The sequence below is a fragment of the Triturus cristatus genome, chromosome 9, assembly GCF_964204655.1.
Source record: "Triturus cristatus chromosome 9, aTriCri1.1, whole genome shotgun sequence".
NCBI classification, from domain to species: Eukaryota; Metazoa; Chordata; class Amphibia; order Caudata; family Salamandridae; genus Triturus; species Triturus cristatus.
This window is the reverse complement of record NC_140592.1, coordinates 535121399-535193487: the sequence shown is the minus strand read 5'-3', so window position 1 is coordinate 535193487 and position 72089 is coordinate 535121399.

Here is a 72089-nt window from a genome sequence, read left to right as displayed (position 1 = left end):
CCCAGCCCTTAGTGTTTACCCTCTGTCACCCGTTTGGCTAGGACTCTGGGGTCTGCGAGAAACAGTGTGGTTCAGCAAGTCCTTAAAATTAAATACATGAGGCCAGAGATATGGGCCACATTATGAAGGAAGGGCGATAACATTATCGCTGCTTTAGCATCAGGAAACTGCCGCTAAAGCGGTGATAAGGGGTTGATAATATGCCCTTGTGAATTCCCTTAGAAGCCCAGGTTCTGTTGTGAACCTGGGCTTCTATGGGAATTTACAAGGGCATATTATCAATCCCTTATCGTCGCTTTAGCGGCAGGATACTGCAGCTAAAGTGGTGATAATGTTATCGCTGTTGTTTGATAATATAGTCCTACATTATTAGCTACGGGAAAATCGCTTGCATGCACCTGTGCACCCAGGGTGCTGCACCCCAACCCCTTCCCCCGTACTGTGCTCAATAGTAGGTCTTTCACACCGAGGCTTCACTGCTTACCTGCCACCACTGGTGTGTCTCACGACGTGTTGGTGCAAGCTCTTAGTCCGGGGTATGTTTGTTCGATAGACCAGGTCTCCTGTCGGGGACGGTGTCTTGATACCACGATGGAAGGTGTCAGAATGCCAGGGCATCATTGCAGGGTCAGATCCCGCTCTGCCCTTGTGGCAAACAATGGAATGTCTGAAAAGGGAGAAATAATTTAATGGTGGAAACGTCTGGAGGTAAATGAAGGTGTATTTCAAGCTTGTTAGAAAATAGGAGTTGAGTGCATACTTCATTTTTGAAGTACGATCTACCAACTGTTAGTGGTAATCGTGGTTCAAAGAGGAGTTGGAGTGCACAAGGATACACAAGGTTAAATAATAATATGTTATGCCAACATTCACATACTAAGGAACAGAGCGCATGCTAGAAGCATCATGTGCGCGTGTAATGCAGTGGCGGGAGCCTGTGTGCATGTACACTTAGTAAGGAGCTCACTACAGTGTCCTAAAAGACAACGCCACGTGTCTGTAGGGCAGCGCTGCCCGCTAGCTCAGGCCTACAGTGCGGTCCAGCAGGTCCTTAAAATTAGACCGATGTGACTGAATGAGGTCAGAGATTACATCATTACGCACGGCAGCATCGCTTTTTTGCACGTGTGCACTCAGGGTGATGCACCCCACCCCTCCCGCAGAACCGCCCTCAACAGGTGTCTGTAGGGCAGCGCTGCCCGTAGGTTCAGGCCTACCTTATGGTATAGCAGGCCTTTAAAATGAGATAGAGATGTGACTGAATGAGTTCAAAGCTCACATCATAACACATGGCAATATCGCTTATTCCCACATGCGCAGGCTGGCTGATGCATCCCATCCCTCCCACAGCACACGTTCTTTTAAATGAGGCCCCTGGTGGGTGGGTAATGTTCTGTGGTCAATCCAAATATTATATTGCGGGATCTCTATAGGACTGGGGATCTTAATGTCACATGTAAATTAGGCGCGGAAGGGCACAGAGACGTTTTGCAGCCTAGGGGAGTGTCACCTTCCCGGGTATTGTTTACTAATTGTTTGGGGGGTTCGAGGCCAACTGAAGTCTGGGGATCGCCACACTCCGGGTCTTTATTTAAATATGCAGGGTGGGCCTCAGCAGTCCCTGAAGCCTCGGTGTTCCTTGGCAGTGCCTTATTAGTTCTGTAATCACACGGGCAGTACTTATGGTGTTATAAAGTGATACACACATAGAACTCTTGCAGTTGTACAATTACCTAGGCTTCATTTGTCTAATAGTCAGTTAGATTATGTTTAGTAGGTGCACTCTAATATTAAATAATGTTGTCCTTAAAATATCCTATAAAAAGATGATTTTCACAATAAACAATAGACAAGTGTCGTCAGAAAAAGAAGACCTATACACTTATTTATTTGAAAAAAGAAGTAACCTTTATTAAAACAGAAATAAATAGAAATGTAACTTTAATAGAACAGTATAATAAAAAAAACGTGGGTTGGACTCCAGTGGAAGCAGCGTAGGAAACCTGCAAGACAAAAATGAAACATAAGTATGTGTGCTATGTGGAAGAGGTAAAGAAAGTTAGTCCGAATGAAAGGACCATAGTGAGAATGGAAGGGAGGGGGAGTGGGTGGAAGGGAGCAGGGGTGGGAGAGTCAAAAGAAGAGAGGGAGGAGGAGACAGAGTATTGGCCTATTGAACCCAGCCCTTAGTGTTTACCCTCCGTCACCCGTTTGTCTAGGACGCTGGGGTCTGCGAGAAAGTGGTTCAGCAAGTCCTTAAAATTAAATACATGAGGCCAGAGATATGGGGCATATTATGAAGGAAGGGCGATAACATTATCGCCGCTTTAGCAGCAGGAAACTGCTGCTAAAGCGGTGATAAGGGGTTGATAATATGCCCTTGTGAATTCCCTTAGAAGCCCAGGTTCTGTTGTGAACCTGGGCTTCTATGGGAATTTACAAGGGCATATTATCAATCCCTTATCGTCGCTTTAGCAGCAGGATACTGCCGCTAAAGTGGTGATAATGTTATCGCCGTTGTTTGATAATATTGTCCTCCATTATTAGCTAAGGGAAAATCGCTTGCATGCACCTGTGCACCCAGGGTGCTGCACCCCAACCCCTTCCCCTGTACTGTGCTCAATAGTAGGTCTTGCACACCGGGGCTTCACTGCTTACCTGCCACCACTGGTGTGTCTCACGACGTGTTGGTGCAAGCTCTTAGTCTGGTGTATGTTTGTTCGATAGACCAGGTCTCCTGTCGGGGACGGTGTCTTGATACCACGATGGAAGGTGTCAGAATGCCAGGGCATCATTGCAGGGTCAGCTCCCGCTCTGCCCTTCTTGTGGCAATCAATGTAATGTCTGAAAAGCGAGAAATAATTTAATGGTGGAAACCTCTGGAGGTAAATGAAGGTGTATTTCAAGCTTGACAGAAAATAGGAGTTGAGTGCATACTTCATTTTTGAAGTACGATCTACCAACTGTTAGTGGTAATCGTGGTTCAAAGAGGAGTTGGAGTGCACAAGGATACACAAGGTTAAATAATAATATGTTATGACAACGTTCACATACAAAGGAACAGAGCGCATGCTAGAAGCATCATGTGCGCGTGTAATGCAGTGGCGGGAGCCGGTATGCATGTACACTTAGTAAGGAGCGCACTACAGTGTCCTAAAAGACAACGCCACGTGTCTGTAGGGCAGCGCTGCCCGCTGGCTCAGGCCTACAGTATGGTCCAGCAGGTCCTTAAAATTAGACCGATGTGACTGAATGAGGTCAGAGATCACATCATTACGCACGGCAGCATCGCTTTTTTGCACGTGTGCACTCAGGGTGATGCACCCCACCCCTCCCGCAGAACCGCCCTCAACAGGTGTCTGTAGGGCAGCGCTGCCCGTAGGTTCAGGCCTACCTTATGGTATAGCAGGCCTTTAAAATGAGATAGAGATGTGACTGAATGAGATCAAAGATCACATCATAACACATGGCAATATCGCTTATTCCCACATGCGCAGGCTGGCTGATGCATCCCATCCCTCCCACAGCACCGCGCTGAAGAGGTGTCTGTAGGGCAGCACTGCCGGCTGGGTCAGGCCTACAGTACAGTCCAGCAGGTCTTTAAAATGAGACAGAGATGTGACTGAATGAGGTCAAAGATCATCATAACAAATGGCAATATCGTTTGTTCGGACCTGCGCAGGTAGGCTGAAGCACCCCACCCCTCTCGCCGCAGCACACTCAATTGGAGGCCCTGTGCACCCAGGCCGCTCTGCTTACCTGCTGTCATTGTTGTGTAAGCAAACACTACGGGCAGCAGTGCTCACAATTCAGATAGAGTGTAGATTGCAGGAGAGAGTACACCTCATGGATCCCTTTCGTAGACGACGGGCAGTAGGGCTTACAATTTAGAGTCCGTGTTGATTGCCAGGATGGAGTACACCTCATGGATCCATTTCTTTATTTTATTGCGCATTGTGATATGCGAGGTAGATGCGGCAAATCATTTGAGGTAGTGTGGAAGAAGAGAGACGTGTGGCGTCGTGGTTATCCTATTTATACGTACGCAAGTGGGCTGGGCTTGCGTACGCCAGGCCAGAATAGGAGTGTGAATAATTATTCTGGGGACTTGGGCGTTGTTCAGTTCCTGCCTGGCCAGGAAGTGTACTTATGTGTGTTTCTTTTGTAGTTTTGACCTCGCAGAGTGTTCAATTTAGATTATTGTAGCATGTGTCGGGAGGGCGGAAACTATCGTTAATGAGATGGCATGTGATCTATGATGTGCAGTCTGCCCGTGGCTGATGATGCTCGTTAAAAACATCAATACCCAGGTAGAAAGGCAGCACAATAATGTGGAGACACACACACCAGGGGCATCGTGTATTACATATTTGTTTTTTGATGGAACATTTGAGATGCATGGCAATCACACGTGGAAGGCTAATGTACAGAGCATGAATATTGATCAAGATGATCGGTGCATGTTGTGTGTAGTATAAAATATGTGTATACAGGAAAACACTTTTCAAAAAAGCTTTCTAAGCAGAAGAGGTGTCTCATCAAACGCTGTAGAGAGAATGAGTAAAATGGTTGGGGTTGTACAACTGTTACAATGGGAAATGTTATGAACCAATCAAATGCTTTTTTTTAAGGTCACATGGCAATCGCACACCGAGCGCGTAAGGAGGCCGCACCCGACGTGATTTTATTACAGTTAGAAATATATAAATGTTTAAAATAATTTAGATTTTCGTGTGCTCTCATATACTGTTTAAAGTTATTTAGAAATACATTTGAGACAAAAAAAAAGGGAATGGCGTACCCGGCGCGATACTGTACGTCTGTGACGTAACAAAGGGCCTGGCAGCGTGTACTCGTCGAATACGCAACATGCAGCAGGCGCGACCCCATACGTACATGACGTAACGCGTGGCTTGGTACTGCGTACCCGTCGGATACCAAAGTAGTACCTGGGGTGACTTCATGCGTATATGATGTTACACGGGACGCGGTGCCACTAACTCGTCGGATACGAAATGCGCATCATTTAAGAGTTTAGCAATATGGTGGATAGGATTCGTGTAGTGATGGAGCTTGGTACACCACCGGTATGGGAGTGCAGTTTTCTCCCCCCCCAAAAAATATATACATATTTTTTGGGTAAGATATAAAACATTACATGATTTTTAAAGTTAAAAACAAGAAGTATAATAAGGTTCCAAAATATTTAAAGATATAAGAGGAAAAATATAGGTTTTCTAAACATTAAAATATGAAATTAACATTTCAAAAACCTTTGAAATTCACTGAAAAAAACATAAGTTTTACAGACGTTGTAGTTAGGAATTAGCATTTAAAAAACCTTAGAAATTCACTAAAAAAACCATAGGTTTCAGGGACGTTATAGTTAGTTGGACATTTGACTCATATAAAACCAGAGAAATTCACCTGTTATAGTTAGTTGAGCTAACTATCTCGCGCACCCGCAATGCACTGCTGATGATGTCACATATTACATCACTCATGGCATGGTCAATGACATCACTGATGACATCACTGATGACATCTCAAATGACATCACTGATAACATCACTCATGACATCATCTACGTGACAATCTAATGCACATACTGATGCACTAATATAAACTTTGATACACCCATTCTAAAATGCTGACTACTATTTTTGAAACCATACATAGAAGAATGCCATATACTACATAGCACTCAGTATTTCCTAGGTCTACACACACATCCAGTCACTTATACATGTAGTTACTCATCAATAAAGGACTATAATATGCACTCATACATCTATACATGCAGTCACATGCTGCCACTCATCCAAAGAGTTACTCACACGCCTTGTCAGTAATGCAAAGAATGAATCACATACCCATTTATTCATGTATACAGTTATACACACCAACTTCGTTATTTTTAGATATACCACATCACTTATTTATACAGATATTAACACATATTTACTGTCTTATACAATCACTGATAGAAGCAGACACTTATTTATACACCCACCCTTGAAATAACTTAGTCTCACATATACTCATTTATATACTCCAACACTCACATATAGTGGCTTAAAACATATGTAGTTAGTCACAGATATACCACTGAGACATTTAGGGCCATATGTAGGTAGCCTAATACCGGTCGGTAACGGCCGATTTTCGGTAAATATACCGTTACCGACCGGTATTTAGGCTTTTGCTATGTAGGGGGAACATTTCAGGATTCGGTAATTTACCGAATCGGTAAAATTACCGAATCGTTAATTTTACCGATTCGGTAAATACCGAATCCTGAAATGAGATGTAGGTGACACTCAAATGAGTGATGTGTATGGAAAATAATTCGGTATTTAGCACCAAATATATGTTGGTGCTAAATACCGAATTCATTGCAAAAAGCAATATTTTGCTGGACTAACAGTGCCATGTGGCAGACATACATGCCCTTAGGGCATGTATGTGCGCCACATGTGCACACATGCAGGAATCAGGGGTGCAACAGGGTGTCAATGTGACACCCTGCCACCCTTGAATGTGCTCCCCCCATTACCGAATCGGTATTTACCGATTCGGTAATGAGGCATACCTTCCCATTGATTCAATCAATGGGAAGGTATGCCTCATTACCGAATCGGTAAATACCGATTCGGTAATTACCGAATTTCTCCGATCCGGTAATATTTACCGAATGATTACCTACATACGAGTTACCACTTCTTAAATACCGAATCGGTAAAGTTCGGTATTTAAGAAGTGGTAACTTGTATGCTACCTACATATGGCCCTTATTCACTCACCAACACACCCATAGACACACTAACTCACCCATACAGCCCTTTCCAGGTGCAAGTTTTAATCCATACAACCACTGAATCACTCACTCAGACATCTATGCACAGACTCCTACACCCACCCACACAGACACTCAGGGACCCATACAGAAGCTCAGACAACAAATCAATAACCTATATAGACACTCATGTAGGTATTCAGCAACCCATGCAGTTGCTTACACACCAATGGAGAGACTAATACAGACTTTTACACAGTTTAGTCACTAACCCATGCATTCAGTAAGACACGTTCAATCACTCACTTATACAGTCAGTCACACACATATACAAACTAATTCCTTTAGGCACTTGTAAATGCATTCATTCTTCAATACACCTTGGCATATATATATAAAACATATTTACATTTTATAGAAACACACATTCACTGGATGATGTCATGAATGATGTCATTTGAGATGTCATCAGTGATGTCATCAGTGATGTCACTGAGCATGTCATGAGTGATGTAATATGTGACAACATCAGCAGTGCATTGCGGGTGCGCGAGTTATAGTTAGTTCAACTAACTATAACAGGCGAATTTCTCTGGTTTTATATGAGTCAAATGTTCAACTAACTATAATGTCCCTGAAACCTATGTTTTTTTTAGTATATATATATATATATATATATATATATATATATATTATCTTCTGGCGGTCGCCAGTAGATAGTTATAGTTAGGACCGAGTTTCCATAGGAAATCTGAAAATTCTATTTTGAATAACTTTGGCGCTGGTTGACGATTCCTCACGAAATTTTCAAAACGAATGGGGCGCTCCGTTCAGCTCCTACCCTGAAAGTCTCGGGGTGATTCGTCAAGCGGGGGCCGAGAAAAAAGGGGGGTCCCAAAACACGTTTTCCCCATGCATTTTTCCATAGGACCTTTAGTCGAAGGTACAGCCCGAACGGCTGAACAGAATTACTTGAAATTTGGCAGAGAGGTAGTCCTCAGGTCAGGGAAGTGCCTTTTGCAGGTCTGGTGTCAATCTGTTCAGTAGTTCCTGAGAAAATAGCATTTAAAAGCATATAAATATCTATAAGCGCGCACCGTGCGAGCACCCTAACGTGCGCGAGCGTAATTCTGATTGGTGGTTACATGTTAGTCAACGTTCGAATTGGTCGAAATCAGGAAGTGTCGGCCGCCATTTTGTTTGTTTTCAGTGCGAGAGTGAAAAAGGAAGGTGGCGAACGTGAAAAGGGGGCAGGGTAGAGAGTTCCTGACCCCCTAGCCTTTGTCAGGGGGTCCCTGAAGGACCCCGAAGGCAGAAAAAAAAAAAAAAAAATTATTTTAAAAAAATCGCGGGGGTGCGTGCACCGTGCGCGCACGGTGAAAAACCAATTAAAAAAAAAAAATTAATACGTAGTTTATTGTAAAATAAATATATAAAAAAAATAATAATACATAAATAAATTAGCATTTAAAAAACCGTACAAATTCACTGAAAAAACCATAGGTTTCACACACGTTATAGTTAGGAATTAGCATTTAAAAAACCTTGCAAATTCACTTAAAAAACCATAGGTTTCACACATGTTATAGTTAGGTGGATATTTCACTCGTAAAAAAACAATGAAATTCCCTCGTTATAGTTAGTTCAGATAACTATAACTCGCGCGACCGCCACTCTATCACAAGGATGCTGTCATCAGTGATGTCATGAGTGCTGCCACTGACCATGTCATGAGTGATGTAATATGTGACGTCATGAGCAGTGGATTGCGGGCGCGCAAGTTATAGTTACCTGAACTAACTATAACGGGGGAATTTCATTGGTTTTGTACGAGTGAAATATCCACCTAACTATAACATGGGTGAAACCTATGGTTTTTTAATGAATTTGCAAGGTTTTTTAAATGCTACTTCCTAACTATAACGTGTGTGAAACCTATGTTTTTTTCAGTGAATATATATATATATATATATTACCTACTGGCGATTGCCAGTAGGTAGTAATAGTTAGGACCTATTATCCATAGGAAATCCGCAACATTCTATTTACAATAACTTTGGCGCCGGTTGATGAATCTTCGCGAAATTTTCAAAACTCATGGCCCGCTCCGGTCCGCTCCTATCCTGAAAGTCTCGGGGTGATTCGTTAAGCGGGCGCCGAGAAAAAAGGGGGTCCCAAAACATGTTTTTCCCATGCAATTTTCCATAGGGACCTTTAGTCGCAGCTACAACCCGAACTGCTGAACGGAATTACACCAAATTTGGCAGAAAGGTAGACCTTGGTTCAGAGTCGTGCCTTTTGCTTAAATGGTGTAAATCCGTTCAGTAGTTCCTGAGAAAATCAAAAGTAAAATCACATATATATCTGGGCGGAGCCTAACCACACATCTCATCGTGAGATCTGATTGGCTGTCAGCACTTCATCCAAGAAGTGTTGGCAGCCATCTTGGGACCAATATACATGATAGCACCTCATTAAAAAGCATTGCAGTTAATAGAAGGTTTTAAGACTTTAGTTACATTATAAATAATGTGTTGATGGTACCATACTCATTTTAGGAATTGTGGTATGTTCTAAGGTGATTTTACCATGTGAAAAAGCCTTCTGCTGGGATATCATGAATCATGTTTGAGAGAAAACTATTTTCTCATGCTTTTCCCACAGAGGTTTGGAAGGTAATCTATAAGCTAAACTGAGAGCATATTTTCTGTAAATTTACATTATCTTTCTCAGTCATGTGAGAATGAAGTCTGACAAACTCAGTAAAACATGTACATCAAACAAGGGCAGAGACTGTCAGTTGATTCCTTTGTTTTCTACTGCAGCTTCCCAGAGTTTTCTAAAGGACAAGTAGAGCGCTAACAGTCCTACTTATGACAAACGTATGGCACACCTGAAGCCATCTTGATTGGAATGAAGTGGTAACTCTTAAAACATTTAATTTAAAAAGGAACAAAATGTGGGGATTCATTTTGCCATAGACAGTATGATTAGTGCTGCAGAAAGAAAAATGAGTGCAAAAACAACAGTTGATGGGCAGAATGCAGAACAATGTCATACATTCACCCCAGTACAGAGATCTGGGCCTAAATCCATTGTTTTTGGCTCACCATGCCGTTCCAGTTTCAACCCAGACATATGCAAATCAGCCTTGACCCTGTGCCTCACTCGAACAGTCCAGCCCGAACTGCCAAGCCAGGTTCTCCCATGACTGGAAACAAGCATCCTAGGACCGGTTTCGGGGTTTCACCCCTCTTCAGCCAGGATAGCTTGATTCCAGTGGCATGGATAGCATGGGACCCACATCTGGGCATGCTCTTCCCACTTGGGGTGACAAATGCAAAAACAACAGTTGATGGACAGAATGCAGAACAATGTCATACATTCACCCCAGTTCAGAGATCTGGGCCTAAATCCAACATTTTTTTGCTCACCATGCCGTTCCAGTTTGAACCCAGACATATACAAATCAGCCTTGACCCTGTGCGTCATGGGAACAGTCCAGCCCGAACTGCCAAGCCAGGTTCTCCCTAGACTGGAAACAAGCATCCTAGGACCGGTTTCAGGGTTTCACCCCTCTTCAGCCAGGATAGCTTGATTCCAGTGGCATGGATAGGTTCCCACGTCTGGGCATACCCTTCCCACTTGGGGTGACAAATGCAAAAACAACAGTTGATGGACAGAATGCAGAACAATGTCATACATTCACCCCAGTTCAAGGATCTGGGCCTAAATCCATCATTTTTTTTGCTCACCATGCCGTTCCAGTTTGAACCCAGACATATACAAATCAGCCTTGACCCTGTGCCTCATGGGAACAGTCCAGCCTGAACTGCCAAGCCAGGTTCTCCCTGGACTGGAAACAAGCATCCTAGGACCGGTTTCGGGGTTTCACCCCTCTTCAGCCAGGATAGCTTGATTCCAGTGGCATGGATAGCACGGGACCCACTTCTGGGCATACCCTTCCCACTTGGGGTGACAAATGCAAAAACAACAGTTGATGGACAGACTGCAGAACAATGTCATACATTCACCCCAGTACAGAGATCTGGGCCTAAATCCATAGTTTTTTTGCTCACCATGCCATTCCAGTTTGAACCCAGACATATGCAAATCAGCCTTGACCCTGTGCCTCATGGGAACAGTCCAGCCCGAACTGCCAAGCCAGGTTCTCCCTAGAATGTAAACAAGCATCCTAGGACCAATTTCGGGGTTTCACCCCTCTTCTGACAGGATAGCTTGATTCCAGTGGCATGCATAGCACGGGACCAACATCTGGGCATACCCTTCCCACTTGGGGTGACAAATGCAAAAACAACAGTTGATGGACAGAATGCAGAACAATGTCATACTTTCACCCCAGTACAGAGATCTGGGCCTAAATCCATCGTTTTTTGGCTCACCATGCCGTTCCAGTTTGAACCCAGACATATGCAAATCAGCCTTGACCCTGTGCCTCATGGGAACAGTCTAGCCTGAACTGCCAAGCCAGGTTCTCCCTGGACTGGAAACAAACATCCTAGGACCGGTTTCGGGGTTTCACCACTTTTCAGCCAGGATAGCTTGATTCCAATGGCATGGATGGCACGGGACCCACGTCTGGGCATACCCTTCCCACTTGGGGTGACAAATGCAAAAACAACAGTTGATGGACAGAATGCAGAACAATGTCATACATTCACCCCAGTACAGAGATCTGGGCCTAAATCCATAGTTTTTTTGCTCACCATGCCGTTCCAGTTTGAACCCAGACATATGCAAATCAGCCTTTCCCCTGTCCATCATGGGAACAGTCCAGCCCGAACTGCCAAGCCAGGTTCTCCCTAGACTGGAAACGAGCATCCTAGGACCGGTTTCAGGGTTTCACCCCTCTTCAGCCAGGATAGCTTGATTCCAGTGGCATGGATAGGTTCCCACGTCTGGGCATACCCTTCCCACTTGGGGTGACAAATGCAAAAACAACAGTTGATGGACAGAATGCAGAACAATGTCATACATTCACCCCAGTTCAAGGATCTGGGCCTAAATCCATCATTTTTTTTGCTCACCATGCCGTTCCAGTTTGAACCCAGACATATACAAATCAGCCTTGACCCTGTGCCTCATGGGAACAGTCCAGACCGAACTGCCAAGCCAGGTTCTCCCTGGACTGGAAACAAGCATCCTAGGACCGGTTTCGGGGTTTCACCCCTCTTCAGCCAGGATAGCTTGATTCCAGTGGCATGGATAGCACGGGACCCACTTCTGGGCATACCCTTCCCACTTGGGGTGACAAATGCAAAAACAACAGTTGATGGACAGACTGCAGAACAATGTCATACATTCACCCCAGTACAGAGATCTGGGCCTAAATCCATAGTTTTTTTGCTCACCATGCCATTCCAGTTTGAACCCAGACATATGCAAATCAGCCTTGACCCTGTGCCTCATGGGAACAGTCCAGCCCGAACTGCCAAGCCAGGTTCTCCCTAGAATGTAAACAAGCATCCTAGGACCAATTTCGGGGTTTCACCCCTCTTCTGACAGGATAGCTTGATTCCAGTGGCATGGATGGCACGGAACCCATGTCTGGGCATACCCTTCCCACTTGGGGTGACAAATGCAAAAACAACAGTTGATGGACAGAATGCAGAACAATATCATACATTCACCCCAGTACAGAGATCTGGGCCTAAATCCATCGTTTTTTTGCTCACCATGCCGTTCCAGTTTGAACCCAGACATATGCAAATCAGCCTTGACCCTGTGCCTCATGGGAACAGTCCAGCCCGAACTGCCAAGCCAGGTTCTCCCTGGACTGGAAACAAGCATCCTGGGACCGGTTTTGGGGTTTCACCCCTCTTCAGCCAGGATAGCTTGATTCCAGTGGCATGGATAGCACGGGACCCACGTCTTGGCATACCCTTCCCACTTGGGGTGACAAATGCAAAAACAACAGTTGATGGACAGAATGCAGAGCAATGTCATACATTCACCCCAGTACAGAGATCTGGGCCTAAATCCATAGTTTTTTTGCTCACCATGCCGTTCCAGTTTGAACCCAGACATATACAAATCAGCCTTGACCCTGTGCTTCATGGGAACAGTCCAGCCCGAACTGCCAAGCCAGGTTCTCCCTAGACTGGAAACAAGCATCCTAGGACCGGTTTCAGGGTTTCACCCCTCTTCAGCCAGGATAGCTTGATTCCAGTGGCATGGATAGGTTCCCACGTCTGGGCATACCCTTCCCACTTGGGGTGACAAATGCAAAAACAACAGTTGATGGACAGAATGCAGAACAATGTCATACATTCACCCCAGTTCAAGGATCTGGGCCTAAATCCATCATTTTTTTTGCTCACCATGCCGTTCCAGTTTGAACCCAGACATATACAAATCAGCCTTGACCCTGTGCCTCATGGGAACAGTCCAGCCCGAACTACCAAGCCAGGTTCTCCCTGGACTGGAAACAAGCATCCTAGGACCGGTTTCGGGGTTTCACCCCTCTTCAGCCAGGATAGCTTGATTCCAGTGGCATGGATAGCACGGGACCCACTTCTGGGCATACCCTTCCCACTTGGGTGACAAATGCAAAAACAACAGTTGATGGACAGACTGCAGAACAATGTCATACATTCACCCCAGTACAGAGATCTGGGCCTAAATCCATAGTTTTTTTGCTCACCATGCCGTTCCAGTTTGAACCCAGACATATACAAATCAGCCTTGACCCTGTGCTTCATGGGAACAGTCCAGCCCGAACTGCCAAGCCAGGTTCTCCCTAGACTGGAAACAAGCATCCTAGGACCGGTTTCAGGGTTTCACCCCTCTTCAGCCAGGATAGCTTGATTCCAGTGGCATGGATAGGTTCCCACGTCTGGGCATACCCTTCCCACTTGGGGTGACAAATGCAAAAACAACAGTTGATGGACAGAATGCAGAACAATGTCATACATTCACCCCAGTTCAAGGATCTGGGCCTAAATCCATCATTTTTTTTGCTCACCATGCCGTTCCAGTTTGAACCCAGACATATACAAATCAGCCTTGACCCTGTGCCTCATGGGAACAGTCCAGCCCGAACTGCCAAGCCAGGTTCTCCCTGGACTGGAAACAAGCATCCTAGGACCGGTTTCGGGGTTTCACCCCTCTTCAGCCAGGATAGCTTGATTCCAGTGGCATGGATAGCACGGGACCCACTTCTGGGCATACCCTTCCCACTTGGGGTGACAAATGCAAAAACAACAGTTGATGGACAGACTGCAGAACAATGTCATACATTCACCCCAGTACAGAGATCTGGGCCTAAATCCATAGTTTTTTTGCTCACCATGCCATTCCAGTTTGAACCCAGACATATGCAAATCAGCCTTGACCCTGTGCCTCATGGGAACAGTCCAGCCCGAACTGCCAAGCCAGGTTCTCCCTAGAATGTAAACAAGCATCCTAGGACCAATTTCGGGGTTTCACCCCTCTTCTGACAGGATAGCTTGATTCCAGTGGCATGGATGGCACGGAACCCATGTCTGGGCATACCCTTCCCACTTGGGGTGACAAATGCAAAAACAACAGTTGATGGACAGAATGCAGAACAATATCATACATTCACCCCAGTACAGAGATCTGGGCCTAAATCCATCGTTTTTTTGCTCACCATGCCGTTCCAGTTTGAACCCAGACATATGCAAATCAGCCTTGACCCTGTGCCTCATGGGAACAGTTCAGCCCGAACTGCCAAGCCAGGTTCTCCCTGGACTGGAAACAAGCATCCTGGGACCGGTTTTGGGGTTTCACCCCTCTTCAGCCAGGATAGCTTGATTCCAGTGGCATGGATAGCACGGGACCCACGTCTGGGCATACCCTTCCCACTTGGGGTGACAAATGCAAAAACAACAGTTGATAGAGAGAATGCAGAACAATGTCATACATTCACCCCAGTACAGAGATCTGGGCCTAAATCCATAGTTTTTTTGCTCACCATGCCGTTCCAGTTTGAACCCAGACATATGCAAATCAGCCTTGACCCTGTGTCTCATGGGAACAGTCCAGCCCGAATTGCCATGCCAGGTTCTCCCTGGACTGGAAACAAGCATCCCAGGACCGGTTTCGGGGTTTCACCCCTCTTCAGCCAGGATAGCTTGATTCCAGTGGCATAGATAGCACGGGACCCATGTCTGGGCATACCCTTCCCACTTGGGGTGACAAATGCAAAAACAACAGGTGATGGACAGAATGCAGAGCAGTGTCATACATTCACCCCAGTACAGAGATCTGGGCCTAAATCCATCGTTTTCGTCCATCAATTGTGTGTTCTTTGCTTTCTCGCCTTATGTGCGCCAGGTATGCTCAGACGTGAGTCCTGTGCTCACTGTGCCACTGGAATTAAGCTATCCTGGCTGAAGATGGGTAAAACCCCGAAACCGGTCCTAGGATGCTTGTTTCCGGTCCAGGGAGGACCTGGCTTGGCAGTTTGTGCTGGACTGTTCCCATGAGGCACAGGGTCAAGACTGATTTGCATTTAGCCAGGTCTAAACTGGGGTGGCATGGTGAGCAAAAGAATGATGGATTGAACCCAGATCTCTTGACTGGGGGTGAATGTTTTGATTTGTTCTGCATTTCGTCCATCAATTGTGTGTTCTTTGCTTTCTCGCCGAAAGAAAAATTAGGGCACATTTTGAGTGACTTCTCAAATCGACTTCTATTTCATTAACAAATTCTGACATGCAGACTGAAACATGCACTTTCAATACCAGCAGCAGACTTCCCTGGGGAGCAGTAGCTTTACTACAGTGATCTAATGAGAAACTAGAGTGCTACCATTCAGAATTTATGGCAAATGTGTGACACATCTGAATGCCTTCTTGATGGAACCAAAGTAAACAAGCATTGAAAATGCAATAGGTCTCGCCCTCGTTTAAGTTAAAGCAATTCTGTTTGTAATTAGGTGGCTTTTTAGCTTTGCTTTTATTAGTGTTTTTCAAACTTTCATGTACATAACATGTATATGCATGCATATATGTATATGTATATGTATGCATGCATTTATATTTGTATTTATATAGATATGAAGATTTTATATATGTTTATATATGTATGTATATATATATTCACTGAAAAAACCATAGGTTTCACACACGTTATAGTTAGGAATTAGCATTTAAAATACCTTGCAAATTCATTGAAAAAACCATAGGTTTCACACATGTTATAGTTAGCTGTACATTTCACTCGTAAAAAACCAATGAAATTCCCCCGTTATAGTTAGTGCAGGCAACTATAACTCACGCGACCGCAATCCTCTGCTGATGCTAATACTGTATTTAGACACTTATTTGCCCATGTCTTCTTCCATTAAATTTTAGCTATACATATATTACAAATATTTTTTTTTCATAAAGACACATATGTCATCAGCAGAAGATTGCGGTCGCGTGAGTTATAGTTGCCTGCACTAACTATAACGGGGGAATTTCATTGGTTTTTTACGAGTGAAATGTACAGCTAACTATAACATGTGTGAAACCTATGGTTTTTCAGTGAATTTGCAAGGTATTTTAAATGCTAATTCCTAACTATAACGTGTGTGAAACCTATGGTTTTTTCAGTGAATTTGTACGGTTTTTTAAATGCTAAGTTACTTTAAGCCATTCGTGGCGTGCGCGCCCAGTTAACGCAGTTCGTTCCGGAAATGCATGGGAAAAACGCGTTTTGGGACCCCCCTTTTATCTCAGCCCCCGCTTGACGAATCCCCCCGAGACTTTCAGGGTAGGAGCGGAGCGTAGCGCCCCACCTATTTTGAAAAATTCGCGAGGATTCGTCGACCGGCGCCAAAGTTATTCAAAATAGAATGTTGCGGATTTCCTATGGAAACGTGGTCCTAACTATAACTACCTACTGGCAACCGCCAGTAGGTAATATATATACTTACATATAAATAAATGCATATACATATATATATGTGCATATGTGTGCGTGTAGGGAGAGGTAGAGAGGTAGATGTGTAGAGGTAGAGAGGTAGAGGTAGAGAGGTAGTGAGTAGTAGAGAGAGAGGTAGAGAGTAGAGGATGAGTAATAGAGAGTAGAGAGTGAGTAATAGAGAGTAGTAGAGTAGTAGAGTGAGTAGTAGAGAGTAGTATAGTGAGTAGTAGAGAGTGAGTAGTAGAGAGTAGTAGAGAGCAGTAGAGAGTGAGTAGTAGAGAGTGAGTAGCAGAGAGTGAGTAGCAGAGAGAGAGTAGTAGAGAGTGAGTAGCAGAGTGAGTATTAGAGAGTAGTAGAGAGTGAGTAGTAGAGTAAGTAGTAGAGAATAGTAGAGAGTAGTAGTGAGTGAGTAGTAGAGAGTGAGTAGTAGAGAGTGAGTAGTAAAGAGAGAGTAGTAGAGAGTGAGTAGTAGAGAGTAGTAGAGAGTGAGTAGTAGAGAGTGAGTAGTAGAGAGTAGTGGAGTAGTAGAGTGAGTAGTAGATAGTAGTAGAGAGTGAGTAGTAGAGTGAGTAGAAGGGAGTAGTAGAGAGTGAGTAGTAGAGTGAATAGTAGAGAGTAGTAGAGAGCAAGTAGTAGAGAGTGTGTAGTAGAGAGTGAGTAGTAGAGAGAGTAGTAGAGAGAGTAGTAGAGAATAGTAGAGTAGTAGAGAGTGAGTAGTAGAGTGAGTAGTAGAGAGTAGTAGAGTAGAGAGTAGTAGAGAGCGAGTAGTAGAGAGAGAGAAGTAGAGAGTAGTGGAGAGTGAATAGTAGAGTATTAGAGAGTGAGTGGTAGAGAGTAGTAGAGAGTAGTAGAGTGAGTAGTAGAGAGTAGTAGAAAGTGAGTAGTAGAGAGTAGTAGAGAGTGAGTAGTAGAGAGCGAGTAGTAGAGAGTGAGTAGTGGAGAGTGAGTAGTAGAGAGTAGTAGAGAGTGAGTAGTAGAGATTAGTAGAGAGCGAGTAGTAGAGAGTGTGTAGTAGAGAGTGAGTAGTAGAAAGTAGTAGAGTGAGTTGTAGAGAGGGAGTAGTAGAGTAGTAGAGAGTGAGTGGTAGAGAGTAGTAGATAGTAGAGAGTGAGTAGTAGTAGAGAGTAGTAGATAGTAGCAGAGAGTGAGTAGTAGTAGAGGGTAGTAGAGAGTAGTAGAGAGGGAGTAGTTTAATTTAAAAGGAACACAATGAGGGGGTTCATTTTGCCATAGAAATTATGATTAGTGCTGAAAAAAGAAGAATTAGTGCACATTTTGAGTGACTTCTCAAATCCTCTTCTATTTCATTAAAACATTCTGACATGCAGACTGAAACATGCACTTTCAATACCAGCAGCAGACTTCCCTGGTGAGCAGTAGCTTTACTACAGTGATTTAAGCAACTAGAGTGCTAACATTCCGAATTTATGGCAAATGTGTGACTCATCTGAATGCCTTCTTTTTTTTTTTTTTTTTTGTTTTTTTTGTAAAAACCTTTATTGACATTTCAACAAAAGACAAGTATGGGCCTACAACCCCCGGGGCCGGCCGCTAAGCAATCAGAGTAACAGAAGCAAATTTTAATCACAGGCAGCACCTCGGGGAGCAGATTCTCCATGCTAGCATACTCTTGGCCCCTGAACAGCCCAAATAGGGACCAGGATACAAAAGGTTTTCATTTTATAATAAGGGATAGAAGGATCAGGTGCCAAACAATTTCCCAGCAGCAAAAAATGGCAGGCAGAATAGTAAACGCCAACAATAAACAGCAATCTATCCAGGCAATGGCGCTAAAACAGGAGGTTCAGGATGTGGAAGAATATCACGGCCATTTGCGCCTGCAGTCCCCTGCCCTAAGACCCAGAAATCACCACGGAAATTGAGGCACACATAAAAAGCAGCGATTGGCAGCAAAGGAGACCTACCGTGCTGACCCCAGAAAAGAAGACAAAGAAGAATAAGAGAAGAAAAAGGAGGCCATAGAAACAAAGTAAAAAACTAAAGAATCCCCTCCCCCAACCCCCCACCCTGCACCTCTGCAGATGAGTATGGCCCCCCCCCACCCAGCAGTGTGCCTGTCGCCCCGGAACCAGACCCGAAATATAGAAGAAACAGAGAAAATGGAGTAAGAAAGGAAACCCCACCAGACGGGGGAGTAAAGAGAGTATTAATAAACTGGAGGAGGGCCTTCAAAACATGCCCCCGGCTTCTCCCTCCCGCACAATATGTTCCTCCCCAAAGCAAACAGTAAACAAACACAAAATCGACCATGTCAAAGAAAAAATGGGGAGCATTATGTACCTATTACACTATTAGTTATGTCGTGAGAGCACGCAACCCCTGTGCCCGCCCGCCTGTTAGATGACAACCTCTGAAGGATCAGCCTTATCCTTGGCCACTCTTTGCGAATCCACCCATGCATACCCATCGACCCAGTGCCATGTCCACTGTTACAAGGAAGAGGAGCGTCCAAAAAAGACCAGGAAGCGACACACACATGTAGAGTGGACGTCTCTGAACACCAACACAGTCAACATTATGGAGGACCATCTTTCCCAGTACTGCCCAAGGATCTGTACTGCACACAAGGTCCAGGAAGGCGGAATCAGCCAGAGCCGGTGACTGTTGCTGGAATATTGCCTGGGTCGCCGGAGGCTGCGCGTGGGACAAAGCCACCACCCCCCGCTCAAATCCAAAACCTCCGGAACAGACCGGACCCACAGCCAGCCGATCACACGTTGGCACATTCTCCGAAGTTTCCAGCTTTCCCCTATTCACAGGGGCGGCCACGACACTGTCCTCCTGTGTGAAGTGTGACAAGTCCCTGTGTGCCTGGGGACAGGCAGATCGCAACTGTTCCGACGCTGAAGCAACACTATCAAGCTTCCTCCCCAATACCGAGGCGCCGTGAACCAGGGTGGAATGAAGGGCACCGAGAGCTTCGAGAAGGTCACCGTACCCCAGCCCAGCTCCCGGCGCCCGCTCCGCTACGCTCCTCTTAGGCACACACTCCCAATCTTGCTGAGACCCAGTGTAGAGGATGATAGACTCCATCCTAGCAAGATGGCCGCCGGGTAGGTTCATCCCAGATTGGGACCGGGACTTAGGCACAGGCGCATCAAGTTCCATGTCACTGGAAACAGGGTTCCGGGGGCAGACAAAAATATATATCCAGTGTGTGGCCACAGGTAACAGTCATCCCCACCACGGACCAGCGCCCGCGAAAATCCGGGAGCAGCCCGCGGTAATCGGGACGCGTTACGGGCAGCGTCTGGGCAGCTCACCGGCGAAGGCTCAGGCAATTACCGGAGAATCCTGGAATTGCCTCCCCGGGCATGCACTCGTTCCGCTACGCTCAGTGGTAGGAAGGACCACAGCGAAATTCAGGCCAATATTCGCACCGCTCCGGTACTCCGACTCCACCCAGTCACCAATGGCCGCTGTTGTTGAACTGCCGCCCGGCCATGTTGTCCACCTGAGGTCCCGGTTCCAGGGTTGCACAGGCCGCAAACTTCAAATGGACATTTCTCCGGCGGTACCGCCACCAGAAACTTCAGAATCACACGATCGGTTGCCGCTCTCAGCCACAAACACGGGCATATAGCGCAGGCTAAGGATCTCATGCAGGATATCTATGCGGGATGTGGAGGTTCACGGAGCCGGGAGCCTACGCTGCCGTCCCGATCGCCATCTTGGCTCCTCCCCTGAATGCCTTCTTGATGGAATCAAAGTAAAAAACCTGAAAGTATTTCCTACTGAGGAGACTGTAGTAAACGAGGAGATTAGGAAACTTCATAACAAATAAGTCTCCCAAGATGGCCATCAGAGACAAAAGAGCCCAAATGTAGCACAAATATCACGCAGATGTAGCCCAAGTATAGACCAATGACAGAATGTCCCAGAGTGTTCTAAAGAACAACTAGAGCGCTAACAGTCTTACTTATGACAAAAGTATGGCACACCTGAAGCCATCTTGATTGGAATAAAGTGGTAACACTTAAAACATTTCATTTGCAGAGGAACAAAATGAGGGGGTTCTTTTTGCCATAGAAATTATGATTAGTGCTGCAGAAAGAAAAATTACGGCACATTTTGACTTCTCAAATCCTCTTCTATTTCATTAAAATATTCTGACATGCAGACTGAAACATGCACTTTGAATACGAGCAGCAGACTTCCCTGGTGAGCAGTAGCTTCACTACAGTGATCTAATGAGCAACTAGAGTACTAACATTCAGAATTTATGGCAAATGTGTGACACATCTGAATGCCTTCTCGATGGAACCAAAGTAAACAAGCATTGAAAATGCAATAGTTAAAGCAATTCTGTTTGTAATTAGGTGGCTTTTTAGCTTTGCTTGTATTTGTGTTTTTCAAACTTTCATGTACATAACATGCATATGTATGCATATATGTATATGTACGCATGGTTTTATATTTGTATTTATATAGCTATGCAAATTATATATATGTTTATATATGTATGTATATATATCACCTACTGGCAGTCCCCAGTAGGTAGTTATAGTTAGGACCTATTTTCCATAGGAAATCCGCAACATTCTATTTGGAATAACGTTGGCACTGATTGACGAATCTTCGCAAAATTTTCCAAACTTTTGGCCAGCTCCGGTCCGCTCCTATCCTGAAAATTTCACGGTGATTCGTCAAGCGGGGGCCCGAGACCTGTTGAAGCAGCTACAGCCCGAACGGCTGAACTGAATTACACCAAATTTGGCAAAGAGGTAGTCCTCAGTTCAAACTCGTGACTTTTGCTTAAATGGTGTAAATCCGTTCAGCAGTTCTTGAGAAAATTAGAGTTTAAAAGATAGATCTATCTGGGCGTAGCTTAACCACACATCTCATCGTGAGATCTGATTGGCTGTCAGCACTTCATCCAAGAAGTGTTGGCAGCCATCTTGGGACCAATATACATGCTAGCACCTCATTAAAAAGCATTGCAGCTAATAGAAGGTTTTAAGACTTTAGTTACATTATAAATCATTTGTTGATGGTACCATACTCATTTTAGGAATTGTGGTGTGTTCTAAGGTGATTTTACCATGTGAAAAAGCCTTCTGCTGTGATATCATGAATCATGTTTGAGAGAAAACTATTTTCTCATGCTTTTCCTACAGAGGTTTGGAAGGTGATCTATAAGTTAAACTGAGAGTATATTTTCTGTAAATTCACATTATCTTTCTCAGTCATGTGAGAATGAAGTCTGATATTCTCAGTAAAACATGTACATCCAACAAGGGCAGAGACTGTCAGTTGATTCCATTGTGTTCTACTGCAGCTTCCCAGAGTGTTCTAAAGAACAACTAGAGCGCTAACAGTCCTACTTATGACAAATGTATTGCACACCTGAAGCCATCTTGTTTGGAATAAAGTGGCAACTCTTAAAACGTTTAATTTAAAAAGGAACAAAATGAGGGGGTTCATTTTGCCATAGAAAGTATGATTAGTGCTGCAGAAAGAAAAATTAGGGCACATTTTGAGTGACTTCTCAAATCCTCTTCTATTTGATTAAAAATTCTGACATGCAGACTGAAACATGCACTTTCAATACCAGCAGCAGACTTCCCTGCTGAGCAGTAGCTTTACTACAGTGATCTAATAAGCAACTAGAGTGCTAACATTCAGAATGTATGGCAAATGTGTGGCACATCTGAATGCCTTCTTTTTTTTTTTTTTTTTTTAAAACCTTTATTACAATTTCGAAAAGATACAAGTTTGGGCCTACAACCAACAGGCCGGCCGCTAAACGCAGTGTAAACCTAGGCACGACTTAACATGCACATCAATGAAGCAGCAAAAGAGTTACTAAAGTGCTAATTATCGCAGTCAGCCACAGCCGCAGTCCCTAAACAAACAGGAAAGGTTTCATATTTTTGAAAAACAGAAAACATCAAACTCACAAGGCAGAGGAGGTTAATGTCAGAAACATGTGCTCCTCGTATCGAGGGAGTATACCAACCCGGGTAGACAGAGGGGGGGGGAGGGGGGCAAGGCAGAAGCGACAAAGTCGCATGTCGCAGGAGCATACAGGAATGCGGGGGCTAGGGAGACAGAGCGGCATCCATCTCACGCGTCTGGGGCGGGGCGCAAATACCTCCACGATAGGAGTTCCAGGGACCCCACACCTTAATCCACTTCCCAGGCTTGCCTCTCGCCACATACACCGTTTTCTCTCTAAACATACACCAGTCCATGTGTTCCTTCCACTCGGAGACCGTTGGCGGCCTCTGGGAGCCCCACAATTGTGCGATGTCACGCTTCGCTATCATATAGCCTAGAGTCACCCATTGCGTCTGCGTCACATTGTAATCAGTCGGCTCCCAGACATTCAGCAAGCATCTACGTGCCTCCGGCAACAAGGCAACATGCGTGACTTCTTCTAACACCCCATGCACTCTGCACCAAAACCGAGTCACATCCGGACACTCCCACAAGATATGGAGAAAAGTCCCCAGTAGCCCACAGCCTCGCTTACACAAACCATCCACCGAAAACCCCATACGCATCAGGCCAGGCCCCGTGACGTACACTCTATGCAGTATCTTAAGCTGGACGAACCGCAATCGGGCCGGGATAGCCACCTCTTTCGGGGAGGCCACCACTGACACCCAATCCTCGTCGTCCAGTTCTATACCGTCTGCAATCCATGTCTCCCGCAATGAGGCCAGCAAACCCATTCGATCATTGATAAGCTTTTTATAAATCAACGAAATGGTGCTATCCGGCACGTAGCCGTCCAATACTCTGTCTTCCAACGGGGAATGCTCCGGAATAGCCGCCACGTCTGAAAACACGGAACACAAGGCATGATGAACTTGAACATACCGATAGTATTCCCTATCATTCAACTGGTATTCCGTTTTCAGCATGTCGAACGTCTTAAATTTCCCTTTCGTCCTGAGATCCCCTACCGTGCTGATACCAATCGTATCCCACTTCTCGAAGCCTTTCGTAGTATACAGACAACCCAAACGCTGGGACGCGTACAATGGCGTAGCCCGAGTCAAGCGATCCCTCCACCCCATCGCCGCATGCCACACCTGCATGCCACACCTGCACCGCGACCCGCGTCGGGCCCATCAACCGCGCATCAAGGGACCCCGAGTATAGTGCTCGATTATAGTCTCCGCCTGGCAGTAGCAATTTGTCCATCTCAAAAGCCGGGTTCAAAGCAGGGCCATACATCCCGTGATTGACGGCAGCCAACTGGGAGGCCCAGTAATATCGCTTAATGTCAGGGAGGGCGACCCCCCCGTCATACCACGGTAGGGTCAATTTAGCAAGAGCAATCCGCGGCCGCCCATCCCAAAACAATCGACGCTGGAGACACTCCACCTCCCGAAAATAACGGGCCGGCACTACGTCCATAGTGTTCTGCAGGGCGTACAAAAAGCGTGGTAGCGACATCATTTTGAACAATGCTGCCCGGCCGAGCGGCGAGAGCGGCAGCCGCCGCCAACCCGCCACATCCGCCCTTAGGCGCTGAAGGGGGGGGGGGAGAAGATTCCGTTCATACCGGGCCACCGGATCCAGGGTTATAAAGATACCCAAATACGTGAACCCCGACTCCGCAATCTGGATAGGGCACCCCCACGGAAGGGGGGGGCCTCCCCGGAGAGAACGTATACACAAGACTTAGCCCAGTTAATTACCAATCCGGAGTTGCGACCAAAGGAGCTCAACACATCCACCAATACAATGAGCGATTTACGCGGAGATGCAAGATACAAGAGGATATCGTCCGCATATAGGGAGACACGATCCTCGTATTCCGGCGTCCATCTAAGGCCACGTATCGAGGGGTGCCACCGCAACCATTCCGCAAGGGGCTCCAAGCAAAGCGCAAAGAGAAGAGGCGACAGTGGACATCCCTGTCGGGTGCCCCTACCCAAAACAAAGGGAGCCGACACCCGTCCGTTGACCACTACCTGTGCCAGTGGGTTGTCATAAAGCAATTTCACCCAACCGATAAACCCCGGGCCAAACCCAAACTTCGCCAACGCCGCCCAGATGTATGGCCATTCCAAGGTGTCGAACGCCATGGTAGCGTCCAAGGACGCCAAGATGGCCGGCTCACGAATGAATGGGGCGTGAGCAAGGACGCCATGCAGTCGCCGCAGGTTCAAAGCAGTATTGCGATGGGGTATAAAACCGGATTGATCCTGATGAATCAGGTCTCCCACAACCCGGATCAGACGATTGGCCAGTACCTTGGCGAGGATTTTGGGCTCCGCGTTTAACAAAGAGATAGGCCTGTAAGAAGTACACCGATCCCGCGGCTTCCCTTCCTTATGGATAACAACAATAGTAGCAAGACGTTGGTCAGAAGGGAGGGAGCCCGCCGCCTGAGCCTCAAGGAACATGTCCCGGAGATACGGGGCAATCGCATCTGGGCGCAGCTTATACAATTCGATGGGAAGTCCATTAGGACCCATGGCCTTACCCGAGGCAATGGAGCGAATGGCCAAAGCAATCTCATCTGGCGATAGGGCCGCATCCATCAATACTTTATCCTCATCAGATAGGGAAGGCAGAGTAATATCTCGAAGCAACAGTCGAGAGTCTTCCTCCGATCGCTCTGAGACCGGAGAGTAGACCCCGTGAAAATACTCCGCAAAGCAATCAACAATGTCACCGGGGTCCGTCACACGCACACCATCCACCCTCTCAATCTCCGGCACCACTCGACTCGCTCTCTCCTTCTTATCCAACCAGGCAATCAACTTCCCTGCCTTATCACCCATATCGTACAATCGCCCCTGTTGCTCCCTGCTCATACTCCTAGCAGATTCAGTAACCAGCGCCTTATAATCGGCCTGCTTAAGCTCCAGCACATGCAATCTGTCATCCGTAACACCTTGCTCCAAATCACTCTCCAACTCGGTGATCTCATTTTCTAGCCGAACAACCTCCTGCGCCTCGCATTTTTTGGTGTGGGAAATGAGAGATAGGGCCTGGCCCCGGAGCACCGTCTTAAAGGCCTCCCAAAGGGAGACGGCGGAAGACACCGACCCCACGTTATCATTAAAATAGTGTTCCAAAGACTTAACCAGGTCTGCACGAATCGTGGGGTTCCGGAGGTACCAGGGGTTGATCGGAGCCACCCTCCCCTCCGCCCCCAGGGCGATATCTAGGTGCAGCAAAAGGGGGGAGTGATCAGATATACCGCGCGCCAAGTGTCGCACCTCTCCGATCATCCCCGCCTGGGCACTAGCATATAGTCAAGCCTCGAAAGACTACCGTGGGCCCCGGAGTGGAAGGTATATTGCGCGTGTCCAGGGTGTTTCAACCGCCAGCAATCTGTCAGTCCTAGGGTATCCAGAAAGCCCCCCAGCCAGTTCTGGGCCCGAGGGAGGTCCCTAGGGGGGTATCGATCCTCAAAACCAGAAACCACCGCATTAAAGTCCCCCCCAGTACCAACCCCCCCCCGGGAGCCTAAGCAGCAGGCGCCCCAAATCGGCGTAGGTGGCCGTCTGCAGGCCCGGCAGCACGTAGACCTCGACCAGCAAAATCAATCTACCCTCCCACCTCCCCACCAGCGCAGTGTAGCGCCCTCTGTCGTCGTGGAGCACCTCATCCACCACCAGCGGGAGAGAGGTCCTGACTAAGATGCCCACTCCCCTCGAGCCAGAGGTGAAACCAGAATGGGCCAGAAGGCGATATCCTCGTCTGTTCATGGCATGAAAAGAGTTCCCTATGAGGTGCGTTTCCTGCAAGAACACAATGTCAGGCGAAATACGTTTCAAGAACTGCAGGACTACCCCCCGCTTTATCCTGTCCCCCAGCCCATTCACATTCCAGGAAAGAAGTCTCAGTCCCCTACCCCCCATCCCTCCCAGCACAAAATATCCCCCTCCCGGGGAGCACAATCATAATAGCACAGCAAAACATATTGCCCCGCCTTGTGAAACAAACAAACAAACCCCAACCCCCCCATCAACCCCAACAAAACTCCCCCCTCCCTGCACCCCTGCGTGAGCCCGAACAGCCCCCCCAACATGCAGTGTGCCTGTCGCCCCAATATGAAGAAAGGACAAGAAAAAACCCCAGAAGGAGGAAAGGGCCCCAGTAAGCCCCCCGCAACCTCCAAATACCACGGGGCAAAGCGTTACAAACTGGAGTCCAGTGCAGCCACAGGTGCAAAACGTTACCAATACAGTCCATCACCAGGATCACAGTTCCATTCCTACTCCGTCAAACCCTCTCCGCTCTCCGCCATCCGACCCTCCCGATCCCGACTCTTGGGCAGGGCATCCAGCCACTCTCCCACCACCTCCGGCTGGTCGAAGAAGTGGGAGCGACCATCCAACTCGACCCGCAGCCTAGCCGGGAACAGCATCGCATACTTGAACTCCATGTCTCTCAAGCGCCTTTTGATGGCCGAGAATCCCATCCGTTGCTTTTGAACCGCTTGTGTAAAGTCTGGGTAAAAGCTAACATTAGAGTTCTCAAATCGTAATGGCCCAGCCACCCTCGACGCCTGCAGGATAGCGTCTCTATCCCGAAAATTAAAAATTCGGGCAATGATAGGCCGCGGGGGGGCACCCACCTTGGGCGCACCCCCCGGGATCCTGTGGGCCCGTTCCACAGCGAAGAACTTGCTCAGCCCTTTGGGTGCTAGATGAGTCACCACTAGATCCTCCACAAAAAGATCCACAGCAGACTCCTCCGACCATTCGGGCACGCCGATAATGCGGACGTTGTTCCGTCTGGCCCTGCCTTCGGAGTCCTCAAGGCGACGCTCGGTCAGGTCACTGGCGAGCTGCAACCTCCGCACCGTCGTCTGCAAGGCGGCCACATCTACCGTTAGGCTCGACGCTGCTTGGGTCAATGAGTCGACCCGGTCATTGGTTTTCGACAGGTCCGCTCTGACCAAGGTGACATCAATCAGCACCGAGTCCAATTTGTTAGCCAGAGTATACAATTGCTGGTTCACAGTCACCTTCATCTCCTCAATGGCCCCCATGACATCCAACAGGGTCAATTCGGATGATGCGCCCGAGGCCTCCCTGGGCGGCTCAGGCGATTTACGCGATCCACTAGGGGATCCCTTTGGCTGTGCATAGCGGTCCATGTTGTTGGCCTGGGAATAGGCTCCCCTCCGGGTAGATTTGGGTTTCAGTTTGTCGCCGTCCACTCTCGTCATCATCGTCAGCGATCAGCAAGGTCAGCACCCTCCAGCACCCGGAGGAAGGCCAGGAGATCCGGGCCGCTAACTGAAAGAGGCACGTTTACAGTTCAAGACTAGGCCTTGCACTCCGTACTCCGCGCAGCTCTCCCAGTGTCCCACGCATCAGTCTCGGTAGCTCAACTCGAAACCGAAAGTGAAAGCACGGGGTCCGGGGCAGGCCCAGCCTGGCATGCCGCTGTTGTTCAATTCGCAGCCGGGCACCTCACCAACCCGAGTTCGGCACCAAGGCCGGAGAAGGCCGGAGAAGGCCGCAAACTTCAGATCGCCAAAAAACACGTTCCCGGAGTCCAATTTCGATTTGGAAAACGAGTGGCACCTTAGCGCAAGATCATAAACAAAAGCCCATCGAAAAAATCAGGATTATGACAGGATAGACGTGGGAGGTTGCGGAGGCCCTCGGGAGCCACAAGCCTACGCGGCCATCTTGGTTGCGCGCTAGGCTCCTCCTCTGAATGCCTTCTTGATGGAACCAAAGTAAAAAACTGAAAGTCTTTCCTACTGAGGAGACTGCAGTAAATGAGGAAATTAGGAAACTTCATAACAAATACATCTCCCAAGATGGCCACCAGAGACAAAAGAGCCCAAATATCACCCAGATGTAGCCCAAGTATAGCCCAATGACAGAATGTCCCAGAGTGTTCTTAAGAACAACTAGAGCACTTACTGTCTTACTTATGACAAAAGTATGGCACACCTGAAGCCATCTTGATTGGAATAAACTGGTAACACTTAAAACATTTAATTTAAAAAGGAACAAAATGAGGGGGTTCATTTTGCCATAGAAAGTATGATTAGTGCTGCAGAAAGAAAAATTAGGGCACATTTTGAGTGACTTCTCAAATCCTCTTCTATTTCATTAAAAAATTCTGACATGCAGACTGAAACATGCACTTTCAATACCAGCAGCAGACTTCCCTGGTGAGCAGTAGCTTTACTACAGTGATTTAAGCAACTAGGGTGCTAACATTCCGAATTTATGGCAAATGTGTGACTTATCTGAATGCCTTCTTGATGGAATCAAAGTAAAAAACCTGAAAGTATTTCCTACTGAGGAGACTGTAGTAAACGAGGAGATTAGGAAACTTCATAACAAATAAGTCTCCCAAGATGGCCATCAGAGACAAAAGAGCCCAAATGTAGCACAAATATCACGCAGATGTAGCCCAAGTATAGACCAATGACAGAATGTCCCAGAGTGTTCTAAAGAACAACTAGAGCGCTAACAGTCTTACTTATGACAAAAGTATGGCACACCTGAAGCCATCTTGATTGGAATAAAGTGGTAACACTTAAAACATTTCATTTGCAGAGGAACAAAATGAGGGGGTTCTTTTTGCCATAGAAATTATGATTAGTGCTGCAGAAAGAAAAATTAGGGCACATTTTGACTTCTCAAATCCTCTTCTATTTCATTAAAATATTCTGACATGCAGACTGAAACATGCACTTTGAATACGAGCAGCAGACTTCCCTGGTGAGCAGTAGCTTTACTACAGTGATCTAATGAGCAACTAGAGTACTAACATTCAGAATTTATGGCAAATGTGTGACACATCTGAATGCCTTCTCGATGGAACCAAAGTAAACAAGCATTGAAAATGCAATAGTTAAAGCAATTCTGTTTGTAATTAGGTGGCTTTTTAGCTTTGCTTGTATTTGTGTTTTTCAAACTTTCATGTACATAACATGCATATGTATGCATATATGTATATGTATGCATGGTTTTATATTTGTATTTATATAGCTATGCAAATTATATATATGTTTATATATGTATGTATATATATCACCTACTGGCAGTCCCCAGTAGGTAGTTATAATTAGGACCTATTTTCCATAGGAAATCCGCAACATTCTATTTGGAATAACGTTGGCACTGATTGATGAATCTTCGCAAAATTTTCCAAACTTTTGGCCAGCTCCGGTCCGCTCCTATCCTGAAAATTTCACGGTGATTCGTCAAGCGGGGGCCCGAGAAAAAAGGGGGGTCCCAAAACGTGTTTTCCCCATGATTTTTCCCATAGGACATGTTGACGCAGCTACAGCCCGAACGGCTGAACTGAATTACACCAAATTTGGCAAAGAGGTAGTCCTCAGTTCAAACTCGTGACTTTTGCTTAAATGGTGTAAATCCGTTCAGTAGTTCTTGAGAAAATTAGAGTTTAAAAGATAGATCTATCTGGGCGTAGCTTAACCACACATCTCATCGTGAGATCTGATTGGCTGTCAGCACTTCATCCAAGAAGTGTTGGCAGCCATCTTGGGACCAATATACATGCTAGCACCTCATTAAAAAGCATTGCAGCTAATAGAAGGTTTTAAGACTTTAGTTACATTATAAATCATTTGTTGATGGTACCATACTCATTTTAGGAATTGTGGTGTGTTCTAAGGTGATTTTACCATGTGAAAAAGCCTTCTGCTGTGATATCATGAATCATGTTTGAGAGAAAACTATTTTCTCATGCTTTTCCTACAGAGGTTTGGAAGGTGATCTATAAGCTAAACTGAGAGCATATTTTCTGTAAATTCACATTATCTTTCTCAGTCATGTGAGAATGAAGTCTGATATTCTCAGTAAATCATGTACATCCAACAAGGGCAGAGACTGTCAGTTGATTCCTTTGTGTTCTACTGCAGCTTCCCAGAGTGTTCTAAAGAACAACTAGAGCGCTAACAGTCCTACTTATGACAAACGTATTGCACACCTGAAGCCATCTTGTTTGGAATAAAGTGGTAACTCTTAAAACGTTTAATTTAAAAAGGAACAAAATGAGGGGGTTCATTTTGCCATAGAAAGTATGATTAGTGCTGCAGAAAGAAAAATTAGGGCACATTTTGAGTGACTTCTCAAATCCTCTTCTATTTCATTAAAAAATTCTGACATGCAGACTGAAACATGCACTTTCAATACCAGCAGCAGACTTCCCTGCTGAGCAGTAGCTTTACTACAGTGATCTAATAAGCAACTAGAGTGCTAACATTCAGAATGTATGGCAAATGTGTGGCACATCTGAATGCCTTCTTGATGGAACCAAAGTAAAAAACGGAAAGTCTTTCCTACTGAGGAGACTGCAGTAAATGAGGAAATTAGGAAACTTCATAACAAATACATCTCCCAAGATGGCCACCAGAGACAAAAGAGCCCAAATATCACCCAGATGTAGCCCAAGTATAGCCCAATGACAGAATGTCCCAGAGTGTTCTTAAGAACAACTAGAGCACTTACTGTCTTACTTATGACAAAAGTATGGCACACCTGAAGCCATCTTGATTGGAATACACTGGTAACACTTAAAACATTTAATTTAAAAAGGAACACAATGAGGGGGTTCATTTTGCCATAGAAATTATGATTCATGCTGAAGAAAGAAAATGTAGGGCACATTTTGAGTGACTTCTCAAATCCTCTTCTATTTCATTAAAAAATTCTGATATGCAGACTGAAACATGCACTTTTAATACCAGCAGCAGACATCCGTGGTGAGCAGTAGCTTTACTACAGTGATCTAATGAGCAACTAAAGTGCTAACATTCAGAATTTATGGCAAATGTGTAACACATCTGAATACCTTCTTGAGGGAATCAAAGTAAAAAACTGAAAGCATTTCCTACTGAGGAGACTGCAGTAAATGAGGAAATTAGGGAACTTCATAACAAAGAAATCTCCCAAGATGGCCACCAGAGACAAAAAAGCCCAAATGCAGCACACATATCACCCAGATGTAGCCTAAATGTAGCCCAATGACAGAAGTGTGCAAAACACTTATATTTTGTGTATTTGCAGATTTATATAGTGCAGACTTGTCAGGTATTGGAGTGCTTTACATGACCATTGGTTACATCACACAAGATCAAATTAATTTTGGTTGTAGACATGGGTAGATTAAGTGATTTGACCAGAATCATAGAATGTTGAGCTGAAGCAGAAACTCCAACCTGGTTCCCTAGTTGCAAAGTCTGCAGCTCTGGAAGTAACACCACATCCTCTCCCCTAAGTGCAACATTTAATCAAGTGGTCAACTGGATAAAAATACATAAAGATTACAAATAATTTAGAAGTTCTTTGTCGCTATTTGAAAACTCAGAAAATATGTCCTCATTCTAGTTTTTTAGAGCACTAACCATAATTTGGATGCAAATAGGACCCTCTCATATATGTAATTTCTAAAGGAAATGCTCTAGGTATTACAGTTTTGATTACATCAAGATGAGGTCAGGCGTTCCACACTTTTGTAATAAATATAGAATGTTAGCAATCTAGTTGCTCATTGGGATACTGTTGAGAGGCAGAGGCCAGGGACACAGACTCTGAAAATTGAAGGCAGGTAGGAGAGTGCAGAGGCAACAATTTGACCACACTGGGCAGGCAGGAAGGGCAGTGGCAGCACAACAGACTATGGAGTGCAGTGGAAAGGGTGGCAGGGGCAACAAACCAACAATACAGGACTGGCAAGAGAGGCTGTGGCAATATAATAGACCATTGTGGGCAGAAGAAAGAGGCAGTGGTAGTACAACCATACATGCCAACGTCCAATGTTTTTAAGCTCAAATGAGCTTTTTTTTATCTGTCTCCTGTCTACAATCTCCTCTTTATCAATGTAACTCAAAGGGGAAAATCAATACCCCAGTTTTTTTTCAAAATCTCCCTCTTGCCAAGTTCAAAATGTTCACAAGTATGGTACATTGGATCATGGTAGGCAGGAGGAATTGGGTTAGGGACATGGACTCGGATAACAGAGGACAGGAGGGACATGGAGAGGTGCACCAAACTGACCCTACAGGGCAGGCAACAGAGGGGAAAGAGGCAATGGTAGCTAGCTGACCATAATGGACAGACTGGAGAGAAAGCTGCATCATAACAGACCATAAAAAGCAGGAGGGACGGATCAGGGGCATTACAATGGAACAGACAAGCCAGGAGGGAGGGAATAGGGGTCTGCACATGGAAACAGAGGGCTGGGGGCAAGAGGGCAGAGCAGGAGCAGCAAGATGACCATGGAGGTCAGGCAGGATGGGCACTAGAAACAATACACACCATGGAGAGCATCAGTGAGACTATGATGGCATACACACAGACCATGGAGGGAAGGTGGGAGGGGGTCAGGGGCAGCTAGCTCACCACACAGGGAAGGTGGGAGGGGCCATGGCAGCACAGAAGACCATCAATGACAAGCGGGAGGGTTAGTGGCAGCACAATGGCTATGATGGGCAAGAAGGAGGGTGCAGGGGCATGCACAAAGGACCATGGAGGATAGAAGGGAGGGTCAGGACCTGGGCACAGAGAAGAGAGTTCAGGGGAAGGGGCCTCACAACAGACTGCGTGTGGCAGGCAGGAGGAGCAGATGCAGCACAACAGCCCAGGGAGGGCAGAAGGGTGTGGCAGTAAAATGGACCATGGAGGACAGGAGGAAGGGGATATTGGCATGGAGAATAGGGGCAGCAAGCTAAGCACAGAGGCTAAGCATTAGGTCAATGATGGGCCATAGAATTGGGCAATGGAGGGCAGGAGGAGTGGACTGGTACATCATGCTAATTGGAGGGCAGTGGCAGCACATCAGACCATGCATGGCAAGAGGGAGGAAGCTAGTCCATGGATTCAGAGAACAGAGGATAGGGAGGAGGTGAATGGGGCAGCAAGCTAACTGTTCAGAGAAGGTGGGTATTAGGAACTTTATTGTTTTTAAAATCGGTGTCTGTGCGAACTACTTAAAATATGAACAAGTATGCAGCATAATCTCACTTTTATTCAGGAAGAAGAGGACATTTGTGACTGTGACTCTGGGCTCACTTGGCAGAAACACCCCCTGACCCTCCACCCCCATCGCAAAATGTAATGCCCATGAAAAGGGTAGGTGGACGCAGTGTTATATAGAAAATAGTCCTGAGAGCACGATTGAAAATGAAAACTAGATATAGTATATGGTATAAACTATGCACCAAAAAGTGTGATTAAGATGAACCGGGCGTGAAATATAATATGCAATACATTGTGCGCAATTACAGATTCATTGGAGAGAGCGAGATAGCACAGGCACTAGCGCGTGCTATGCGATATGCGCCTTGGAGTGTAATATGCACAGGGCAGTGTTGTGTAACCTAACTAGTCTCTAAAGTTGTAATATAAAATATGTGCTGGGGAGTGTGACGTTGCATATGCACTGTGACAAAGATATGGATCCCAGATTGTAATATGTATGGCATAGCGCTGTGCGTTATAACATAGGCATCGAGGAAGGCACGTTAGATGGGGCAATATAACCCGTGCGAAGGCAAGTGTGGCATGACATATTCACGGGGTGGTGTTACAGTGCACATGGGCTAGAGAGTGTCATAGCATACACACTAGCTGGTGGAATACAACACAGAGGTGTGTGGCACTCGGCGGGCACTGGTGGGTGTAACACAGCATTGGGCTCAGCCAGGAGCACGCTGTGACTCTCAAGTGAGGTTTGTCTCCTTTCCAGAGAGTAAACTAAAAAGTATTACACATCCGGCAAGGATGTGTGTTTTATTAACCGTGAGGGGGGTTTCTTGCATAGTTTTGTCGAATTTTTGTCGAATCTCCTTTGAATGGCTTGGTGTGCGTGTGTATTGAATGTGCCCGACAATAGCTACCCATGTTTGTATAAATAAATGACAAGGGTCTCTACTTGGAGAGTACCCACAGGTTTTTTAAACGCTAATTCCTAACTATAACATTCCTGGTACCTATGGTTTTTTCAGTGAATATATATATATATATATATATAAATTCACTGAAAAAACCATAGGTTTCAGGCACGTTATAGTTAGGAATTAGCATTTAAAAAACCTTAGAAATTCACTGAAAAAACCATAGGTTTCAGGGGCGTTATAGTTAGCTGGACTTTTCACGCGTACAAAACCATTGAAATTCCACCGTTATAGTTAGTTCAGCTAACTATAACTCGCGCGCCCGCAATGCACTGCTGATGACGTCACATATTACATCACTCATGACATGGTCAGTGACATCACTCATGACATCACTGATGACATCATCCAGTGAATGTGTTTTTTTCTGAAAATTACATATGTTTTATATATGTATATCTCAAGGTCGATGGAAGAATAAATGGGTATATAAGTGTCTAAATGGATGATTTGTTTTTGAAAAATTGATTGTATAACTGACTGAATAAGTGTATCTTAGTGAATACATGGCTTAGTGAGTAATGTTTAAATGTGTAAATATCTGTATCAGTCTCTCACTATGTGTATAAGTGGCTGCATGGGTTGGTGAGTAGCTACATGAGTGTCTATATAGGTTATTAGTTGTTTTTTTGAGTATCAGTATGAGTGTCTGAGTGTCTGCATGGTTCGGTGGGGGGTATTACGTAGTGCATAGGTGCACTGTGACAAAGATATGGATCCCAGATTGTAATATGTATGGCATAGCGCTGTGCGTTATAACATAGGCATCGAGGAAGGCACGTTAGATGGGGCAATATAACCCGTGCGAAGGCAAGTGTGGCATGACATATTCACGGGGTGGTGTTACAGTGCACATGGGCTAGAGAGTGTCATAGCATACACACTAGCTGGTGGAATACAACACAGAGGTGTGTGGCACTTGGCGGGCACTGGTGGGTGTAACACAGCATTGGGTTCAGCCAGGAGCACGCTGTGACTCTCAAGTGAGGTTTGTCTCCTTTCCAGAGAGTAAACTAAAAAGTATTACACATCCGGCAAGGATGTGTGTTTTATTAACCGTGAGGGGGGTTTCTTGCATAGTTTTGTTGAATTTTTGTCGAATCTCCTTTGAATGGCTTGGTGTGCGTGTGTATTGAATGTGCCCGTCAATAGCTACCCATGTTTGTATAAATAAATGACAAGGGTCTCTACTTGGAGAGTACCCACAGGTTTTTTAAACGCTAATTCCTAACTATAACGTGCCTGGTACCTATGGTTTTTTCAGTGAATATATATATATATATATATATATAAATTCACTGAAAAAACCATAGGTTTCAGGCACGTTATAGTTAGGAATTAGCATTTAAAAAACCTTAGAAATTCACTGAAAAAACCATAGGTTTCAGGGGCGTTATAGTTAGCAGGACTTTTCACGCGTACAAAACCATTGAAATTCCACCGTTATAGTTAGTTCAGCTAACTATAACTCGCGCGCCCGCAATGCACTGCTGATGACGTCACATATTACATCACTCATGACATGGTCAGTGACATCACTCATGACATCACTGATGACATCATCCAGTGAATGTGTGTTTTTCTGAAAATTACATATGTTTTATATATGTATATCTCAAGGTCGATGGAAGAATAAATGGGTATATAAGTGTCTAAATGGATGATTTGTTTTTGAAAAATTGATTGTATAACTGACTGAATAAGTGTATCTTAGTGAATACATGGCTTAGTGAGTAATGTTTAAATGTGTAAATATCTGTATCAGTCTCTCACTATGTGTATAAGTGGCTGCATGGGTTGGTGAGTAGCTACATGAGTGTCTATATAGGTTATTAGTTGTTTTTTTGAGTATCAGTATGAGTGTCTGAGTGTCTGCATGGTTCGTGGGGGGTATTACGTAGTGCATAGGTGCACTGTGACAAAGATATGGATCCCAGATTGTAATATGTATGGCATAGCGCTGTGCGTTATAACATAGGCATCGAGGAAGGCACGTTAGATGGGGCAATATAACCCGTGCGAAGGCAAGTGTGGCATGACATATTCACGGGGTGGTGTTACAGTGCACATGGGCTAGAGAGTGTCATAGCATACACACTAGCTGGTGGAATACAACACAGAGGTGTGTGGCACTTGGCGGGCACTGGTGGGTGTAACACAGCATTGGGCTCAGCCAGGAGCACGCTGTGACTCTCAAGTGAGGTTCGTCTCCTTTCCAGAGAGTAAACTAAAAAGTATTACACATCCGGCAAGGATGTGTGTTTTATTAACCGTGAGGGGGGTTTCTTGCATAGTTTTGTCGAATTTTTGTCGAATCTCCTTTGAATGGCTTGGTGTGCGTGTGTATTAAATGTGCCTGTCAATAGCTACCCATGTTTGTATAAATAAACGACAAGGGTCTCTACTTGGAGAGTACCCACAGGTTTTTTAAACGCTAATTCCTAACTATAACGTGCCTGGAACCTATGGTTTTTCAGTGAATGTATATATATATATATATATATATATATATAAATTCACTGAAAAAAACATAGGTTTCAGGCACGTTATAGTTAGGAATTAGCATTTAAAAAACCTTAGAAATTCACTGAAAAAACCATAGGTTTCAGGGGCGTTATAGTTAGCTGGACTTTTCACTCATACAAAACCATTGAAATTCCCCTGTTATAGTTAGTTCAGCTAACTATAACTCGCGCGCCCGCAATGCACTGCTGATGACGTCACATATTACATCACTCATGACATGGTCAGTGACATCACTCATGACATCATCCAGTGAATGTGTGTTTTTCTGAAAATTACATATGTTTTATATATGTATATCTCAAGGTCGATGGAAGAATAAATGGGTATATAAGTGTCTAAATGGATGATTTGTTTTTGAAAAATTGATTGTATAACTGACTGAATAAGTGTATCTTAGGGAATACATGGCTTAGTGAGTAATGTTTAAATGTGTAAATATCTGTATCAGTCTCTCACTATGTGTATAAGTGGCTGCATGGGTTGGTGAGTAGCTACATGAGTGTCTATATACGTTATTAGTTGGTTTTTTGAGTATCAGTATGAGTGTCTGAGTGTCTGCATGGTTCGGTGGGGGGTATTACGTAGTGCATAGGTGCATGAATGAGTAACTAACTGTTTGTATGTGTTGAAGACAGCATGTGTGCAGGACTGTATGGGTGGATGAGTGTGTGCATGGGTGTGTTAGTGAGTGATAGACTGTCTCAATAGTGTCTTTATGAGTAACTACATATGTTTTAAACTAGTATATGTGACTTGGTGTATATAAGTGAGTATATGTGAGAGTGAGAGATTGAAAGAGTTCCTGTATGAATAAGTATGTGTTTCTATAAGTGATTGTTTAAAAGACTAAGTATGTGTAAGTTTCTGTAGAAGTAAGTGTGGTGGTGTGTGTATAACTGTATATGCAAGTAAATTGATGTTTGATTCTTTATTAGCATGAGTGACTATGTGTGTGAGTAACTCTATGGATGAGTGGCGTTGTGTAACAGGATGTATAGGTGTGTGAGTACATATGATGAGTGAGTACATGTATGAGTGACTGTATAGGACTGTTGGTGAGTGAGTGGATGTGTATGTGGATCATAGAATTACTGAATAGGTTGTTGTAACTGGTATTGGTATGTCCATTGTTTTGAACATTGTAGTTTCTATTTTTGAATGTGTGTATCAAAGGTTATATTAGGGGAAGAGGAGGTCTGCCACTCTATCACAAGGATGATGTCATCAGTGATGTCATTAGTGATGTCATTTGAGATGTCATCAGTGATGTCATGAGTGATGTCACTGACCATGTCATGAGTGATGTAATATGTGACGTCATCAGCAGTGCATTGCGGGTGCGCGAGTTATAGTTAGCTGAACTAACTATAACGGGGGAATTTCAATGGTTTTGTACGAGTGAAAAGTCCAGCTAACTATAACGCCCCTGAAACCTATGGTTTTTTCAGTGAATTTCTAAGGTTTTTTTAAATGCTAATTCCTAACTATAACGTGCCTGCAACCTATGTTTTTTTCGGTGAATTTCAATGTTTTTTTAAATGCTAATTTCTAACTATGCCTACAGAGATAGGACATGTGAAGAAAGAAGATAAAACGCACAGAAAGAAACTAAAGAAATGCAGAAAGAAGCAACAGAAGTCCTCAAAGACGAAGAAAAGTGCAGGAAGAAGGATAACGTGCAGAAAGAACAAACAGAAGAGCAGAAAGAAGCCTTGTTGCAAAATCATCCTGTACCCTCAACTTTTTCAGACGGATACTGGTGGTAACTGATTCTGACTAACCAGTCCTAGAGCCAGTGCTATGTTAAAAGACACTCAGAATACAGTGAAAACACCTACATACACTAGGGAACACTATGCGTTGGGGTCCCCCTGTGATCAGCATGACCTCCTCTGTAAGCCCCTAGTATATAATAGGGCAGGGGATTAAAACTACCTCTTAAAACGCGCCACAGGGCGTGTTTGCACACGTCACCTCAGGCCCCGTCCCCTCACTTCCCCACTGTGTAAACATGCCCTGTGGCTGTTTTAAGTTGGGAGATTAAGTCCCCTTGAATCCTGAGGGTCCCTAGGGTCCAACTAGACCACTAGGTACCTCCAGTAAGCGCCACAGAGCTGCGTTGCAGAGAGGTGTAAAAAGGGGCACGGCCTAGACCACCTCTCTGCAACGCAGCGGAGTGGTGCTTACTGGAAGCACCTGGTGGGCTAGTTGGCCCCCAGGGTCCCTCAGGATTGAAGGGGAATTATTTCCCCAACTTAAAACGCGCCACAGGACTTGTTTGCACACGTTAACTCAGGCCCCGTCCCCTCCCTTCACCACTGTGTAAACACGCCCTGTGGCCGTTTTTAGTTGGGAGATTAAGTTCATTTGAATCCTGAGGGTCCCTAGGGTCCAACTAGCCCACGAGGTACCTCCAGTATGTGCCACAGAGCTGCGTTGCAGAGAGGTGTAAAAAGTGGCACGGCCTGGACCACCTCTCTGCAACGCAGCTCAGTGGCGCTTACTGGAAGCACCTGGTGGGCTAGTTAGCTCCCAGGGGCCCTCAGGATTGAAGGGGAATTATTTCCCCAACTTAAAATGCGCCACAGGGCTTGTTTGCACACGTTAACTCAGGCCCTGTCCCCTCCCTTCACCACTGTGTAAACACGCCCTGTGGCCGTTTTTAGTTGGGAGATTAAGTTAATTTTGAATCCTGAGGGTCCCTAGGGTCCAAATAGCCTACTAGGTACCTCCAGTATGCACCACAGAGCTGCGTTGCAGAGAGGTGTAAAAAGTGGCACGGCCTGGACCACCTCCCTGCAACGCAGCTCAGTGGCGCTTACTGGAAGCACCTGGTGGGCTAGTTAGCCCCCAGGGGCCCTCAGGATTGAAGGGGAATTATTTCCCCAACTTAAAACGCACCATAGGGCATGTTTGCACACGTCACCTCAGGCCCCGTCCCCTTCCTTCCCCACTGTGTAAACATGCCCTGTGGCCGTTTTTTAAGTTGGGAGATTAAGTCCCCTTGAATCCTGAGGATCCCTAGGGGCAAAATAGCCCACTAGGTACGTCCAGTAAGCGCCATTGCAGAGAGGTGTAAAAAGGGGCACGGCCTGCACCACCTCTCTGCAATGCAGAGCAGTGGCACTTACTGGAAGCACCTGGTGGGCTAGTTGGCCCCCAGGGTCCCTCAGGATTGAAAGGGAATTATTTCCCAAACTTAAAACGCGCCACAGGGCGTGTTTGCACACGTCACCTCAGGCCCCGTCCCCTTCCTTCCCCACTGTGTAAACATGCCCTGTGGCCGTTTTTTACATTGGGAGATTAAGTCCCTTTGAATCCTGAGGATCCCTAGGGGCAAAATAGCCCACTAGGTACGTCCAGTAAGCGCCATTGCAGAGAGGTGTAAAAAGGGGCACGGCCTGCACCACCTCTCTGCAATGCAGAGCAGTGGCACTTACTGGAAGCACCTGGTGGGCTAGTTGGCCCCCAGGGTCCCTCAGGATTGAAAGGGAATTATTTCCCAAACTTAAGACAAAATCCTAAACTTACTACCATTTTGGTATTCACAGAAGGCACTTACTTATTTTGGTATTCACAGAAGGCACTTACTCATTTCGGTATTCACAGAAGTTAGGAGTCCTAACTTTAGGACTCCTAAATGCCTTCTGTGAATACCGAAAGTGTTAAAATTAGGATTTTTCTCAGTTTAGTAGTAGTATAGTTAGGACTCCTAACTTCTTATTATTGTAAAAATATATATATTTATAGAAACACCTAGGACATGCTGGACAAACCGTATGTACCTATCACCATGACGACTATGCATAGAATGAATCCACATGGAATGTATTTACACCGCTAGTGAAGCTCTGACGTGTCTGACGCCCTAGCGTGCCTAATCCCGCTGCCCCCGCCGGTGGGTACTCTCCAAGTAGACACCCTTGTCGTTTATTTATACAAACATGGGTAGCTATTGACGGGCACATTTAATATACACGCACACCAAGCCATTCAAAGGGGATTCGACAAAAATTCGACCAAACTATGCAAGAAACCCCCCTCACGGTTAATAAAAAACACATCCACCGCCGGATGTGTAATACTTTTTATTTTACTCTCTGGAAAGGAGACGAACCTCACTTGAAGAGTCACAGCATGCTCCTGGCTGAGCCCAATGCTGTGTTACACCCACCAGTGCCCGCCGATTGCCTCACACCTCTGATTTGTATTCCACCAGCTAGTGCGTATGCTATGACACTCTCTAGCCCATGTGCACTGTAACACCACCCCGTGAATATGTCATGCCACACTTGCCTTCGCACGGGTTATATTGCCCCATCTAACGTGCCCTCCTCGATGTGTATGTTATAACGCACAGCGCTATGCCATACATATTATAATCTGGGATCTATATCTTTGTCACAGTGCATATGCAACGTTACACTCCCCAGCACATATTTTATATTACAACTTTAGAGACTAGTTATGTTACTCAATACTGCCCTGTGCATATTACACTCCAAGGCGCATATCGCATAGCACGCGCTAGTGCCTGTGCTATCTCGCGCTCTCCAATGAATCTGTCATTGCGCACAATGTATTGCATATTATATTTCACGCCCCGGTTCATCTTATATCACACTTTTTGGTGCATAGTTTATACCATATACTACATCTAGTTTTCATTTTCAATCGTGCTCTCAGGACTATGTTCTATATAACACTGCGTCCACCTACCCTTTTCACGGGCATTACATTTTGCGATGGGGTGGAGGGTCAGGGGGTGTTTCTGCCAAGTGAGCCCGGAGTCACAGTCACAAACGTCCTCTTCTTCCTGAATAAAAGTGAGATTATGCTGCATACTTGTTCATATTTTAAGTAGTTCGCACAGACACACATTTTAAAAACAATAAAGTTCCTAATACCCACCTTCTCTGAACAGTTAGCTTGCTGCCCCATCCACCTCCTCCCTATCCTCTGTTGTCTGAATCCATGGACTAGCCTCCTCCCTCCTGCCATGCATGGTCTGATGTGCTGCCACTGCCCTCCATTTAGCATGATGTAACAGTCCACTCCTCCTGCCCTCCATTGCCCAATTCTATGGCCCATCATTGACCTCCTGCTTAGCCTCTGTGCTTAGCTTGCTGCCCCTATTCTCCTTCCCCCTGCCCTCCGATGTCTTTGTGCATGCCCCTGCTCCATCCTTTTTGCCCACTATGTTCCATGGACCTGCCACTCCTATCTACTCTGAGTGTTCTGTTGAGCTGCCACTCCCCTCCCACCTGCCTAGCATTGTCAGATGACTGTAACCTGTCCCTGCCACCTCCACCCTGCCTGTCCACATGCCATGCCCCTATCCCCTTCCTCCTGTCCTCCATGGTCCATTTTACTGCCACACCCTTCTGCCCTCCCTGATCTGTTGTGCTGCAAGTGCTCCTCCTGCCTGCCCCGCGCGGTCTGTTGTGAGGCCCCTTCCCCTGAACTCTCTTGTCTGTGCCCAGGTCCTGACCCTCCCTTCTATCCTCCATGGTCCTTTGTGCATGCCCCTGCACCCTCCTTCTTGCCCATCATAGCCATTGTGCTGCCACTAACCCTCCTGCTTGCTATGCATGGTCTTCTGTGCTGCCACGGCCCCTCCCACCTTCCCTGCGGGGTCAGCTAGCTGTCCCTGACCCCCTCCCACCTTCCCTCCATGGCCTGTGTGTATGCCATCATAGTCTCACTGTTGCTCTCCATGGTGTGTCTTGCTTCTAGTGCCCATCCTGCCTGACCTCCATGGTCATCTTGCTGCTCCTGCCCTGCCACCTTGCCCCCAGCCCTCTGTTTCCATGTGCAGACCCCCTATTCCCTCCCTCCTGGCTTGTCTGTTCCATTGTAATGCCCCTGATCCGTCCCTCCTGCCCTTTATGGTCTGTTATGCTGCAGCTTTCTCTCCTGTCTGTCCATTATGGTCAGCTAGCTACCATTGCCTCTTTCCCATCTGTTCTCTGTTGTCCATGTGCATGGTCCCGTCCCCTCCCTATTGCTTTCTATGGATTGTTGTGCTGCACTCCCGTCCCGCATGCGCTGTGTGGTGTATTGTGCTGCTGCAAACCCTGATGCCTGCCCTGTAGGGTCAGTTTGGTGCACCTCTCCATGTCCTTCCTGTCCTCTGTTATCCGAGTCCATGTCCCTACCCCAATTCCTCCTGCCTACCATGATTCAATGTACCATACTTGCGAACATTTTGAACTTGGTAAGAGGGAGATTTTGAAAAAAAACTGGGGTATTGATTTTCCCCTTTGAGTTACTTTGAAAAAGAGGAGATTGTAGACAGGAGACAGATCAAATAAAGCCCATTTGAGCTTAAAAACATTGGACGTTTCCTGGCTGAAACGGGTCTGTTGGCATGTATGGTTGTACTACAACTGCCTCTTCCTTCTGCCCACAATGGTCTATTATATTGCCACAGCCTCTCTTGCCAGTCCTGTATTGTTGGTTTGTTGCCCCTGCCCCCCTTTCCACTGCCCTCCATAGTCTGTTGTGCTGCCACTGCCCTTCCTGCCTGCCTAGTGTGGTCAAATTGTTGCCTCTGCACTCTCCTACCTGCCTTCAATTTTCAGAGTCCGTGCCCCTGGCCTCTGCCTCTCAACAGTATCCCAATGAACAACTAGATTGCTAACATTCTATATTTATTACAAAAGTGTGGAACGCCTGACGTCATCTTGATGTAATCAAAACTGTAATACCTAGAGTATTTCCTTTAGAAATTACATATATGAGAGGGTCTTATTTGCATCAAAATTATGGTTAGTGCTCTAAAAAACTAAAATGAGGACATATTTTCTGAGTTTTCAAATAGCGACAAAGAACTTTTAAATTATTTGTAATCTTTATGTTTTTTTATCCAGTTGACCACTTGATTAAATGTTGTACCTTGGCGAGAGGATGCGGTGTTACTTCCAGAGCTGCAGACTTTGCAACTGGGGAACCAGGTTGGAGTTTCTGCTTCAGCTCAACATTCTGTGATTGTGGTCAAATCACTTAATCTCCCCATGTCTACAACCAAAATGAATTTGATCTTGTATGATGTAACCTATGCTCATGTAAAGCATTCCAATACCTGACAAGTCTGCACTATATAAAACTGCAAATACACAAAAAATAAGTGTTTTGCACACTTCTGTCATTGGGCTACATGTGGGCTACACCTGGGTGATATTTGTGCTGCATTTAGGCTCTTTTGTGTCTGGTGGCCATCTTGGGAGATTTATTTGTTACGAAGTTTCCTAATTTCCTCATTTACTGCAGTCTCCTCAGTAGGAAATGCTTTCAGTTTTTTACTTTGATTACATCAAGAAGGTATTCCGATATGTCACACATTTGCCATAAATTCTGAATGTTAGCACTCTAGTTGCTCATTAGATCACTGTAGTAAAGCTACTGCTCACCAAGGAAGTCTGCTGCTGGTATTAAAAGTGCATGTTTCAGTCTGCATATCAGAATTTTTTAATGAAATAGAAGAGGATTTGAGAAGTCACTCAAAATGTGCCCTAATTTTTCTTTCTTCAGCACTAATCATACTTTCTATGGCAAAATGAACCCCCTCATTGTGTTCCTTTTTAAATTAAATGTTTTAAGTGTTACCAGTTTATTCCAATCAAGATGGCTTCAGGTGTGCCATACTTTTTTCATAAGTAAGACAGTAAGCGCTCTAGTTGTTCTTAAGAACACTCTGGGACATTCTGTCATTGGGCTATACGTGGGCTACATCTGGGTGATATTTGGGCTACATTTGGGCTCTTTTGTCTCTGGTGGCCATCTTGGGAGATTTATTTGTTATGAAGTTTCCTAATTTCCTCATTCACTGCAGTCTCCTCAGTGGGAATACTTTCAGTTTTTTATTTTGGTTCCATCAAGAAGACATTCAGATGTGTCACACATTTTCCATAAATTCTGAATGTTAGCACTCTAGTTGCTCATTAGATCACTGTAGTAAAGCTACTGCTCACCAGGGAAGTCTGCTGCTGGTATTCAAAGTGCATGTTTAAGTCTGCATGTCAGAATTTTTTTATTACATAGAAGAGGATTTGAGAAGTCAAAATGTGCCCTAATTTTTCTTTCTGCAGCACTAATCATAATTTCTATGGCAAAATGAATCCCATCATTGTGTTCCTTTGTAAATTAAATGTTTTAAGTGTTACCACTTTATTCCATTCAAGATGGCTTCAGGTGTGCCATACTTTTGTCATAAGTAAGACTGTTAGCGCTCTAGTTGTTCTTTAGAACACTCTGGGACATTCTGTCATTGGGCTATACTTGGGCTACATCTGGGTGATTTTTGGGCTACATTTGGGCTCTTTTGTCTCTGGTGGCCATTTTGGGAGACTTATTTGTTATGATGTTTCCTAATTTCCTCATTTACTACAGTCTCCTCAGTGGGAATACTTTCAGTTTCTTATTTTGGTTCCATCAAGAAGGCATTCAGATGTGTCACACATTTGCCATAAATTCTGAATGTTAGCACTCTAGTTGCTCATTAGATCACTGTAGTAAAACTACTGCTCACCAGGGAAGTCTGCTGCTGGCATTCAAAGTGGATGTTTCAGTCTGCATGTCAGAATTTGTTTATGACATAGAAGAGGATTTGAGAAGTCAAAATGTGCCCTAATTTTTCTTTCTGCAGAACTAATCATAATTTCTATGGCAAAATGAACCCCCTCATTTTGTTCCTTTGTAAATTAAATGTTTTAAGTGTTACCACTTTATTCCAATCAAGATGGCTTCAGGTGTGCCATACTTTTGTCATAAGTAAGACTGTTAGCGCTCTAGTTGTTCATTAGAACACTCTGGGACATTCTGTCATTGGGCTATACTTGGGCTACATCTGGGTGATATTTGGGCTACATTTTGGCTCTTTTGTCTCTGGTGGCCATCTTGGGAGATGTATTTGTTATAAAGTTTCCTAATTTCCTCATTTACTGCAGTCTCCTCAGTAGGAAATACTTTCAGTTTTTTACTTGGTTCCATCAAGACGGCATTCAGATGTGTCACACATTTTCCATAAATTCTGAATGTTAGCACTCTAGTTGCTCATTAGATCACTGTAGTAAAGCTACTGCTCACCAGGGAAGTCTGCTGCTGGTATTCAAAGTGCATGTTTAAGTCTGCATGTCAGAATTTTTTTATTACATAGAAGAGTATTTGAGAAGTCACTCAAAATGTGCCCTAATTTTTCTTTCTGCAGCACTAATCATACTTTCTATGGCAAAATGAAGTCCCTCATTTTGTTCCTTTTTAAATTAAATGTTTTAAGAATTACCACTTTATTCCAACCAAGATGGCTTCAGGTGTGCCATACGTTTGTCATAAGTAGGACTGTTAGCGCTCTAGTTGTTCTTTAGAACACTCTGGGAAGCTGCAGTAGGACACAAAGGAATCAACTGACAGTCTCTGCCCTTGTTGGATGTACATGTTTTACTGAGAATGTCAGACTTCATTCTCACATGACTGAGAAAGATAATGTGAACTTACAGGAAATATGCTCTCAGTTAGCTTATAGATCACCTTCCAAACCTCTGTGGGAAAAGCATGAGAAAATAGTTTTCTCTCAAACATGATTCATGATATCACAGCAGAAGGCTTTTTCACATGGTAAAATCACCTTAGAACACACCACAATTCCTAAAATGAGTATGGTACCATCAACAAATGATTTATAATGTAACTAAAGTCTTAAAACCTTCTATTAACTGCAATGCTTTTTAATGAGGTGCTATCATGTATATTGGTCCCAAGATGGCTGCCAACTGTGGTAAATAAAAATACCGGACTGAATTTCATACGGAATCTTAAAATAAAGTAAATAGCTCAAAATAACAAGAGGCAGAATCCGTGGTATAAGAGGTTTTCTAATGGGCTTTATTCCATTCAAAATGGCCGACTCGAGTCGCGGCCTTCAGGTTCCGTCACCACGAGGGTTCAGGAAGTGAAGTACAATAATTCATTAACAGACATGTATTTTTATAATAAGTGCATTACAATGAAACGAATGTAGAAGGCGTAACATTTGATAAGAAAAGTGACGTGACAGTGACATAATCGAAACTAGGCGTAACAAGGAATAAAAGAAACATGATTGGTTTGCATTATCAGACATAGGTGGATCTATAAGATAATACTTGGCATAGATGCGCGCGCAGCAGCATGACGTGTAATTGACGTGCAACTAGGGGGTGAAGGGGACTTGACATTTAGCTCTACATGTGGAGACGAGAAGTCTGGGGTCAAGTCAACCTAATCCCAAATCATATCTAACATCCTATGTTTAAAGAACTATGTTATCCACAAGGAAGAGACTCTCGGACAGAATCTATTCTATACTGACTGTGTACGTGTACAAGCGTCTAAGTGTCTATATGAGATGCGAGGGATAGAAAACTTTCCATGGCAGCAGGGCTATGAATCACTGGACAGGAATGCATCGGCTGAAGAGCAAAATAGATAATTCGAAGGTGAAATACAACTTCTTGGCAGACATACGAAAACTGGCCGAGGCAGGCACCGTTAGCTGCACAGGGAGTAGGACAAAGTTCATGGATACAGATGCGAGCTCAAGCTGAAGCTGTCAAAGACAGAGAGCCGGGAAAGGCTTTGAGGACAGAATCGGGCCTACTTGCCTGAACTGTAAAAATGGAGTAACTTAGCCATATAAAGTCGGTGGCCTTTCATACTTAGGAACCAAATATCCAGCCCATTGATGGCGGATCTGACAGAGAACATGTCGACGGTAGACACACATATGTTTGCGTCTTAGAAACTGGAACTGGAGGGAACATACATGTACTTGTAACATGCATATAGAACCGTTGGGGTCCAAGATAGGGGACATAACTGATCAGGAAAATCCACATTTCCACATTCCCTCCTTGTCCCCTTCTTGCCCTTCACGAGACATCAATCTTCATCATTCCATTGATTTGCTCATGGAGCATCATTTCTTCTTCCTTCCGGCATTCTGAACGAGACCTGTGATGTGGAATGCATGATGTGGCACACAGACCACAAATCGCTGGTCCACCTTGCAGGCATAAACAACAACTGAAGAGCATAAGAAGGCCAATACCTAGGAAGGATAAAACTCTCCATCCCCAGGCTGATATCACACTCCAAAACCACCCGGACCACGTCCAAGTGCCTGGATTCTCGTGTATCTGGCTTACAATCTTATGAAGGCGTGTTATAGCTTTATATACAGATGGCGAATTTTCTGGTATGAATATGCAGCAGCTGGATCCGATGACCCTGCAAGCTCCGCCCCTATCGGCCAGGATGACGTCAAGGACAAGACGATTCTGGAGAACAACAATTCTCATCACTGATTGTTCCTCTGTCAGATTGCCTAGGGCGGCTATAGTCTCGTTTACTACAGCTTCAAGAGTCTTGGTGAGTCTGCGTATCAGCTTACTATTTGATATTGTACCTATATAGGGAAAGATACCTTTATTGAAATCTACATACTTGTCCCATGCTGTCTCAGTATAATCGACAACTGGGAGATCTCTTTGCTCTCTATTGTGTACTAAATGAACATTTCGATAATAATCAGGGGGAGCTAGGAAAACAGGTGGCAAAAGGAATGCTATGTAACAGGTACCATCCCAATCTAGAGGCAGACGCATATATGCCGTCTGACCACATATGAAGTAAGAATGGCGAGAAGCTCTAAATGAAGATTTACCTTGATCACTATATTCTACTGTAGTAACGCATTGGCTATGGCCCATATGTATGGAACCAACTTTTCTTACACATAATTCACCCTTAACTGGAAATACTGACATAGTGGGCAGAATTAGTTCAACTTCGGATTTGACATTCAGAATCATAAGATTAGGCGTAAAATTACCTAATTTATACACTTCATTTTCTAAATCAGTTCCTGTTCTACTGGGGTGACCCTCCTTATTAGGGTGACAGACTTTGAATAAAACTAGATTCAGATTTCCCCATATCCAATGTTGTTGATAAACTGCTGTGTCTGGGTCTATGGAATTTAATAAACTAAACCATGCTCCACAGGAGCCATTGTGTGTGAATGGATGTGGAAAGAAAGGCAGAACTCCTTTGTTATTCTGATAGGGAGGAAGTCGGCCACACACCCAACAATGGGTCGCATTACTAGTCTGATGGGAATGATGTAACATACTAATGAAGGTGTTATTGCGCAGCGCAAGTCTATAAGATAATTCATGTGGCGGTAGGTCACTAAAAGAATGTTCTGCAGTTATATTGAAAGCACGTTTAGAAACAGGATAATACATATGCAACAATATACTTGCAGTAACTATTAAAAAACTCAAGAAAAACAAAATTAATAAAGTCACAATACAGTGGTTACGCAGTAATTTACAATACGCCTGTCGTTTCAACATTTCTCGGGTATTTTCTCTACTCAGGTCCAAGGGATACATGTCGGAGACAATTCAACCGCTTCACCTTGGAGAGGACTTAAACAATCAAATTGCTCGACTGTTTGGGCCTAAGCTTTAATTTATAGCACTGAGAGTCATTCTTTTCAACAAAAGGAAGTTTTAAATCAGTCTGTGAGGGAGTGCAGGGCACAGTGTCTATATCTGAAGGTAGTCCATGAAATTTTTTGACGTGACTTGAATGAATCCACCCTTTACGTCCCTCGATCTTCACGGCTGTTCTTGTGGTCAACAGGACCAACTTCGGTGCTTTCCACCTGGGCTCCAATTGACTTCTCCTGTCGAAATTTCTCACAAAGACAAGATTACCCGGAACAATGTCATGGGGTTTCGCCTCAGTGTTGTCGGGAAAGGCTGCAGCTACCTGTGAACGAGAAGATTGTAGTGCAGACATCAAGGAAGCCAAGTAATCTGTCAGCATATTACAGTCGACATCAGTTATTTTACGTGGTATAGGCGTCCCCCACATATTCGGCGGTCTACCGAAGATCACCTCATACGGGGATAGCCCTGTTCTAGAGTGTGCTACCATTCTCATATAAAAGAGTGCAACTGGTAATGCTACTATCCAGTCGACACCTTTCTCTCTACATATTTTGGACAGTCTGATTTTCAGTGTCTGGTTATGTCTTTCTACGAGACCTGCTGCCTCGGGGTGTCGGACACAGTGGAATTTCCACTGATATCCCAACAAGAGTGAGACATGTTTCATTAATTCGGATGAGAAAGGCTGACCGTTATCTGAATATACAACACGTGGTAAACCGTACCGTGGGAAGAATTCTCGAACTAGCTGCTTGGCAGTAGTCGGGGCAGTGTAATCTGATACGGGATACGCCTCTGTCCAACGGGAGAGAGCGCAGACAACTACGAGGACATATTTGAATCCTCGACAACGTTCCATCTGAATATAATCCATCTGGAGGACTTCAAAAGGATGGTCAGGAGGCTGAAATCCACCCTGCTCTACGGGAACACTCTTTCCTGGATTAAACTGACAACATATCATACAGGTACGAACTTTTTGTTTAGCTGCTGCTCGTAAATGTTTGTTGAACCAAATGTGCTGAATGCTGTCTAGCATAGCCTTCTCTCCTAAATGTGCTGGACTGTGAACTGTAGCTATAATGGCTTGAACCATGGAATCAGGGAGAAACCATACAGATTTCTCCTTTGTCATCCATCCTTGATCTGTCTGGATCCCTCCTAGTTCAGTCCACTTCTTTATTTCTTCTGCTGTGGCATGTGTCTGTATGTCAATTACGTCAAGTGCGGGATCCTTAATTGTCATACACTGTGTTGGTGTCTGAACTATTGGCTTTGTCATGTCTAATGTGCGATTCTGAGCAGTCTGTTTAGCTGTTCTGTCAGCTAAATCATTGCCTTGAGAAATGGTATCAGTAACCTTCGTGTGTGCTTTACATTTCATAATCGATATAGCAGTGGGTAGATGTATTGCGTCTAACAAAGCATGAATGAGGGGCCCGTGCTGAATGTGGGCACCATGGGACGTTAAATAACCTCTCTCTCGCCATAGCACGCCGAAGTCGTGTACAACTCCGAATGCATAACGTGAGTCAGTGTATACATTAACTTTCTTATTTGTGGCTTGAATACAGGCTTGCGTTAGAGCAATAAGTTCTGCTGCTTGGGCTGACAGAGTATCTATACAATGTGTCTCAATAACTTCAGTGTTTGTTGTGACTGCATACGCGGCCACTAAATCTCCTGTACTTGCTCTCATGCATGATCCGTCTACATACAACGTCAGGTCTGGATCTAACAATGGAACGTCTGTCAAGTCTTGTCTAGGTTTCGTCTTTATTTCAATGATTTCAATACAATCATGAGCTAGTGGGTCTGTTCCAATTACAGGTAATAGTGTAGCAGGATTCAATGTATTACACCGTCGGATCTCTATATGTGGTTGAAACAATGTCAGTTCATAACCGGTAAGTCTTGCTATGGTCAAGTGTTGTGTTTGTGTTCGGTTCACAAGAACCTCTACTGCATGTGGTACTTGAACTGTCAATGGGTGTCCTAATACTATGGCATCGCTTTGTCTGATTGCTAAAGCTGTCGCTGCCACTGATTTCAGGCATGCAGGCAAAGCCTGAGCTACGGGATCTAATGTACTGGAAAAATAAGCACATGGCTTGCATGATCCTGCTTGATCCTGAGTGAGTACTGACAAGGCAGTACCTTCGCGTTCTGTAACAAAGAGTGTAAAAGGTTTACTATAACATGGTGTTGCTAAAACAGGTGCTTGACATAAAGCTTCCTTTAGGCTTTCAAAAGCTTGTGTATGTTCCTGAGTCCAAGGGAGAACAGTCGATGTGGCTGCCTCCTGTGTGGTTAACTGAATGAGTGGTTTTGCTAGAAATGCGTACTGAGGGATCCACTGCCTACAATATGAAGTGAGGCCTATGAAAGCCCGCACCTCCTTTTGTGTCTGGGGTATTGACATGTTAGCAATTAACTGGATGCGATCTGGTGTAAGCTGCCTTCCCTCCTTGGACAGCGAGTGACCAAGATAAATAACTCGCTGAACACAGAATTGCAGCTTAGAAGGGGACACCTTGTGCCCCTTGTCGGCTAGGAAATGTAAAACTGTCAGAGAAGCTTTTTCACATTCTGACTCGCTTCTCGCGGTGATCAGCAGATCATCGACATATTGAAGCAGTGCAGTATTGACTGGCATGTGGATACTGTCAAGTTCTCGTTTCAGTGCTTGGCTGTAGATGCTGGGGCTTTCTGTAAATCCTTGAGGAGCGCGTGAGAATTTAAAGCTGCGCCCATTTAAACTGAATCCGAACAAGTATTGGCTTTCCGGATCTATTGGGACGCTGAAAAAGGCATTCTTGAGATCAATTACAGTAAAAAATGTTGCTTCGGAATCAATTGCTGTCAACAATGATGATATATCAGGGACCACAGGGAATTGTGGTACAATACACTTGTTTAGTTCACGCAAATCAATAACCAATCGGTACACTGGTGGAGCAGTAGGATCAGTTCGTTTAAGAATCGGAATTATCGGTGAATTACATACATTGGAGTCTGTTTCTACAACTACTCCCTGGGCAATTAGCTCATCAATGATTTTCAACAAAGCCACTACAGCATCATGCGGTAACTTGTATTGTCGCATTCGTGGTAGTACCACTCCTGCTTTCAATGTAACTCGATAGGGTGTAATGTTCATGCAGCCAACATCCGTAGGGCCTTGTGCCCATAGATGTACTGGTAAAGTCTGTAGTCGGGGATCCATGTCTCTGGACACATAGTGACCTTTAAAATCACGTAAAAACAACCTTACTCCTTCCGGAGAACAACATATTATGGCTCCTAGTGCTTTCAGAGTCTTAATTCCTAACAGATTTTCTGGGCATGATTTAGTAAGCAATAAATCTGTAGTTCGTGTCAAAGGTCCTAACGTAAGTGGTAGAGGCTGTGATACTTCATTAACAATAGGTTTTCCTGAAAAACCAAGGGAAACATTTTGAGAGCCTGAGAGGGGTGCCCCTGGAACTTCACTACGTTTTATGGTTGTTCGACTTGCCCCTGTATCGAGTAAGAATTTTCTATCTTGACCTAATAATTCACTATGTACATAAGGTCCTTCTTGATCTACAGGAATCTCGATAAGCGGTAAGTCAACTTCCCTCTCTAGGCTAGTTCATGCGTAACGCTGATATTCAGGGTATTCATACTGTGCAGTCTGATACATTTGTCGTGTTGTGGTTTGTGTGGCAGTAGCAGGCAACGGTGGTGCAGCTGGCACAAACTGTATGGGTTGCTGTGAGGCTGGCATAGACTGTTGCTGAACTGGCATGGACTGTCCATGCTGCATAGCTCCTTGTTCATTCTGATCTTGTCTAACTAATCGTGGTCTCTCTTTTGCAATACCTGTAGCTATATTTCGTTTCAGGACTTGACAATCATGTACATAATGGCCTAGTTGTTTACAGTAATTGCAGGTTCCTTTTACAGGAACTGCAGAATCACCAGAATGTGTCACACCCTTTTTGTGACCATCTGCTGGTACTGTCTGAGAAACTAGCATTTTCATTTTTGTATCCTTCATGCGTCTATGCTCGTGTTCTTGTTCATCCCTAATTCTATTGTGATGATACTGTAACATTTGTAGCATTTGCGACGGAGTGTTACTTTGCCAGGTACTCTCGAATTTCAATATTCTATTCTTTACTGGAGGCAATGCATTTTCCACTAATTTTGTCACAAATAGATGTGGATATGAATCACTACTTGCTTTTATACCACTATTTATACCAAAACATTTTTCAAATCGAGCATAATAATCGCTTGTGTCTTCATCTTGCTTTTGTTTACAGGCTGTGATTGCACCCCAATCTTCCTTTTTTGTAGTTAATAAACGTGGTAGTACCTGTACTAGTAAACCTGGTAATAGTTTAACTTTATCCCCGAGCCCTGAACCTGCAGCTCGGCCCCTTTCTTCCTCTGCTAATGCTGTCCAGTCTATCTTTTGGTCTCCCACTTCCCACTCTTTTTCTTTCAGTTTTTCATATATGCCAGCAGGCAAAAGCACCTTTAGTATCGTCATAATATCAGGAAAGGTGTACTCTCCCATCAGTAACATGTCTTTAATTTCTCGGTGGAAACCCGCTGGGTCTTTGTCATGACTAGGTACTACTTTTTTCATTTCTAATAATTCCATTTTTGATATGGGTGTGTAAACAAATACACGGTGAAACTCATTGTCTTCGCCTTTTATTGGGTGCACTTCCCGTAAAGGATTTTGTCTATCCATGTAGTACGGTGCTCTTTCTCTGGGGGGCAGCGAGAGAGAATCCGGACTTACAAAAAGGACGTACTGCTTACGTGACACTAATATCTCTTTAATTAGCTTGTTACTAGAACCTCTCCATCTGTTCGTGAGTAGTTCCGTTAATATATCAGGTAAAGGACCAGGGTCAGCATGTTGGCTCTTATATAATATGAGGAGTTGCTGAATCATATATATTCCAGCTAAACGTTGTTCATCTGTACTGAGGTTAAAAAACGTGTGTGCTACGGTCTCATCACCGTATTTTTCAGGACTGTCAATCCAGTGAACGGCTGATCTGGCTAATTCTTGCTCATCCGTGGAATCGAGGAGGTGGTAACCTCTTCGTTCTCGTAGTATTTTATCTGCGGCTTGAAACAAATGTTCAGGAGATTTCAGATTTATTACAGGCGTCGGATACGTTCTGCTATTATTTGGACATACAGAGTGTATGGGATCAGAAAAACATCTAGTATTTTCACAAGATCTTCCTCTGCCTACATAAGCTATGGTCTCTGACTGTCTTGCGGAATTCCCTGATTCGGACACTTCATCTTGCTCAAACTCGTCTGTTCCCAATCTCTCTTCATGAATACGCTCTATTTCTTTACGTATTTTTCGGCACATGGCTATTATACAATTTTGCTTATCGTGTCTCCCTTCTGATATATTCTGACTCCATCTTGTAAGAATAAGCATTGTATTCGGGTCTACCCCCGGACGATCTTGATTTCTGATCATACAGTTTATGAGGAAACATAACAGTTCCCCCTGTATCTCTACTTTCTGGAATTCCATAGCTCTGTTAATACATCCTGGATCTCGTCCTGTTTGAACAAAATGATATATGTTGTCTAGATGCGTAGTCATCCCTGGTAACCTCGCTAAATATTCTGCGGCTCGCCTGATACGTAATGATGCCAGGACCATTTCGTCCTCTTTACCGACCACGGGGTCATATCTACAATTTACAAGGAGTTCTTTAAGCGTACGTTCACTTACGAATTTAGGTGTACGTGAATGTGCTGACTCTTGAAAGACAAGTTTATTTATTCTAGGTGGTGTAAAAGTACTGCTAGCACCTCCCGTGGCCCTATCTGGGGCGTCGGGTGTGAATGGATTCGTTGAACGTGACACAGCAACTATGGGTGTTGATACCTCTGTAGAATCGACTGCGGAGACAGATGCGGAAACAGATGTGCTTGCCGAAGCTTGTATCGGGACTTGCTGTTGCCCGGGGACAGATACCTGATCCTGACGTTGAACCCCTCCGCCAGACGGTCTATGTGGTGTGGCGTTAGCATACTCGGGGGCTGCATCGTCTAGATATGAGGAAAGAAAAACATCTTCTGCGGTTCTGGGATGCCCCTTTGGATGTACCTTAATTGGAAATAATGGGGGTGGCAAGTCTTTTGGCATCTCTGTAACAGCCTTAGGTAGTCCTTCGGCTAGAAGGGGATACATACCATTCATAAGAGCATTTCTTTGTCTATTTACTTGTTCTGATCTCACTCGGATACCTTCCTCAATTAATAGATTTTCTTGAACTTTATTTAAACTTTCTTTACTCCTCTCTTCTTGTCTACGTGCTTTTTCTGTTCGTCTATGAGATTCTTTACGCCATAACTCAACAGCGTCTTTCTGTGACTGTCTGACCTTTCTTTTCCATAACTCTTCCTCCACTTTCATGATGCACTCTGCATCCCAGGTTCCCGCTATGGGCCACCTTTGACTTTCCGGTAATCCTTTGGTATAATCTACCCATAGATCAAGAAACAATATGGCATCTAAGCCATGCTTATGGTACATGAAATGCCCTGGGGTGTCCCTAGGAGGAATAGGAACTGCTTCTTCAAGCACCCCTTTTCTGGTAGTAATCTGTCTTAACTTCGAGAAGAGCGGCATATTGACAACTGATCTGATACTTACTCTTGAACTTGCTTAATACGAGAAACACAATAATGAACAGTGAACAATGAACAGTCATTCATACCACAATATGCAAGACATTTCTGAATACTTTAAACATTAAACATTAAACATTATAACAATGATCGACAATGATGACAGTCTGCCTAACTAATCACCACGCTGAATTCTTGACAATAACTGAATACTTCGGAATACTTGATATACTGCTAAACAGTACATATACACTGCTAAACAGTGCAGACCGGATTTGTGTACCCAAATCCGTCTTGACCGGCACAACCTATGTGCGCGTCAACACGCCTCCCCGGCGATGGTACTCACCGAGTAGCTCCTTGAAACGGAAGGCCTCAGAGAATGGACTGGACTCGATAACTGCGGACATCGGACCCTCTGGACGTCGGGATTTCGGAAAAACTGGTGGGCCTCTGTATACCTCGGATCTTGCTCTCTCAGCTAGGCTCTGGTCGGGATACTTCGCACTTCTCACCGCCTCGTCTGGGTTGATCGCAGCCTCAGTCGCCCCCGCTTGACCGGAGGGAGCTTACAGGAAATCCTGCTGGTACGCGTTTATGGTCCGTCCAGCTGTGGCAGGAGACCGGGCCTGCAACGCACCGCCGGCGCGTGAGATGAGAAAGTGTCCCTATTCGGGCGCCATTATGTGGTAAATAAAAATACCGGACTGAATTTCATACGGAATCTTAAAATAAAGTAAATAGCTCAAAATAACAAGAGGCAGAATCCGTGGTATAAGAGGTTTTCTAATGGGCTTTATTCCATTCAAAATGGCCGACTCGAGTCGCGGCCTTCAGGTTCCGTCACCACGAGGGTTCAGGAAGTGAAGTACAATAATTCATTAACAGACATGTATTTTTATAATAAGTGCATTACAATGAAACGAATGTAGAAGGCGTAACATTTGATAAGAAAAGTGACGTGACAGTGACATAATCGAAACTAGGCGTAACAAGGAATAAAAGAAACATGATTGGTTTGCATTATCAGACATAGGTGGATCTATAAGATAATACTTGGCATAGATGCGCGCGCAGCAGCATGACGTGTAATTGACGTGCAACTAGGGGGTGAAGGGGACTTGACATTTAGCTCTACATGTGGAGACGAGAAGTCTGGGGTCAAGTCAACCTAATCCCAAATCATATCTAACATCCTATGTTTAAAGAACTATGTTATCCACAAGGAAGAGACTCTCGGACAGAATCTATTCTATACTGACTGTGTACGTGTACAAGCGTCTAAGTGTCTATATGAGATGCGAGGGATAGAAAACTTTCCATGGCAGCAGGGCTATGAATCACTGGACAGGAATGCATCGGCTGAAGAGCAAAATAGATAATTCGAAGGTGAAATACAACTTCTTGGCAGACATACGAAAACTGGCCGAGGCAGGCACCGTTAGCTGCACAGGGAGTAGGACAAAGTTCATGGATACAGATGCGAGCTCAAGCTGAAGCTGTCAAAGACAGAGAGCCGGGAAAGGCTTTGAGGACAGAATCGGGCCTACTTGCCTGAACTGTAAAAATGGAGTAACTTAGCCATATAAAGTCGGTGGCCTTTCATACTTAGGAACCAAATATCCAGCCCATTGATGGCGGATCTGACAGAGAACATGTCGACGGTAGACACACATATGTTTGCGTCTTAGAAACTGGAACTGGAGGGAACATACATGTACTTGTAACATGCATATAGAACCGTTGGGGTCCAAGATAGGGGACATAACTGATCAGGAAAATCCACATTTCCACACAACACTTCTTGAAAGAAGTGCTGACAGCCAATCAGATCTCACGATGAGATGTGTGGTTAGGCTCCGCCCAGATATATATGTGATTTTACTTTTGATTTTCTCAGGAACTACTGAACGGATTTACACCATTTAAGCAAAAGGCACATGCCTGACCTGAGGACTACCTCGTTGCCAAATTTCAAGTAATTCTGTTGAGCCGTTCGGGCTGTACCTTCGACTAAAGGTCCTATGGGAAAATGCATGGGGAAAACGCGTTTTGGGACCCCCCCTTTTTTCTCAGCCCCCGCTTGATGAATCACCCCGAGACTTTCAGGGTAGGAGCTGAGCGGAGCGCCCCATTAGTTTTGAAAATTTCACGAAGATAAGTCAACCAGCGCCAAAGTTATTCAAAATAGAATTTTCAGATTTCCTATGGGAACTCGGTCCTAACTATAACTATCTACTGGCGACTGCCAGTAGATAATATATACACACTCATACATATATATCAATGGTCATGTGATCAAGGCCCGTGGGAAGGGCTGAAACGCGTCATGGTGACCTCTTGCACAAAATAGAAATCAAGCACCAAACTGTGGTCCGTATCCGTCTGTTTTCTTGCGTAGGACTGCGCAATTGAAGCAGAATACCTGGATATATCAATGCATATGCATATATATGCATATATATATGTGCATATGTGTGCGAGGTAGAGAGAGGTAGAGAGTTAGAGGTGAAGAGGTAGAGGTGTAGAGGTAGAGAGGTAGAGGTAGAGAGATAGAGAGTAGTAGAGAGAGAGGTAGAGAGAGGTAGAGAGTAGAGAGTGAGTAATTGAGAGTAGAGAGTGAGTAGTAGAGAGTAGTAGAGAGTAGCAGAGAGTGAGTAGTAGAGAGTAGTAGAGTGAGTAGTATAGAGTGAGTAGTAGAGAGTGAGTAGTAGAGAGTAGTAGAGAGTGAGTAATAGTGTGGGAGTAGTAGAGAGCAAGTAGTAGAGAGTAGTAGAGAGTGAGTAGTAGAGAGTAGTAGAGAGTGAGTAATAGAGAGTAGTAGAGAGTGACTAGTAGAGAGTGACTAGTAGAGAGTGAGTAGTAGAGAGTAGTAGAGAGTGAGTAGCAGAGAGAGAGTATTAGAGAGTAGTAGAGAGTGAGTAGTAGAGAGTGAGTTATAGAGAGTAGTAGAGTGAGTAGTAGAGTGATTGGTAGAGAGTGAGTAGTAGAGAGTAGTAGAGAGTGATAGAGAGAGAGTACTAGAGAGTGAGTAGTAGAGTAGTAGAGAGTGAGTAGTAGAGTGTAGTAGAGAGTGAGTAGTAAAGAGTGAGTAGTAGAGAGAGAGTAGTAGAGAGTAGTAGAGTAGTAGAGATTGATTAGTAGAGAGTGAGTAATTGAGAGTAGTAGAGTAGTAGAGAGTGAGTAGTAGAGTGAGTAGTAGATAGTGAGCAGTAGAGTGAGTACTAGAGAGTAGTAGAGAGCGAGTAGTAGGGAGCAAGTAGTAGAGAGTGTGTAGTAGAGAGTGAGTAGTAGAGAGTAGTAGAGAGTGAGTAGTAGAGAGAGAGAAGTGGCGAGAGTAAGAGAGAGTAGTAGAGTTGTAGAGAGTGAGTAGTAGAGAGAAGTTGAGAGCAAGTAGTAGAGAGTGAGTAGTAGAGAGTAGTAGAGTGAGTAGTAGTAGTAGAGAGAGAGTAGTAGAGTGAGTAGTACAGTAGTAGAGAGTGAGTAGTAGAGAGAGTAGTAGAGGGTAGTAGAGTAGCAGAGAGTGAGCAGTAGAGAGTGAGTAGTAGAGAAAGTAGTAGAGAGTAGTAGAGTAGTAGAGAGTGAGTAGTAGAGAGTGAGTAGTAGAGAGTAGTAGAGAGTGAGTAGTAGAGGGTAGTAGAGGGTGAGTGGCAGAGAGTGAGTAGTAGAGAGTCAGTATTAGAGAGTGAATAGTAGAGAGTGAGTAGTAGAGAGGGAGTAGTAGAGAGTGAGTAGTAGAGAGTAGTAGAGTGAGTAGTAGAGCAAGAGTAGTGGAGCGTAGAATAGAGTGAGTAGTAGAGTAGTAGAGAGTGAGTGGTTGAGAGTAGTAGAGTGAGTAGTAGAGAGTGAGTAGTAGACAGTAGTTGCGAGTAGTAGCGAGTGAGTAGTAGAGAGTGAGTAGTAAAGAGTAGTAGAGAGTGAGTAGTAGAGAGTAGTAGAGTAGTAGAGAGTAGTAGAGAGTGAGTAGTAGAGTAGTAGAGAGTGAGTGGTAGAGAGTAGTAGAGAGTAGTAGAGTGAGTAGTAGAGAGTCAGTAGTAGAGAGTGAATAATAGAGTTGTAGAGAGTGAGTAGTAGGGAGAGAGTAGTAGAGAGTGAGTAGTAGAGAGAGAGAGTAGTAGAGAGTGAGTAGTAGAGTAGTATAGAGTAGTCAGTCGTGTGTCAGTCAGTCAGTGTCAGTCAGTCAGTCAGTGTCAATCAGTGTCAGTCAGTGTCAGTCAGTCAGTGTCAGTCAATCAGTGTCAGTCAGTCAGTCAGTGTGAGTCATTGTCAGTCAGTCAGTTTTAGTCAATCAGTGTCAGCCAGTGCCAGTTTCAGTCAGTGTCAGTGTCAGTCAATCAATGTCAGTCAATCAGTGTCAGTCAGTGTCAGTCAGTCAGTGTCAGTCAGTGTCAGCTAGAGCAGCTCTGCTGACCTGTTTCTCTCTCCTCTAAAGCAGCTCTACTGACCTGGTTTATCTGGCTCTACAGCAGCTCTGCTGAACTGGTTCTCTGTCTCTAGAGCAGCTCTGCTGACCTGGTTCTTAGGCTCTAGAGCAGCTCTGCTGACCTGGTTCTCTGGCTCTGAAGCAGCTCTGCTGCCCTGGTTCTATGGCTCTAAAGCAGCTCTGCTGACTTGGTTCTCTGGCTCTAGAGCAGCTCTGCTGACCTGGTTCTCTGGCTCTAAAGCAGCTCTGCTGACCTGGTTCTCTGGCTCTAAAGCAGCTCTTCTGGCCTGGTTCTCAGGCTCTAAAGCAGCTCTGCTGACCTGGTTCTCTCCCTCTAAATCAGCTGTGCTGACCTAGTTCCTAAGCTCTAGAGCAGCTCTGCTGACCTGATTCTCTGGCTCTACAACAGCTCTGCTGCTCTGGTTCTCTGGTTCTCTGGCTCTAAAGCAACTCTGCTGACCTGGTTCTCTGGCTCTAAAGCAGCTCTGCTGACCTGGTTCTCTGGCTCTAAAGCAGCTCTGCTGACCTGGTTCTCTCCCTCTAAAGAGCTCCACTGACCTGGTTCTCTGGCTCTAAAGCAGTTCTGCTGACCTGGTTCTCTGCCTCTAGAGCAGCTCTGCTGATCTGGTTCTATGGCTCTAAAGCAGCTCTGCTGACCTGGTTCTCTGGCTCTAGAGCAGCTCTGCTGACCTGGTTCTCTGGCTCTAAAGTAGTTCTGCTGACCTGGTTCTCTCCCTGTAATGCAGCTCTGCTGACCTGGTTTCTCTGGCTCCAGAGCAGCTCTGCTGACCTAGTTCTTAGGCTCTAGAGCAGCTCTGCTGACCTGGTCCTCTGGCTCTACAACAGCTCTGCGGACCTGGTTCTCTCCCTCTAAAGAGCTCCGCTGACCTGGTTCTATGGGTCTAAAGCAGCTCTGCTGACCTGGTTCTCTGGTTCTAGAGCAGCTCTGCTGACCTGGTTCTCTCCCTCTAAAGAGCTCCGCTGACCTGTTTCTATGGCTCTAAAGCAGCTCTGCTGACCTGGTTCTCTGGCTCTAGAGCAGCTCTGCTGACCTGGTTCTCTGGCTCTGAAGCAGCTCTGCTGAGCTGGTTCTCTCCCTCTAAAGAGCTCTACTGACCTGGTTTCTCTGGCTCTACAGCAGCTGTGCTGACCTGGTTCTCGGCCTCTAGAGCAGCCGTGCTGACCTGGGTCTCTGGTTCTAGAGCAGCTCTGCTGACCTGCTTCTTAGGCTCTAGAGCAGCTCTGCTGACCTGGTTCTCTGGCTCTACAACGGCTCTGCTGACCTGGTTTCTCTGGCTCTACAGGAGCTTTGCTGACCTGGTTCTCTGCACTCACGATGCACGCACCAGACTTCGCAAAAATATATTAAAAATAATATAAGTTTATTATAAGTACAATCATATTATTTTTATGAATATCTTAGATAATCTCTTGCCCTAATATGTATATTATAGACACATACATATCATTTTGGAACATAATTTTTTTTGCGGGAGTCGCGCACCCAGCGCGCCCCAGCATGTATATGATGTCACGCGAGACCCACAACCACGCAAGCATCTCGTACCGTAATGCGCATGTGTCGCGAATGCGCGGGAGCAGGAGTCGCGGACTGTCACATACCAATCGCGCACATCACGTAATATTAAATCTATATGATGTAACTGAAAAACACGCATCTATCGCAGACCGTACGCGGATGCTTCACGACTTTTCTAAAATGGCGGCTAGAATCCGCTCACCTAACGTGATGTGTACACTTTGAGTGCGCGACTCGGAAAAAAAATTGGAAATGTTTTTTTTTTAAAGAAAATAATACAAAATATATTAAAATAAAAAATGAAAACAAGATAATTAATCAATATTTCAGTTTGAATTTTAAAAAAAAGATAAGCAATTTTCAGAAAAATATATAATGTTATTTAATGAATAAAATATTTATAAATAAACAGTTAAAAAATTGTAGAAATTCAGTACAAAAAATAGGTATAACTACCATCACACTTAAAAATTTGCATTTGAAAAACCTTTGAAATTCACTGAAAAAAAGATAGGTTTCAGAGACGTTATAGTTAGAAATTAGCATTTAAAAAAGCTTTGAAATTCACTGAAAAAACTATAGGTTTCAGAGACGTTATGGTTAGAAATTAGCATTTAAAAAACCTTATAAATTCACAGAAAAAACCATAGGTTTCAGTGGTGTTATAGTTAGCTGGCCATTTCACTCATACAAAACCATAGAAATTCCTCCGTTATAGTTAGTTCTGCTAACTATAACTTGCGCGCCCGCAATGCACTTCTGATGATGTCACATATTGCATCATTCATGACATGGTCAGTGACATCACTGATGACATCACTGATGACATCTCAAATGACTTCACTGATGACATCATCCACGTGACAATCTGATACACCTCATCATACACTAGTATAACCTTTCATCACTCACTGTAAAATACAGAATACCATATTTGAAACCATTGACATACCAATACCAGTTACTACATACCCACTCACTGAGTCCTAAGTCTATACACACAACTACCCATTCAACTACAGAATCATTTATACATGCAGTCACTAATTAATCGAACACTATCAAATGCACTTATACACATATATAGACATTGACACATCAGCAGTCATCTTAGTCGGTTATGCAGTCATCCTACTCACTCATGAAAAAAGTAATAACACTTACATTTACTCACTTACACAATTATCCAACACCACCTCCTCTATTCAAATACATAGTAACTCATAGTTAGTATGTTAAAAAATCACCATTACAATTATACACTCATTCATATAGTTACTCTCACAATCACTGACTCTTACACATATTTATATACACCAACTCTCACATACAATGTCTTTTATCTTTTTACTTTGTTGAAGATGTACAACTAAAACATATATTCGCTCACCAACACACAAATAAATACACTCAGTCCCCCAAACAACTGTTTCCACATGCACTCTCAAACCTATGCACCTAGTCAATCAACCATTAACACATCTCTGCATAGTTACACACACCCCATCCAACCACACACAAACTCAGTGTCCCATACAAATACTCACCCAACTAATCAATAACTAATATACACACTCATGTAGTTAGTGACCAACTGATGCAGCATGTTGTACAACAACAGAGACAGTGCTGCACACATTCACATAGTATAGTTACTAATCCAGGTATTAAGTGAGACACTTTTAATTACTCACTTAAACAGACAGTCAGACAGCTACTAAATCCTCCATCCAGGCAGCTATATATCCACTCAATCTTCAATACAGATTGGTATATATATATAATACATATTTAAATTTCAAACTAAACCACATTCACTGGATGATGTCATCAGTGATGTCACCAGTGATGTCATTTAAGATGTCATCAGTGATGTCACTGACCATGTCATGAATGATGCAATATGTGACATCATCAGCAGTGCATTGCGGGCGCGCGAGTTATAGTTAGCAGAACTAACTTTAACGTACGAATTTCTATGGTTTTGTATGAGTGAAATGGCCAGCTAACTATAACACCCCTGAAACCTATGTTTTTTTCTGTGAATATATATATTTAACTATATATATATATATATATATATATATATATATATATATAATATATATATATAGCAGCGTTTTTGGAATAATTCCTTTCTGCTGCTGCCACAAGAGGCCTTTTCAGGGATAGATGCAAATATTATGCAGCATGAACATTGAGGCATGAAAATTCACCCGCACTGCATTTCCCAGAATTCATCTGAGGAGGTCCACTTACCTGATTGGCCCACTGGAGGGCAGATTTGACTAAATGTATGCCGGTGCGGGTAGCTGCAGTGGCATCTCACCAGGAAGAAGGGATAAGCCCGAAACACGCCGTGAATTCGGGGCCACTATTATGCTTTCATTGACTTTCCATGACATCAGCAGTTTTCCCGGAATAAAGGTTTCCTCAAACCAACGCTGGCTCGAGTGCGCTTCTGTGCATGGACACACTGTTCTTTGGATGTTAATCGCGGCTGCCCAGCCGTGAGAAGTGCACTACCCCGTTGATTGTAGGGGGCCAGGGGGCTTGAAATTCGCCAAGTTCCTGGTAGCAGCATTTTTGGAATAATTGCTTTCTGCTGCTGCAACGAGAGGCTCATCCAGGGCTAGATGCAAATATTATGCAGCATGAACATTGAGGCATGAAAATTCACCTGCACTGCATTTCCCAGAAATCATCTGAGGAGGTCTACTTACCTCAATCTCAATCTCAATTCAAGCTTTATTTCGACATATTTGTCATAAAAGCAACATGCATAAGTATTAAAATAACATATACAATACACAATCCAAGTTCCAGATAATACATGTGGAGATCAAACCACAATAAATTATATCTCAGCTATGCTAAAAACAATATAAGTTAATTAAAAGCCAGATAATATTTTAAAATAGTTCTTAAAATATATTTTAAAAAAAAGGGGAAAGAGATAAAGTTCATAGTGTCTAATCAAGCCAGGAAAAGGTAACCAGCCTGTGAATGTTACAGTTTACAGCCTATCTGATTCCTTATAAGATACACATTAAATAGGAATCTACTTATACTGAACACTATAGGTTGTGAAGTATTTGACTTAAGTGTACGTTCTGCCTCTTTAAAAAGCCTAAACCCCATGTTTTTACATAAGGGTTTAATCCATCGTTCCCTTGGTTTTTTATAAACTGGGCAGAAAAACAGTAGATGAGCATCATCTTCTTTTGCTTCTTGCGAGCAAAAGGTACACAATCCTCTATCGTCATTGCCCCTCCAACTACTAGTATTTGCGGAAATCTGCAGGACCCCATATCTGAATTGTAAATATAGCGTTTTTGCTAGAGGGGGTCTTATCTCATCCATAAATTTTTCGAATACAGGGGTATCCTTGATGGACAAAAATCTCTGCGTCAAAGTGCCTAGTAGGAAACTAGAGGATACTTCGTTCTTAACATATACCCAATAAGCGGATTTCAAAAGTTTTTTTGAGGAGGGTTTTCCCAAAAATGGGAGAACCCAAGCCTTCTGAACCACTGGGAAATGTGTTTTAACCATGTAATATTTTTATACTCATCAATCCTAATTATTTCCATCAGTCCATTCTTATAGTCACTCAGCTCAGGGGTTGTCCATAATCTAACCCAATAAAGTAATGGCCTTAATGTGGCTTGATGATCAGTCCTTTTAAGGTTAATGTCCATAAACACTGGAGTTATCGGGGTTCTTAATGGTATTTTAAGTAACCTGCGTATGAAGATGTTTTTTCCTTCCTAAAAGTGTTATTGCAGGAATAGCCCCATACCTCAGCGCCATATAATGCTGCCGATTGAGCCTTTGCTTTGAATAGTTCTAGTGCCGGCGTAATTGCTTTAGATTGACTGCTGCCGTGCACCTTTAGGATAGGCAATAGATTTTGTTTCAAAGTTAGTTTACTTTTTTCCAGTTGCCCCTTCCAGTAAGGCATACTATCCAGCATAATACACAGATAATTAAAACTCTCCACATATTCCAATTTTTGATTATTTAAGGCCAAATTCTTTCTAAAGGATTTCTGAGGGTTTATGGACATATATTTTGTTTTAGATGAGTTTATTTCTAACCCCTTCTCCACACAGTAGTTATTGAAAGTGTTTACTAGGTTTTGTAGACCCTGTGGAGTTTGTGAGATGAGGATTGTGTCATCAGCGAAAAGTAATGCGGTGATCGCCTCATCCCCTAGTTTTGGGGAGTCATGTTTGCAATCTCTTAAGTAGGTGGGTATATTGTTAACATATAAAGAAAAGAGTGTGGGCGCCAACACACAACCTTGACGTACACCCCGACCCATAGGGATAGCCTTTGAAGTTTCTCCTCCCTTGCCCCATCTAACTCTAGCATAATTTCCTGTGTGGAGTCTAATTATTTACTTAAGTAACTCACTAGGAACTGCCATATCTTTAAGAGTGGACCATAATAGTTTACGGGGTACAAGGTCAAAAGCAGCCCTTAAGTCAATGAATGCTACATACAAACTACCCTTCCTTATATTAATATATTTCCAACAAATACACATGAATCTAAATACCTGATCCACCGTGCTGGATGAACATTGAGGCATGAAAATTCACCCGCACTGCATTTCCTAGAATTCATCTGAGGAGGTCTACTTACCTGATTGGCCCACTGGAGGGCAGGTTTGACTAAATGTATGCAGGTGCGGGTAGCTGCAGTGGCGTCTCACCAGGAAGAAGGGATATGCCCGAAACGCGTCGTGAATTCGGCGCCACTATTATGCTTTCATTGACTTCCCGTGACATCAGCAGTTTTCCCGGAATAAAGGTTTCCTCAAATCAATGCTGGCTCGAGTGCGCTTCTGTGCATGGGCACACTGTTCTTTGGATGTTAATCGCGGCCACCCAGCCACGAGAAGTGCACCACCCCATTTGATTGTAGGGGGCCAAGGGGCTTGGAATTCGCCAAGTTCCTGGGAGCAGCATTTTTGTAATGATTGCTTTCTGCTGCTGCCACGAGAGGCCCATCCAGGGCTAGATGCAAATATTATGCAGCATGAACATTAAGGCATTAAAATTCACCCGCACTGCATTTCCCAGAATTCATCTGAGGAGGTCCACTTATCTGATTGGCCCACTGGAGGGCAGATTTGACTAAATGTATGCAGGTGCGGGTAGCTGCAGTGGTGTCTCACCAGGAAGAAGGGATAAGCCCGAAACGCGTCATGAATTCGGCGCCACTATGTATATATAAGCAAACAGCGTAGTCTCCGCCCTTCCTCGCGCCTAACCGCGCAATCTGGCGAGCAGAGACCACTCGACTCCCAGGTAAACAGGCACAGATTAAATATTTATTTCAGAGCTGCAATCTGATGCGTTTCGGACGGAACGTCCTTGCTCACAGACAATGAGATGTCGCCCGCCATGTTTTTTAAATTTGCTCAGTGCACATCACGTGATTAGTGAACATGAAAGAAATACTATACAGGTATACACTTGGTGGAACATAGGTTAGTCTGTTTTCTAAAACAACAAGATATTGAAATAAAACCGCATTGCGTTTTTCGACAAATGGCAAAAGGTAAAACCTTTGTAAAACTTAGATGCATAAATGCAAATGTAAAGTTAGCAAAATTTCTAAAACTGTCTAAATCGAAATGGGACACAGGCAATGTATATAAATAAAAGCTATATGTTGTTAAATCTCTAATATGCCAAAATTGTGCCTAGTATTGTAAACATGGGTCAGTGTGCAAATAATGCTAATTTTGTAATAGCTGCCTCAATGCATCTAATAAATATGTGCAAAATTGCATCACTGCAATACATATTTGTGCAAATTATGCTTCATATTGTAAACATAATATCATATGCAAAAATGGCTAATTATATTAAAAACCCATAGACAAGCAATTGATACACCGCTAGGTAGCTAGATACTCATTTAGTGTCTATATCGCAAACAAATGAGACTGCTATGTAAGTACTTCCCTCTTTTTATGGCCAATGCTTATATAGTCATGTTTTTTAGTTCTAATACTGAGTTATAGTTATCCTTTGCAATATACTAACCCTGCATGCTGACTAAATTGGAAACAGAACTTCCACTGAGGTAAGTGTAAAGATACAAAGTGCTAGTGCTACCTAAAAACTTCAAAAGAAAAAAATTGCAATATATGTAGGTTAAAAACAATTGTGCTGCAAGGAGGCCAGCCGCATAAATAATGTCATCCAAAACCTGCCCTCGAGAGAGACCTAAAGTGTACATTAAATTGAAGATACAGCAAGATGTTACTAGTATGATCTCAATCATAAGAAATGGTACAGATCTTCTGTGGTATTTAAACCGTTAGGGAATTTGCTGTCTAATTCCAATATGAACTTTGATGCCGTTCTTCTCAACATTTTATCTCTGTCGCCCCCCTGCGTGGTTTGGGAATGGCCGTTATTACAAAATATTTCAAACATTGCAAATCGTTATTATGCATTTGTTTGAAATGCCTGGCGACTGGATACGAGCCATCGTTGTTAACGATGGCCCGAAGATGTTGGAGAATTCTGACATGCACCTGTAGCTTGGTACTGCCCACATATCGTAGGCCACAGGTGCATGTCAGAACGTAGACCGCATATTCAGTTCTGCAATTATAGCTCCCTTTAATAGTGACCATTTCTGGACTAAATGGGGTGGCATATTGTGTGGTGTTGATTCCGAGTCTGCAAGCTCTGCAGCTCGAACATTTTGCAAACCCCGGCCGGGGTTGTAACCACATTTTGTCTTTCCCTAAGTCTGGGCTGCTCTTGGCTATTTGAGTTTTCATCGAAGGTCCCTTCCTATAGGTGATGGTGGGACATGTTGGAAGCCTCGGGGCTAAAACCGCATCAGTAAGAAGTATGGGCCAACTGCGAGTGATAATGGCTCTGATTTTTCTTTCTTGTTTATTGAAGGTGGTGATAAATCTGGGGACAGAATTGGTATCACTGTCATCAGATATTCTCCTATTTGCCCCCGTGGTGGCTAATAGAGAGGCCCTTGGTATGGCATTTGTTTTGTTGACAGCCTGTTTGAGAATAGATTTTTTGTAGCCCCTCTGTTGGAATCTTGTCAGAGCTTGATCTGTACAGATCTCCAGATCATCCTCTGTGCTACAAATACGCTTGAGCCTTAATAATTCACCATAAGGGATGTTGTTGATAACGTGCCTGGGATGAGCACTGCTGGCATGCAATATCAAATTGCTTGTAGTGCTCTTCCTGTGCAGGGTAGTTGCTATTTTGCAATTTCCCATGGTGGCATTAGGGTGAGCACCTGGCTGAGCAACCACAACAAACCATCTACACTACAACCCGCCATGCGGCCCACTTGGGAAATGGTGTTTGGACTTCCAGTCCCAGAATTCCTGCTATAGGCTCACCTGAGCGTGCTTGTAAATAGAAATAAAAGAAGGTCTGGAACTATGCCTCGCTGGTGGTTTGTAGAGCTGAACCCCTTGATGAAGAGCGTCTGCTCGAAACGCGTCGGGGACGCGATGGACTCTTCCTACTCCCCCTGAATCTATGCTTACCTCCTGTGTGTGCGGCTCACCTGGGGGCACCCTTTTCTTCTCAAATAATGCGGCCGGCCCGGTCGCGAGCTGCACTGCCGCTGATGGGAGCGGATCCGTTGCTGATGAATCGTTGGTGAATATGGAGCAGGAGCTGTGTGGTGGCATTAGGGTGAGCACCTGGCTGAGCAACCACAACAAACCATCTACACTACAACCCGCCATGCGGCCCACTTGGGAAATGGTGTTTGGACTTCCAGTCCCAGAATTCCTACTATAGGCTCACCTGAGCGTGCTTGTAAATAGAAATAAAAGAAGGTCTGGAACTATGCCTCGCTGGTGGTTTGTAGAGCTGAACCCCTTGATGAAGAGCGTCTGCTCGAAACACGTCGGGGACGCGATGGACTCTTCCTACTCCCCCTGAATCCATGCTTACCTCCTGTGTGTGCGGCTCACCTGGGGGCACCCTTTTCTTCTCAAATAATGTGGCCGGCCCGGTCGCGAGCTGCACTGCCGCTGATGGGAGCGGATCCGTTGCTGATGAATCGTTGGTGAATATGGAGCGGGAGCTGTGTGGTGGCATTAGGGTGAGCACCTGGCTGAGCAACCACAACAAACCATCTACACTACAACCCGCCATGCGGCCCACTTGGGAAATGGTGTTTGGACTTCCAGTCCCAGAATTCCTGTTATAGGCTCACCTGAGCGTGCTTGTAAATAGAAATAAAAGAAGGTCTGGAACTATGCCTCGCTGGTGGTTTGTAGAGCTGAACCCCTTGATGAAGAGCGTCTGCTCGAAACGCGTCGGGGACGCGATGGACTCTTCCTACTCCCCCTGAATCCATGCTTACCTCCTGTGTGTGCGGCTCACCTGGGGGCACCCTTTTCTTCTCATATATATATATATATATATAGATATATTACTTACTGGCGGTCGCCAGTAGGTAGTTATAGTTAGGACCTATTCTCCATAGGAAATCCGCAACATTCTATTTGGAATAACTTTGGCGCTGGTTGACGAATATTCGCAACATTTTCAAAACTGAAGGGGCGCTCCGGTCCGCTCCTATCCTGAAAGTTTCGGGGTGACTCGTCAAACGGGGGCTGAGAAAAAAGGGGTTCCCAAAACGTGTTTTCCCCATGCCGTTTTCCATAGGAACCGTTAATCGCAGCTGTAGCCCGAACTGCTGAACGAAATTACACGAAATTTGGCAAAGAGGTAGCCCTTGGTTCACACTCGTGCCTTTTGGTTAAATGGTGTAAATCCCTTCAGTAGTTGCTGAGAAAATCAAAAGTAAAATCATAGATATATCTGGGCGGAGCCTAACCACACATCTCATCGTGAGATCTGATTGGCTGTCAGCACTTCATTCAAGAAGTGTTGGCAGCCATCTTGGGACCAATATACATGATAGCACCTCATTAAAAAGCATTGCAGTTAATAGAAGGTTTTAATACTTTAGTTACATTATAAATCATTGGTCATGGTACCATACTCATTTTAGGAATTGTGGTGTGTTCTAAGGTGATTTTACCATGTGAAAAAGCCTTCTGCTGGGATATCATGAATCATGTTTGAGAGAAAACTATTTTCTCATGCTTTTCCCACAGAGGTTTGGAAGGTGATCTATAAGCTAAACTGAGAGCATATTTTATGGAAATTCATATTATCTTTCTCGGTCATGTGAGAATGAAGTCTGACATTCTCAGTAAAACATGTACATCCAACAAGGGCAGAGACTGTCAGTTGATTCCTTTGTGTTCTACTGCAGCTTCCCAGAGTGTTCTAAAGAACAACTAGAGCGCTAACAGTCCTACTTATGACAAACGTATGGCACACCTGAAGACATCTTGATTGGAATAAAGTGGTAACTCTTAAAACATTTAATTTAAAAAGGAACAAAATGAGGGGGTTATTTTGCCATAGAAAGTATGATTAGTGCTGCAGAAAGAAAAATTAGGGCACATTTTGAGTGACTTCTCAAATCCTCTTCTATTTCATTAAAAAATTCTGACATGCAGACTGAAACATGCACTTTCAATACCAGCAGCAGACTTCCCTGGTGAGCAGTAGCTTTACTACAGTGATCTAATGAGCAACTAGAGTGCTAACATTCTGAATTTATGGCAAATGTGTGACACATCTGAATGCCTTCTTGATGGAATCAAAGTAAAAAACTGAAAGTATTTCCTACTGAGGAGACTGTAGTAAATGAGGAAATTAGGAAACTTCATAACAAATAAGTATTCCAAGATGGCCACCAGAGACAAAAGAGCCCAAATGTAGCACAAATATCACCCAGATGTAGCCCAAGTATAGCCC